The sequence below is a fragment of the Sesamum indicum genome, linkage group LG7 (genome assembly GCF_026168435.1).
Source record: "Sesamum indicum cultivar Baizhima isolate 11 linkage group LG7, ASM2616843v1, whole genome shotgun sequence".
In the NCBI taxonomy this organism is placed as follows: Eukaryota; Viridiplantae; Streptophyta; class Magnoliopsida; order Lamiales; family Pedaliaceae; genus Sesamum; species Sesamum indicum.
This window is the reverse complement of record NC_142663.1, coordinates 7,600,329-7,662,118: the sequence shown is the minus strand read 5'-3', so window position 1 is coordinate 7,662,118 and position 61,790 is coordinate 7,600,329. Positions and strand designations below refer to the sequence as shown.

Here is a 61,790-nt window from a genome sequence, read left to right as displayed (position 1 = left end):
AATTTTAAAAAAAGAGAATGTAATTATCCCTAAAATAAATTTAACTAGTAAAATAGGCATGTTATTAATTGTACAAGGTAGTATATAAATAGCTTTTCTTTTTTCCTTTATGAAAAAAATAATCTACAATCTATTAACAGATTAGGAATCAGAAAGGTTGAACCATGAAAGATATATAGCATGACTGAGAATTTTAAAACAAAAGGAATTAACAGAATTATTTAGTCCAAAGACTTATGAGTTTACAAATGATGAAATAAACACTTATCAATTTATTATTAAAAACAGTATTTTTGTTTTACAATTCATATTTTTGAAGTGTTTAAATTAAATTAATTAAGGCAAAAGCAATAAACAATTTTCCATCAACTTTTACAACTTATTGACAAAATTATTAATATTTAAATTATTTTTCTAAACACTCAAGCTTTAATTATTTTTTTCACATTTAACTTTTATTCCCCCACACTTTTAATTTTTATTATTGCTTAATTTACCAACTCTATTTACAATTTATTACCACCACTAAGTAGAAGCTATTACGAACGTGGCACAAATGGTTTGAGATTCCGACTCAACATTTAAATATAGATGATGCTAACAGAAAAAAAAAAAAAACAATTAAATGTAGAGGACATTTAAAAAAAATGACTGACCAAGACATAAGGAGGGTAAAATTCATTTAATCCCTAACTTTTGATTTTAATTTTAAAATAGTTTTTATATTTTCAATTTATTAAAAATTAGTCCCTCTGATGGGATTACCTTTATTATTTGCTAAACAAACAAAAAAGCCCTTTTATTATAGACTTAATACAGGAAGATCCGCATGCCAACTCGTGGGTCACCGACACGGAATGACAGGATAAATTGTTACACCATTCGATTAGAACTGGGCAATATCCAGATTGTGATACGTGGCCCTGTCAACAATGTATATTTGTATCGTTAAATACTCAGATACAAATCATTTGAAGAAACATGCATTTATTGCTTTCGACTGTGTATCTTTTAATCGTATATTTCTATCTCGACCTGAACTAATTTGAGCGTCGGAGAGTTTTAGTCGGGGACGACCCTGACGAGCCTAACGTACATGTTTTAATCCTCAGGGTCCATTATCGATTTGGAGAGATTACGTGGCTGATTTTGGGGTTGCCTTAGGAGGTCGCATATTTCGAGCCGGCCACCTTCTAATGAGTGATTTTCTCATATTATATTTATGAAACTCTTTTTTTCCCCCCATAAAATCATGCATTAACTTTTTAATTTTTTATTTACAATTTGATCCTTCTACTTTTAAAACTTAGAAAAATATAACCATTTTAATTGAAATAAATTATTGTTGGCCCTCAAATAATAACCAGTTTAATGATATATATTAGTATAATTATTGTGTATCTAATGAATTTATTGATTTTTTCAAATAAAAAATTTAAATAAATAAGTTGGAGAAATTAGTTTAAATAAAAAACTTCTAAAATTAGGGCATAAAATTAAGAAAATAAATATGTCAGCTAATGAAAAATGAGGTATATAAAACTCCTTAATTCATTGAGACATTCTTTTATTTGAAAATTTTTAGAAATTCAATAAATTCATAATAATTGTATTGATGTATCATTAATCAAATTATTATCTTAACTTTATATAATTGAATATGTGTCTTCGATTTTTTTGTTTGTCATTTTTTATTTTTTAAATTATTTTATTAATTTGTGTTCTTCTTTCTTCTCAATTTCTATTTCAATTTTTCTTCTCTCTCTCTCTCTTTTTCAATAATTTCTCATAACTTTATTCTAATTTTTAATATTTTTTATTTATACAATTAATATATATATATATTTCTAAACTAATAATTAATTTCTAAACAAATTTAAAATTAAATATACACAAACATATGATTAATCGTTTAATGATAAATTTTCTAATAAAATAATTATTATTTTCTAAGCTAATGTATGAGAGATCAAATTGTAATAAAAAATGAAAAGTGAAACACTAAAATATTTTTTTTCTTAATAGGGATAATATGAAAAAATTTAACTACAGAAGAAACTAATTTAAAATTAATTAAAAAGACAGGAATTATTTTAAAATTGAAATCAAATGTGGGAAACAAAATAAATTTTACCCGACATAAGGATGGTGCTGATCAATAATTATATAATATAGATACTGTACATATTTCACATTCTACGGGTGTGCATACGCTTTAAGTATACAGAGTAGTAAATAAATATAAAAAGATATTATTATGTTAAAGCCTATTCTATTTACGATAATTTTGTGAATAAATATAAAGTTAAATACATTTTACATTCCTAAAATATATCATCCTCATCAATTATCGATCCTTTTAACTAAAGAAACCTTCGGTTACCCACATCTTTGTGATAATCTTTAAATTAAATAAAAATGGAACTATTAATAATATGATATATGCCTTCTATAGTTACATATATCAATCAATTTGATTTTAATTTTATTCATTTATGATGCTAATAAATTAATATTGGATTAATCACACACACTGATAAGATCAATATTAGTACTTTTAAATTAAAATAAATTTATAGAGTTGTATTTGTGCATTATACTAGATATAATTTTAACGACAAAAATATTGCAAGTGTCGTCAAACATATTGTTTTGGCAACAAAATGTCAAGTGAGGTAATCTGTGATTTAATGAGGTAATGCTTTTCTTTTTAATATATATATATATATATATATATATATATATATTCTATGCAATAACTCTATTTCAGCCCTTATCCTAACCTTAGATCCAACATGTTAGACACTTCAATTGGTATGCAAAACCTAAACCCAGACCCAAACCCATCATATACGAATATAATATTTTTTTATTAAATTTAGATTTGGATACATATCTATGGTAATAATTTTATTGGGTGGGTAATAACTTTTAAAATCGATTGATATATTTAACAATAGACGGCATTAATGTAAATATATTATATTATTAATAGTTAAGAATATTTGGTCTGTTATTATTTAATTTAAAAGATTATTAAAAAATAAGGGGTTAAATGAAAGTTTATTTTGTTTAAGATAGTAATTGACGAGGGTAACATATTTCGGGGTGCACAATATATTTAATCCTAAATATAATTTGAATAGCAAAAAAACAATTAATTTAACCAAATTAGAAAAGAAAGTAAGAAAAAAAAGGAAAAGAAAACAATTGAGAGAGGAAAAAAACATAATAGTAGAAATTGCAAAATAATTTTAAAACAATTGAGAGAAGAAACAATTCAAGGACACGTGTCAACTTTTAGGAGAATCTTGGCGCACCAAAGATAGAAGAATTCACGGAAAAATTGCAAAACTAAACCACAGTTTAGGGTCATGTCAAATTTGCCCCTTACTTTAAGGAGATTTTAAATTGAATCCCATATTCTGTAAAAAAAAAAAATACATAAAGAAGCCAAAATGTTGGAAAAAAACCTCAAAAATTAATAGCCGTTAAAAATTAACTGGGGAGAACCCACATAAAAATCACGTGCACATAGACCAAAAAATGATCAGTTGTTAATTTTAATGTCTTTTAGGGGAGAGGTATGATGCTTTTTCCTGCAATGTTTGACCTCGCTTTTGCAATTTTTAACGAAATATGGGGTTAAATTTAAAATTTTGTATAGAGTAGGTCAAGTTTGAATGACCCTAAACTGTGGGATTAATTTTGCAAAGAATACACCAATAAAGGCAATTTCAATTCCATAAGAGATAGATATAAAGCAATTACAATAATTTCTGACAAAAAACTTACCAGACATAAAAACATACCATACAATTTACATTCCCTGATAATTGATGAAAAGATTAATTCCTACACATCATATGTAACTCACCTTCGGACCAAAGTGAAGAACAACCTTAATATTTGACAACTCCAACATTCTGAGGCTTACCCAGAATTGAATCAATGCTGCCGTCGTAGAGACCAAGATTCCGAGCAATGGCAAAGCCGGCATGCATTCCATCCACGGCAGCACTCACTATTCCACCGGCATAGCCCGCTCCTTCCCCGATGGGATAGAGCCCTTTCAAGTTGGTGCTCTCCCATGTATCGCTTCTCCGGGTGATGTGGACGGGAGAACTAGTCCTCGTCTACAACAAGACAAATGATCGATGTAAAAAAATTAATTGTACAATGTGAATGAATAGAAATCAGTAACATGATATTCGATCAACATGGTAAATTCTTTACAAAAATAGGCTATTCAGGTTAAATTATAACAACTTTCTTTTCATAATTTACAACGTTTATATACTACCCCATTTTGTTTGAATAGATGGAAACACCAGGGTTGTCATTGCCTCTCTAGGCATCTGTCAAAAAATTTGTGCGGTGCACAAAGTGGGAAGGTATAGTACCTCGACTCCGTGAAGAAGGGCATTGTTGGAGACAAATCCCGGCAACTGTAAGCACCGTGATAGTAATAAACTTTAATTTCACCTCTTGAAGTTTACACAAAATGGCATATAGCTTAAGACAGATGAAATGAAAATGTAAAAGGAAGGAGATTGAACCTCCTTGTCGAACATTGAAACTGCGTGCTGCAAAGCTTCAGTAACACGAACAGGAAATAGTTTGTGAAGATTTGCGGCCTTTACACCTAAGCGGTAGCTGGAGGGCGGTACAGATGTTACTACAAACAAAGCCAATGAAGTCTTCAGGGAATTAGCTACTAGCCTACCGCAGCCGGAAACGGAGAAAACGAACAAAATAAACCACACACACACACACATATATATATATAGAGAGAGAGAGAGAGGTGGTTCCACCAGACAATCTGTTCTCAAGAAAATCAGTAGCTGTTTGTACAGGAACGACAAAGTTTCCACCACCCATGAGAGCTGCTTTTCGTTCAAATGTTCTCTGAAAAGTAAACAGATAATGCTAAAACAAAGAAAATAACAAATATAAACATGCAAAACAGGATAAAAGAAAAAAAGAGGAAACTGAAACATCACCGATTTAGAATAGTTTCATTGGACACTATTACCGTCCTACTTTAAGTTTAGAAAAGGGAGTGGAAAATAACTCTAAGTTCAAGAAACTAATAAAACAAGTGAATATAACATATTCAGATTTCAGACTGAAAGGTACCTGAAATTCAACCCCGGCTAGAGGCCCACTGAGATTTAGAGCATCAAAATCCTTTGAAGACACAGTCACTACAAGTGCTGCATTAGCCCACCTGGATGAACGCCGAGAAAAAGACATGCCATTAATACAAAGTTCTGATGGATCTGTGCTGGTGAGAACCACCTGCACAAAATGCAAACTGAAATATCATGTGACGTGTCTATCAATTCAAATGTGTTTTAGATGTCAAATGAGGAAATGCAAATACACATAGCAAATTGCTTGGGATTGTAGAGGCTGAATTTGGGTTATGGGAATTAAACGAGTCAAGTTTGTAGCATTGTGCATGTGCCCTGATTGACAAGGTGGCACCTCATGGTAACTTGATCTCAACTCGGAGACAATTTGCTGACACATAGAGGTGGTGTTTGACTAAACTTATAATATGACCAAAATATGAGTTTGTTGAAGTTTCAAAAATAAGTTGGAAACTCTTTACTTTTTTCGGAGAAGTTCATAAGCTCCCATCATCTTACTTTTGGATGTAATAAGCTCCTTCTTTAAAGATTTTAACAAACACTTTTCATGAAAAGTGTATAAGTTGATCCAAACACCATCTTTATATAGATTCAGGTTTCATGAAGACATCTCATCCTTGATATCAGATGATAAGATCCAAGGATGATGCCTTCATGAAACCTGAGTAAGACAGGTCATATACATCCACTGACAGAATAGGCAGAGTCCACCAAGATAGAAAAACTGAAACCAGACCGTGAGCACAAGGAAGACATACACTTGCAAGGAAGAGTAAATACCTGGCCTCCCGGACACATGCAAAAGGAGTAACAACTACGACTTGTCAAATCTGAATTTGACAGTGTATCCGCATCTCTTAGATTGACGTACTCAGCGACCTGGTAATCAGCTACTGGTACTTTCCCACGCCCACTCTGAACCTCGCTGGCTAACCCAGAATACTGCATCATTATGTTTAGGTCCACCCGTCATGTCAAAAGACCAATTCGTCGTGAAACATAACCAAATTAAGATCATAACTAAATCTACTTATACATCTGTAGGTAATCCTATAAGAAAAACATCAACTAATAGCTGGTATGATCCAAGAAATTGTAGCTTCATTTCCAAAGTTTCAGCAGTAAATTCAGTATTATAGCTTTCCATGGCTCTAAAATGAACAGAGTTTATCTGCATGTGACTATGATTGTTCCTTCTTGCTTTTAGGCCTGAGATCATAGTCAAAGTGCAGATTGTTTAACCTCTTTCTCCCATTCATGTCGAGTGAAACAATTAAAACAACAACTATGCATAATATCCCAAATTTTAAGAAAAAACAAGCAGCTGAAGATGTCCTGTCAAGGCTTAGAATTGGGAAGCAGTAGTTAATGGACACAAAGGTCTTCATTCAAGACTCATTTACTTAATTGAAGAGCCCCACATTTTACTGAACAAGTCACAAACCTGTATATTGTTTATCAATTCTTGGGGATGTTCTATTCGCAGGCCAACCTGTAAAATGAAAACAAAAAATGTTTGACATATCTATTGCAGTCATTCAACAAAATTAACACAGAAATTTAACTAAATAATCAAATACCAGGTATAGTTTAAGGAAGGACGATGATCTTAAGATAATGTTGGGGCCAGCCAATGCAAAATGCAAAGCAGGAGTCAATACCACAGACATGCCATTCAGTCTCCAAAATTTCATTTTGCTCTTCGAGTTGATTGTAAACAGTCTTCTTTTTGTAATAACATACTGAAGTCATCTTATAGCAGCAAAAGGAGTAACAACAGAAGACCAATGGAAGTCTTTTCTTTACTTTCTCTTTGTCTGTGTTTATCACATTACTTCACAAACTAAAACAATTTGAATCATGCCCTCTTACAGCAAATATATTTTATCCAAGTGGTTAATTGGTTGCATATCCTCTAAGTATAACCATTATGAGTACCCACTACCCAAAGTTTGTTGATCAAGGTCTCTGATAGAAAACATTTCTAGAACTTAACTTGAAAATAAAATAGAAAAAATCCACTGGATTATATTCTGCAGATTCTAATATGCAAGCCCAGCAGATAGTACTCTTTTTGTTCCAAAAATTTATCTCTCATCTTTTGGCATCTTTCAGATCGTCCCAACTAATGATCCTGGGATTAGCAAGGGCACATTGACAATCTTATGTGAAAAATATCATCACTCTTAAAATAATGAGATGACAAAACCACTAGCTTTGCATCACTGGAGGATAATTTATCTCTCATCTTTCGGCATCTTTTAATTAGATCGTCCCGAGTTCCCAACTAATGATCCGTGGGTTAGCAAGGGCATATAGACAATCTTATGTAAAAAATATCATCACTCTTAAAATAGGGTAAATTACAATGACCTCTCCTAAGGTTTGACATAATTACGTTTACTCCCTTTTGTTTGAAAAATTATAAATACCCCCCTTCCCCGATGTTTGGTGAAATTATGTAATCCTTGGTATGAATTGTCAACTTTACTCTTATTGTATTTTTTTTTCTTTCTTTTTTTAAAAAAGAAACTAAAAAATTGTAAAAAGATCGGATGGGGAGGATGGAATTTTTTTTAAAATAATAAGTATCCACTAAAAATTTTTAAAAATAAATAAAATCATAGTTCTTAGTCCATAAGAGCATTTTGGTCAATTCACGAAAAATGGATGGAAACCTAATGGAGACTAACGGATGGGGCTTATTGTTAGACGGCCATTAAAATCAGGGAGCTATTGGTAAATTTCCAAATAATAAGGGGGTATTCGTAATTATACCAAATCTCAACAGAGATCGTTGTAATTTATCCTTTTATGTAATGATATGACAACTCGGCATCAGTTGACGGTAATTATGCAAAGATACATAAACCTTTTAGTTGAACTCTCATCTAATACTTCATGTCAAGGGTACATAAAAATCGGAGGAGGTTGTAATTAGTTTGCTTCATGTATTCCAGAACAACTACTTTGGAAAACATGCATCACTTCATGTAGATGGCCATATAATTGCACAAGCACCAAAAGACAAAACTAGTTCATGGAAAGTAACTCACAGCAAAATCTTTTCGAACCACGTCCACATTATGAGAAAGAAGCATGTGATAAGTGTCCCGTGCAGAGTGCCCCACTGCAAGAACCACAGCATCACATCCCAACTTCTGGCAACAAGCATCTGACAAGTCTCTTGAATCAGAAATTTTAACACCTACAATATGCTCACCCTTCACCAACAGATCATCTACCCTTGTCCCAAATCTGATAGTCACCTATTCATATTGATAAAGGAAAGACAAATGAGAAAGCAAGCAAGATAGACAGCTAGAATAAACACAAGTAAAAGGATCTACTTATAAATTGCACGACCCCTAATGGGACTCACACCCAATTCTTGCAAGTATCCACGAAAGTTCCGGAGTAGTGGAACCAATCTGTCAGTTCCCAGATGAGGTTTTCCATCAACCAATATACTACATGGAGCTCCAAAATGAACTAATGTCTTCATAACCTAAAGATGCAGAATGTAAATTCAAAACCAATGTCTTCAGATCACAATATGAAGAAAGACCAACATCTTAAGAACATTATATGTAAGCCATTAATGTAAGTAGAAAGTATCAGGGAAATGAATCTGCAGGAAGGGGCATCAGATGCTACAATGAGAGAGCAATACTTACTGTTAAAACACTACTGTTATTTCTTCCAATTCTTGTTACCAGCTTCCCATCACTCCAAGTACCTGCACCACCCTGTCATACATAAGTCTTTAATGGATGAATAATGGACAGTAACAAGAGTAAAATTTACTACCTGTATATTCCTAATTTGCCAGATGCAGAATGGCAAAATGCATATGATAACTTTAAATATCTAAGTCAAGCTATTTCACATTTTACATAAAGAGAAAGAAGTCAACTGAAAATGCATTCAGTTGTTCTGCATTAAATATTCAAAGCACCCTTGGAGCAATATCTAATTTAAAAGCTTGAGTCATGATGAAACTATTGTTGTTGTTATTCTTTTTATATAGAGATCACATATTTGACTCAACTGCTGGTGCCTTTCAATTTTCCCATTTCGAGACATATTGCATAGTAAAAACAAGGAGTAGTCAGAGATACTGAAGAAATGTAACAAAATACACTGAAAAAACATTGCATTACTAATTGGATAAGGATATGACCTCCCCAAAGCAAAAATTGCTTTCCAATTGTAATATCCGACGGACTACCAAAGCACCAATATCACGTCCTCTTTGTTCAACTGCTTGCCCTCTTTCTATTAGTGTAACTTCAGCACCAACTTCAGCAAGCACAAGAGAAGCAAACAATCCTGAGGGGCCACTACCAACAACTACTACTTTGGGTCTTCTGGTTGCAGGGAACTTGTAACCTCTGATGACATGATTGCTGTGAACTTCTTCTCTAACAGATGCAGTATCATCTATCTTCCGGTGATTACGGATTGTACTCATCAGATCACCAGAAATGCTGTCGTGATGCAGAAACTCTATAAACCCAGCTTTTTGATCCAACTCAGAAATGAACTCCCAGGTACGAGGCTCAAGGCTTAGGAGTTTGCGAACATCCATATCCACAGTATATACAAACTTTGGCTCCTTCTGCAACTGAGATTATGCAGAACAATTAGCTGGTCTGCAAATGATTAAGTTAACAGAAAGAAACTAAATAAAAGAAATGAGCGAAGAGAGACAGGATGTGGTGTTTGTTTGGTGAATCTCAAATTTTTTATTGCTTATACTAGGGATCTTGGACAAAATCAGAATACTTTACGAATCAGTCTATATAGCAATGATCAGCACTTTAATTCATGCTATGCCCAGCAAATCTTTTCCTGCATGCTTCTTAAGCAACTGCAGTCAATGAAGACAACAACTATCTCAACATATCAGTGTTTTTTGAACAACCAATACAAGTTCTGAAGTGCAAAGCTTGCAGGCTTCCAAAGTGCACAAGAAATTAGATAGCATCAGTAAACTATAGACATCTTTGCTGTGCATACACAGGCATGTTAGCTCATTAAACGAGTTCCTTTATCTTTCATCATTTAATCTTTTGGCAGTATGTTATGCTTTAGTTTTGCAGTACTATTTGGTTGGCATTGAAAGAAATTTTAGAACAATGCAGTATATGTTGGATGCAAGACCTAAATTGCATCTTTGTTAAGACAACTTGAAGCTAGGTTAGTCTAGGTTGAAAATGGAATTGATGTGTTTTCTGTTCTAAGACAAGTTTACCAGGGCAAAAGGATCTTAAAAACTATTAGAGAGCTCTCTGGAGTTAACCACAGTGCTCTAGGTTTGGTCCGAAACTTTCTTTGCAGATCTTTACAGATGCTCAATCTCAAAGGACTTCCCATGTCAAATTTCAAGAAAAGAATGAAGTGACAAAGATCTAATCGATAATATGCAATACGCTATTCCTTTCACTGCAATTTGTTGTGGTGGGTTCCAGGTTGTCAAAAGATGATGTTCTGAACTTTGAGAGTTGTTGAGAAATTCAGGACCGATAGGCCAACAACAGCTACATTATTACAACCATATACAGTTGTCACTGTCTTTGGTGGCTGAGACTTAGAACTCTCTGTACAGATACTTACCAAATTAAGATTTCATAAATTCCAGAAGTAAACATCTAAGCTCTTTAGATATACAAAATTTTGCCTTTTCTGTTAGGGTTATGACCTGATCTGCAATTTCCAAAGCGTATATCCACCCTAAGTCTGCAAACCCAAAACAGTTACACCTTATTCCAGTCCTATGTGACACCATGAGACTCGGTGAAAATGGTTATAATGAACTGGTGCTCATGGATCCTTAAACCACTTCTAAGCCCATGAGACTTTTCTTCTGTCAACTGATGTGGAACCAGTTAAGGTTTCATAATCCCACTCTCGAACATCTTAGTCAAGATTAGACACGTGCAAAGCAGGAATCCTGTTTGGCTTGCAACAATCTTGATGATGTTCCATGGGTTCAGAAGGCAGCAACACCTTGTTCAACACAGCAGTTAGTTGCATGTTTGAGGGTCACCTGTAATGACACCATATCTCACATCTCTAAGACATAACATATCGTTTAATATGCGCCTCAAGATCACACAAGCACCATGATATTGGGTTAAAGTAACTCTCTGAAACCAAAAACCTTAAGCAACTGATACTCCAAGGTTGTAAAGCAACTATTTGCAGATGAGCCTATGCCAAGAACAATTCTCTCTGAGAACACGGCAAGTATGGCAGACTTCCTAATTTTATGCTGATTTCCAAAGTAGTAATTCCTATGCCAGGCAGGAAAAAGTCTTAGAATTGTAAGACCAACACTTTTCCACATAACAATTTAAAGCATTACTTGATCAGTTATGACTTCAGGTTTTGATTTCATAAGATGGATAAAATGAGATAAACAAAAGGTGTTTAATAAATCTTTGTTTAAAGTTTGAATCCACCTAATGTTATGGGTGTTAAAAAGCACAGCTGTTTTTCCAGCATCTTAAAGTGTCTAGCCAATAGGAAGTAGAGAATTGTACATTGATGCTGAAATAAACAATTCAGTTTTCTTCTAATGCAGTTATATTATCCGGAAAGAAAGACCATATGCTTCTCCTTTTCTTCATTGTGCTTCCTTTCCCATCAATTGCAGTAGAAATCTCAGATGTGAAAACCATAGTTCCAAGAGGTTTTTTTTCCCATGAGTAACTTTACCCTATTTTTTTTGGATGAATAACTTTTTGCTCATGTATTTACATGCCTGTTGATTGTCAATTCAGTATCAATCTAACTTTAAGGTGGACAAAATATGAACTAAGCTGCTTTCAGTAGACGGGAGAGATTTTTGCATGCCCGCATGCATTTCTTCATTAATATGTGAAAGGTCAAATCTAACTTATGTCTTCAAAGGCTTCATGTTTACAGTTAAGTCTACCAAGATGTGTGTTCTGACGGACATTATCGACCACTACTCGGTGGAGGACTTTTAGAAGTAATTGATGTAAGCTGTATTTAGTACCTGACCATTAGGACCTAATTCATGCACCTGTGTCATTAATGATGGTTTCCTGTTTTAGGGTTAACATTTACAGAAATGAACGAAAGAGAACAAAAATATCTCTTGGTTATTTGCAACAGGCACCAGAGATGCTGCAGATCAAAGGAGCTACTTTTCTTATTGTTTGGCAGTAGGATTATCTTGTTTGCTGCCCTTTCATAGGCACTAGGTAATTAGCGTGGACTTCCTTTGTTTTCTTTAACTGCGATTCTCCAAAGCATGGCTCATAGAGGAAAAGGATGCTTAAAACGAGAGTAGTTTGAGCAATGAGAACCCTTCTTTGCAAATCAGTCCTAAGAGTTGACAAAAGAAGTCTATTGTTATCCAAACCAGAATTCTGCAAAGATATGTCACTGGGGATAAATTGAAACAAGTCACAACCCCACCTACAACCAGTGGAAACTGAAAAGTCTCTTGCCATGTAATGGCACATTAACTCTGTGCAGCCTAACTGGCCTGGACTTTACCTATTACTAAATACTGTTTCCAAGAACTGAAATGCAGCATCTCAAACCTAGTCTTACGTGAGGAAGCACATACGTAGAAATAAGTTCATCAGACAAAAAAGGTGAGATAAATATAGCTTGCTATTTTGCTGAACTCAGCGGCTCTCAGCAGGAACTTGATTATTGTGAAGATTTCCAGGTTATATGCTCTGAAGATGTAGCAAAGCTCCACAGATTGGCAGAAGAAGAATGCATATATAATTTACCTTGATGGTTTAAACATGGATATGATGGATTAAGGGTTTAGATGCTTGGTAAGGAACCTTTACCTTATCTAAGACAAACTTATTCATATTGGCATCAATAGAGAAGTAGACGAAGTGCCTTTACATTATATATGCAGTTTCAGCGGACAAGGCAGGAATAGATGCCAATTCCATTCACGAGCAGCTAAAAGTCAGCAACCATAGTCCATCAAACAATGATCATTTGAACTGTGATTACTGTGGGAAGCAAAGGCATACCAACAAGAATTTAAGGAAGCTGCATGGTCGACGAACTAGGGGCATGCAACAAGACCACAAACAAAACAATCTCAAACAGTGGAAATACCTGTCTACAAAAACAACAACTACTAGGAGTTTTCTAGTAAGGAGATAAAACCATACGGATTCTTTCATCTCAGCCTAATTCACAATCAACCACAATGCCTCCTCCAATTTAACCGAAAGAATAATTGCTTTTATTGCCCATCTTGATGCTAATAATGTTCCAAAACTAATGGATTCTTGAGCTAATAAACAAATGTCAGGCTCTTCTAACGAAATCTAAACTTATTCTCCAAGTTTAAAATGATAAGCTTGTGTATCAGACGGGCTTTAGCCTCCATATATGGAGTAGGTTCTAAAAATTATTCCCACGGTTGATCCATTTTAAGTCCTTTGAAGTTTTAACTTTTCAATCTGAAAACACAAGTAAAACAATGGGCAACAGCAGACTACAAGATTATTTATATCCACTTGAGGATGGTTCATATGCCTGCTGTAGCCCAACCCTCTTAGGAGAATCCATGTTTGTTAACCAAGAAATAATCCATTGGCATAGACGATCAGACCACCCATCCTTTTTGGTTTCGAGATTATATTCCAGTATATACGAAAAATTGTAACTTAGATTCTACTATTTTGTGGTGCTTGAGAAGTTGCTATATACACCAGATATTCTTATCCTGTAATTAATAATAACAATCCAGTTCTTTCTATAACTATTCATTCTGACATATGGAGTCCTGCTCAACCTATTTATTGTCTGGTAATGTTCTAGATTATTTGCACCTTCATCATTTGTTGTACTAAGTATTGGACCAAATAATGAAAACAGAAACTGAGGTTTATCGTGCTTTTAATTATTTCACCAAATGATTTGTATACAATTTGATGAGAACCAAAAAGGTACAACCTGTATGGATGAGCATTTCCAACATATTTAAGACGGCCAGTATATTTGAACTAATAGGTTGCCATGGTTACCACACAAGGAAAATTAGGAATTTTATGAGATTGTGCCAATTCCAACTCAGTACAGGCAGGTTCAGCATATTACTAATTGCCTATTCATCGCCACAACAAGATAGACAGAACAGTATGCCTAAATTATGCGTGTCAAAGGATTATGAATGACTTTACAGAAGAATCTCTTATATATAGGACATTACGTCTTACCAAAAAAGTCTCAATAATAATTCTTTTCCCTCTTCTTCCAATCAGCAAACCACTCCAAGAATCAACACTAAAAGCTAACAGACAGGTATAAACTGGAAACTGATATATCAGGAATAATTTTAATGGCGTCCCAATCATTTCCAAAATCTAAATATAATTTGGATTGACTCGACTTTACGCCCTTACCATCTTTAGACAATTGAATTGGATCCGGTATGCATGATTATTATTACTGATATTAATGTCGACACTCTATAAATTCAGAACTGCATCCGTAGGAAAGTCAAATTAACCTGGTTGGAATTTTCGCCTCTGTTGAATCCCCAGTCCTAGAATTAGCAGTGGAAACCATGCTATATGTTACCAAGATGTTGAAAAATCCAAGTGAAGATGTAGAAGGAAAGAACGAAAACACCAATGCAGTGATGAAAGCTGATTCATCCCTAGATTTGAACCAATCTTTAGAAGAAATGGAACCAGAGTTAAATCTTGCACTTAACTCAAACTATGCCACCAAACTGAATTCTTCAGGGGCATCAGAGCCTCTACATGGTACGCATGTAATACATCTTGAGGAACAAGAATATAGCTGCAACTACTGCCCAAAGAAGTTCACTAGCAAGCAAGCCTTAGGCGGACATCAGAATGCCCACAAAATTGAGAGGGTCATAGAAAGACATGAATGGCAAGGGCATGAAACAAATTTTGGATACACAGGTAACCACTCTGTTACTGGCATGACTTCCTTCCATTTTCCAGGTTCTTTCAACCAAGCCCCTGGAGAACCTATCAGCCAATCCGTGATGCATAGCCCACATTACCATCAAAACATGCAGTATAAAATGCATACAAATGATTACACAGGTTTCATGTTCCCGATGTCTCAAGAATCTCATGCAGTGCAACCATTTCCACAACCAAGCAGCTTTTGCACAAGCCCTGCAAGGCCCCCGTTTATGCCATTCCATTCAAGCATGGGACAGAGCTCAAATACTTGGAAGGGAAAATCCATTGCCGGTGCAAACAATGACCAAGCTGAGCATTACAGCCAAAGCAATAATTCCGAGAGCCAGCACCTCGAAGATGTAGCCCTTGACTTATCACTGAAGCTTTGACAAGACTGGCTTCTATTGTTTTATTGTTCTATTCACAGTAAAGACTGGCTTCTATTGTTTTGTGTTGTATTTCAGTTAAGACTGGCTTTTATTGTTTTCTTGTTCTATTCTGTTAAGACTGGCTTCTGTTGTTTCATTGTTCTATTTCAATTAAGACTGGCTTCTATTGTTTATTGTTCTATTTCAATTAATTTTAGCTTCTATTGATTTATTGTTCTATTCAGTGTTTAGATTTAAAATTCATCTTATACTTCGAGCTTGTTTGGTTGTATTTTCAATGAGATTTTTTTCACTTTTCACTATTTTGGTAGGTGGGAATTTGTTTGGTCAAGCCATTTTTAGTGAGAATGCATTCCCATTTTAATTCTAAATTTCAAATTTATATAGGTCACATGGGCTTGTCATAGTTGTCTTTCTGTCACATCAAAAATACATATACCTATATTCAACATTCTCACACCTATATATACCTATATTTGGAAACAACAAATCCAAACATATTCTCATTTTTCGCACAAAAACCCATAAACCATTTCTACACATTTTCAATTGTTGGAAACTGAAAATAGAAATGAAAACACAACCAAACGGGCTCTTCAATGGCCATCAATAGCTGTCTTCAAGTTTTCCATTGTTGTAATCAATCAGTAGTCTGAAATACTCCAATGGGCATCAATTAATATTTGTTCGTGCTTGAACTTTAAAGTAAGGTCAGAGAAGTTACAAAACAATTTCTTCAAAAAATAATCATAAACTTAAAGAAAAAATCAAACACGTAGATTTCCCAAAAAGTGAATGAAATTCCTTCAAAGTGAGTCAAATTCCTTCACACGGCCCAATAAATTTGAACTTTAAAATTAAAAATAGATTCCTAACAAGCACTTTTAAATCGTCACTTTGTCTTCTTGTTGATAATTTTTCACAAAATAATCTGAACTGTAATGATTACAATAAGTTAGTAAAATGGGTTTAGGAATGATGATGAATTGAAAATGATTTCCATGTCAAAGAAAAGTTGGGGAATCCAATTAGCCATTTTCCTTGTTAAGCACTCATATTATATTTGATGTTATCTGAACAAAAGTAGAATAAACTATTTTATACAAAAATTATGACTATGTATGCATCCAAATTTTGTTTCATTTACTTTATTTTCAGTAAGTAGAGAGACAAAATGGAGATATGTCTTGTACATTTGGTTTTGTTTCCCATGGGACAAAAAACACTATTACCTGTCTGATCATGTGTTTTCTTTGATATGTATCTATTAGTCCCCTGTGGCAAGGCACGGTGAATGATATATTTAATAAAAATATGTTATTAGTTCGAAATTACTCAAGTTTATATGACCAATCTGCACCATCTGCTGCAGTCTTGATCACGCAAATGCAATCACCCTCACTCGTGTTATATTCTTCATTACCTAACTTATCCTTAAAATGTCTAATGGAATTGGTTCAAGATTCAACACCACCAATGCCTATCCCACCTCTAGTCTCCATCGAGGGGCAAATACCACGTGTCCCCCCATCACATGAGTCGCCTGTCTGCCGTGCCACTCAGAGTTGTGCAACCCCCCTTCCCCCCCCACCCCCATCCAACTTCTGGTGCACTCAACAGTAGGACCAAAATTGTATCTGCAGTTCTCTCATATAACCTATGGCTGTAGCTGATATCCCAATATCTCATACATGTTGCAATAACGCGACTCAAGATACAAAAAGTATATCTATGTCGACAAAGTTATGACAATATTAAACTAAGTACACAAATTAAATAAATCATGGCTTGGTGGTTTAGGACTCTTAAAGTTAGAACTAATTAACACTTATATATGGACTGTTACGAATTACATACCCCTGTTATAATATCACACAAATTTAAGAAGAAACTCCAACAAACATCTTTGTCATAATGTGTCCCTAAAGTATTCGTGATGGCATGGAAGGTACGGTAGTCCTCCTTGAACTTATAAATTTTTCCTCGAACCTCCTCCCTAGAAAGTCATTGCCAAAACGGCTTACATAACCCAAGCCCAATCCCAACAACACCTCTTCCACATTATCATTAAGATGAATACATGTGTATTGTCGTCTAGAATCATCCACATGAGCCACTTCTCAACATCCAACATCTAATATTCATCTTATGGAAACCCAACATTCTTTAGATATCTGTTATACACCAAGAGCAACCAAAAATTATTATATTTTTTTGTCATGATTTTAAAATATAATGACCTCATTATTTTGTATTGTGATACAATGGCATTAAAATAACTACATCAAAGGCTTATGGTACAAGATAGGCTGTCGCAACGGTGAACCTCAGGTCGCTATACTTTAAAGTCATGAAAAGATAACACAATGATTGATGTTTTCATGTAACCGCGGTGTATAGGAGACACCAAAGAATGCTGAATTTCCACGAGACAGACATCAAACACTCGATGTGCAACTCGTAGACTATTCTAGACAGCAATACACGTGCACCCATTTGGCCATCTCTGATTACAATGCAACATAGCCATTGTTGGGCCATAGGCCTCGGGCATCCAGTTGGCACTTTGGGTATAATTTTCCAAAACGGGGGGTTCAAGCAAAATTTTATGAGTTCAAGAATATTATTATAGCTTTGTGCCATCACAAATACTCATGGGATATGCAAGGACTCACAAACATTTCAGATTGAGTTTCATGTACATTTTATGACTGTATAACATGCGTGCATTATTTGTAGCAGCCACATATATAAATGTTATTAGTCCAAATTTAAAAGTCATAATTAGCATTATCCATTGATGCCAAAATATTTTCTCTATCATGAACCGTGATACACCATGTTACAACAATATGTGTGAGATATGGGGGCATTGCCAAAGGTTACTAGTCCGTTGTCCAGAGCAAATTGATTCCTATATTTTCACATTTGAATACATATATACAGAATATACATGTCAGCATGTGAAATCTAATATTTGGGAGGGCTCTATCATCCCATTTCAAATGAATGTTAGTACGCATGCCACTAAGTGCAATAGATTACATATATTTTTAGGTGAAAGTGGAAAACTATTTTTTCGATCTTGTATCTAGTTCAATTCTTGAATGTTCAGCTCTCACTTTTTACTGATAAATAGTCCCATTCCACTTGTCGTCTCATGAAGTTAAATGATGGCTTGTTGTTCAGAATGTTGTTTATGCACATGATAAAAAGTAGACTGATAAAAAGATCCCCCACCTGTCATGCCAAAGTACGTTTCCTAGTTTAGGCACTATTCTCGGGATGCAGCCTAACACATCTCGCAACAACGATACACTCACCAAAAATAACAGTCTAACGGCTTGACCAATCACATGTCCTAAAAATTCGACCTCTTTCCCCACCACCTTGATCTCTTTCCTAGATCAATTAAAGTTTGACTTATTCACGTTATCACTTGTATCTGGAGAAGGAAATTTGAGAAACTTAAGCAAAAGCTTACTGAGGCCTTGAGTCGGTGCACGTGAACGAAAATTTCTAAATAGAAAAATCGATCAAAATAGTTAAACGCCAATGAAGACAATAGAAAAATTGATCAAAATTAAGTTGAAAGTTCATGTGTAATACCATCCTATTATTCCATTATATTTAAAGCTATGAGTGTGATAGCCATGCATATCTAAATGTAACTACATAACAGTTATATCTATATTCATGTACTAAATAGAATTGGTGTATTTTAATACTTCCATGTCTGTTATATTTCTTTTATATTTTGGTTAGTTAAATATAATTAGTAAAGCTAGTTGGAAAATGAGGTGGCCAACCTATAAGTAAATTTAGTATTATTCACTCCATTCATAATTTATATATGCTATTAATCCAATTGAAATTAGTTAAACTTAATTCATTGATTATTAGTAGGTATATAATTTACACCTTCAACGAGTAGAGAATAGTATCAAATTTCTTATCTTAAATAATATCAATAATAATTATTCTTATATTTATCTAATAAATACTTGTTAATTCGATTCAATGAGCAATTGACAAATACTATATACTAATGAAAAAGCACAATTTTAAAAGGCAATTAAAATGATATTAAAACGATTAATTAATTTCTAATCGAATATTCAGTTTCAAGAAAAAAGAACACTAAGTATATTTAATTCATTATAGTTGGTTAATATAACTATACCTAACAATCAAATAATCACTGACTTAATATCAAATTAATCAATTAACTAAAGTGAGTTATTAGGAATGAATGAATCAACTAAAATTGACTAATTAATAATATCAGTAGAAACTAATAACGAAGCAATGGAAAGAAAATGGAGGTTAAGAAAAGGAAAGGAAGGAAAGAACCTGATGATGTTCAGGTAGGCTAACTCTTTCAAAACAATGTTTCATGTGTTATTACATATATATATATATATATATATATACATAATTATATTATAGTAAGTGGTGGCATGTTTGCAAGCAAGATGGCGTGGCTAAAGGATACCTTCTCCACAAATCTCATTACTCATTTGTTAGTATTTATTTTATTTTCTTTTATTTCAAATAAAAAAAAGAACTCTGGTGGAAATCATAATTTAGTCCTCTAATTTCTAAAGTTATTCAGTTTGACCCCAAAAGCTTTGTACAAATCCAATTCAATCACTTCGAATTTTAATATATGCAAGTTATAATTATATTTTATCAACCATTCAACTTCAGGTCTTTTATACTTACAAGTTGACCCCTCAAGTTTTATACAATTACTTCTATCTCCAAAATAATCTAGATAAACTTTTTATAAATAGTAATAATTCCAAAACAAGAAACATATAAGGAATAAATTTTTATATTATACCATGCGTCTAATAATAAAATAATTTTGATGAAGACAGTACGTAATTTTAGTATTACATGTATGGGGCGTCACACTCACCCCTTGTTAAAAGAATTCGGTCCCCAAATTCAAACACAAGTTTATTTGTTTTTTGAAGATCTATCATATTAAGCAGAATAGTTATGCAAATATAGGTAATTGATACTTACAAGGTTCCTTAGAGTCTAGATATTTAATACCTTAGACATGATCTTACTACATGACATATCACAATATACTCGAACCTAGTGTGTATATTAACATACATATATATTGTACTTCTCGTGCCAACAGGGTCTTACTATGTCAAGTAGCAAGATGATCAATTAAAATCTTCTCTCAAAGACATTAAACTACTTGTATTTATAGCTTAAAATAAATAAATCTTCAAAAAACAAGTCAATGTGTGTTAGAATTGGGGGATCGAATTATTTTAACGGGGAGAGAGTGTGACGCCCCTTATCTATTATATGATGCCCCTTATCTATTATTAAATAATACTATCATCTTTGATAAGTTAATTTATCATCACATATACGATCTATTCTTTTTCATATAATTCTTGTTTTTGAGAATTATTTGCAAAAGATTTATTTGATTTAATTTGGATATAGAAGAAATTATATGAAACTTAATGAATTATTTTGTAAGAATTACAAAGTTTGACTAGAAAATAAATTATAGAGTTTAATTCAATTATATTAAAATTTTAAGGGACTAAGTTTGGAACTTTACAAAGTTTTTCGGGTTATACATGTTTGGAAATTAAGGATTAAATTTTAAATTTTATGAAATTATTAAAAATAATAACAATACTAATAATGACATACATGCCACCTTACTTACAAGATGCCACTACTCGTATAATATACACACACATATATATGTATTATATGTATATCTCTATTATGACATTCTACCTTCATAACCTTGATTGGCATCTGCCTATCTTAGAATTGAATATGGATGATAATAGTCCAGCTCTTCAATAACAAGTAGATCATCTGCTTAAGCTTATGGCTACGTCTTCAACCAGCTTATATTAAAAAATAAAAGTTGCACAATTACCACCATTTTTAAAATGACAACTTGCAATTTTTCTTCTTTTTATTGCCATCATTTAAAATGACAACTCCAAGTAGTTACTTAAGTTACGATTCCAAGGATTTGTATAACAACTCAAAAATAAATCTTTTTATTACTTTGCAATTATTTTTACTTCGTAATTCTGTCTAATACCATGTCATTTAGTTCAATTTAACCATCATTTACTTTGTAATTTTGTTAATTCGCAATTTTTTTAATTATTTTATAATAATATATTAAAATAATTTTTTAAAAGATTCTTAAATGGGAGTGTCAAATTTGTTATTTACAATATACTCTTTGTCACAATTGGGGTACTGTTGTATCAGTTTATTTACATCATGAGTTAGACAATGCTAGTTGGAAAAAGAAAAGGAAATATTGGTTCTGCATTGGAGTTGCAAAAAGATTAACTATTAATGCACATGCGCTTGCATATTCTCTTGCGGTGTAAATTGGTATTTTATTAGTGAGTTCAACCCCAAATATATGACTTGCTATTGCATTTGTTGTAAATGTGAACCCTTGAACCATTTCTATCAAATCGGAGACCTAAATATAACAACCAGTAGTCCTTCCAGTCCAAATCGAATCTATCGGTATATGTAGTAGCCACTATATTACCATCAATTAGAAGTGCCCAAATTACTGCGACATCTTGCAAAGTAATAGTTGTTTCTCATATATGAAAACTGCAGCAATTAAAACTTTACCAAAATAATTCTTTTGAAAAACTTTATAATTTTTCTGATTTGTTGTGTTTTACATATTCATTACTCGCATTTCATAATTAGTATTTTCTAGTCCTTTACTAGTAAACTTTTGTTGGAAAAATGAGAATAAAAGTTTTTAAAATTAAATTATAAAGTCTACAAAATAATTTTTTGAAAAATTCCTAAAACAAAAATATATAGTTATTAGAGTGCATTGTAAATAATAAACTTGATCTCCTATTTAAGATTCTTTTAGAAAAATTATTTTAATAAGTTTTGAGAACTAAAAAAATAAAAAATAAAAAAAGATTATGATTAAATTGAGCTAAATGAGGCATTATTAGAAAAAATTACAAAATAAAAACAATTGCAAAGTGAATATCATTACCTCAAGTAATGACTTGGATTCATTTTGTACGTAATGACTCCAACAATAAAAAAGAAAAGGCAGTAATTATTTAAAATGATGACTTGCCTTAGTTTTGAAACATTTTCAAAACCACCTTAATCGTGCAATTTTTAATATTAAAATAGATATCCCTGCCCTTCAACCATATAGTCTTGAAAACAATCAAGTAATTCAGCACAAGTACTTGGTCTTCTATTTTTCATCAATAAGACTTTCTCTAAGTGGATTTAATCATTTGCCAGCACGAAGACTAAAAAATGCCGGGGAATGTTACAATTTACAAACTTTTCATCCACTTAAGAGGATGGAAAAGAAAAGGAACATCAAGATGCCAACAGTAATCAGTCAGTAGCTCGTATTGTATGCAAATCCTAAATATCTTTCAATAGTTATACCTAATATAAAAGTATGAATATCTTTGAAGGCTTCTTGTGATTTTTGACCTAACTAAAATGCCCCTTTAATTTGTTAATTTAATGGTAATTATGGAATTCAATATATTATTATATCCTAAAAGTAGTCGATAACTTCATATGACATTATCTTCTACAGAATAGGATATAAAGCCGAGTTGAACAAATAATTAATTGGAAAAACGTATAAAACTTCCGCAATAGATCTGTCCATTAAGGAAAGGAAAATTTATAATGTATCTCTTAAATCTCTATCTATCAGTATATTACTCAATTTCGTAAAGAATTACAGAGAACATACAATTAAAATGTTAACTACTGAGAAAACTTGAAAGAATTATTCTAGAACATCTATGATTGCATCAAGCAACTATACATGTGCATATGCAATATCTTTATAACATATCTATGTAATTAGCATATAATATATGCCCAATAAACGCAATATTTTATGTTACAAAATTAAAATCTATATAAATATTGTTGCTTACATAACCTTTTAACTAATATTATATTATTTACAAAGTTATCTAACTTATTCAATTTCATGCATCAAAAGATGAAACTATTTCTAAACATTACGATATAAAATATACTAATCTTAATAAACTAAAAGTATACGAATATAATTCTACGAACTTTACATATCCTTTTCCTTGTTATTTATTCATAGTCTTCTATCACAAGAATTCAAAACTTTATACTCATTAGATTTTATACTTAATGGCACTAATCTTAATACTTAATTAAAATACTCAATGAGACGCGCAGGGTGCTTAAATCTTGCTAGTGAAAATAAACAACTGAACTATTATCAAGATTTACATACCTTTCTTGCATCAAATGATTTCCTGACCACAGTGAACGCCTCCGGTGGCAACATTGATGCGACCTGCAAAACAAGGTTGGGAACGAGTATGCATTCAGAAAGGGAAAGCAAAAGAGCAAGCCACTACATTGAAAAGAGGAAAAAAGTGTTTAAAATTTTTAAAGCAGACAACAAAATGTGCAGTAAATGTAAGTCGAATTCCTTTAAACTTACAAAATTAGAAAGCCGTAAAATAACTAAATTCATGATTGGACAAGATAATCAGGGATAAACAATTTTAACCAAATTATGCAACAAATGGGAGAAAACGAGAAAGAAACATTAATCATCAAAACCCATTTCTTGTTTACTGAAATCACAAGAAAAAGATTTTCAAAGTTCACGGCTTCTCACCGGGAATTCAAGAACTCTGGCAATCTCTTTAAGCAGAGCCTCAGAAACACCCCAGAAGTCTTTTCCAGGGTCTTCGTGTACGCACACTCCCAGCCTTGAAAGCCTCCAAACACCTTCTAATTTTCTTGTCGCATCAATTTGGGTGTGTTGTTGAAGTCTCAACTTCTTTCTCTCGGATGGGTACCTCAGTTTTCCGGTCCGTTTGGCTTTCTTCGCACATCTTACATGAAGAGATGGTGGAAAATGGAGGGATTGTTTAAAAAACATAAACTGGAAGTTGCAGTTAGAACTTGAAAAGGGAAACTTGTTGGATGAAAAAGTGAGGTCGTGGGAGATAATAACAGGCATTGTTAGGATTGCAAGATGAGTTCTTTGCTTGGGGGGGAATTCTGATAAGGTGCAAGAAGAATGAGGGTTTTAAGATGGGGTTTTTTGATTTTGTTGAATTTCCTTTCTTTTATTTTTGTTTTCCTTCTTTTATTACAACAAAATATTTTTGATATGTTTCCGACAAATCAAAATATTCATTGCAACTACATTAAAACCAGTATTTTCAAATATAGAACGTTGATGGAATTAAAAAAGTGATTGGGTCGAGGTCATGGATCCCGTCATCGAGTGAACTGTGGTCGATATATCATAATCATGTTATAATAAAAATAAATATATAAATACAAAATTTTTAAAATATTATAGGAATAAAAAGTATACCAAGAATTGATAATAAATTCGTATATTAAAATTTTTAAGTCAAAAATAAAAATAAAAGAGTTGCATAGATTAAAAAATAATAATAATAACAAACTATTTAACATTAAAGTTAAGTTATAACTAAATTTTATTGTCAATAAATAGTTAGCATCTATCATTCTTAAAATAATATTGGCAAAATCTTACTTTTGGTTCTACTAGATACGGTCATTATCACTTTCGGTCCCGAACTTTACGAGCTAAGTACTTTTAATCCCAAAATCCTGAATTTTCAACACTGTTGGTCTTGTTTCGTTAAGTTTTGATGGAAACGACACGTGATTTGATACGTACCATTAATCAGCGATCAGGGTTCCAAAAAAATGCCCTATAGACATTTATGTAGCTTATTGAAGAGAAAAAATGACGCCAACAAGCAATTCTAGCCTATTTACACAATATTTTTATCTTTTTTTCGTCACTTTAATTTGAGAGCAATAGGTCAAAAGATGTCACTAATATTTTAAAATCTGATTAGTGCCTCGGATTGAAGTTTGTAAGTTGAGAGGGGCCGCCGAGAGTCCAATTTCATGTCCATGCACAAAAGAAGCAGATCATTAAATGGTATCCCAAAAATCGATTCAAGAAGCACGAACTCAACAAGAGTACATTCAGCACATTCAAGCTCATATAAATGCCCATTCTCAGAAATATGAACCCCAAGTTTTCCAATTGAATTATAGCTACTGAAGCATTAGAACTCATTTTCTTGAACCCCCAAGAATCAATAGCGCTCCACCACGCTAACCTAAAAATCAAACTTTTTTGCAGGTACCAGGAGAAGCAAAACTCAATCACTCCACTCCAGAAAATGGTTGACCAAAGATTAACCAATATGATGCTCAAGACCACCACAGTGCATAGCACAAACCGCAGAACCCACCAAGATTCTATCCAAAAAGTCCTAGAACCACGAACAATACTTGCAAACTTTCATCTCAGCGGCCTCTCTCAACTTATCAAACTTTCATCTTTTTTTCCATCACTTTAGCTTGGTGCCTTCTTCCTTAAATTGCTCTTTGCTCCAAAATATGTTGCTCTTCAAAATCTCTCCAAAAAGATCTTTGATTTTGTTGCAAATGCATCTTGGATTTTGGGATTTCATTTGTGGATTTAGGATTTATGGTTTTGATTTGGCCAAAAAAGAAGTCAAGTTTTTTTTTTTTTTTCCTTGTTCCGCAATGAATTGAAATGGCTAGCATACGACTCTACCTATTTACTTAGTCATTGACTAATGTGATTTGACACATGCCGTTTCCATCAGAACTTGACGGAATAGAACCAATTGTATTAAAAATTTAAGATTTTGGCACCAAAAGTGTTGAGCCCATAAAGCTCGAGACCAAAAGTGATAATGGCTCTATCTAGTGGGACCAAAAATGAGATTTTGCCAATAATATTGATGTGCATAAAAATAAGTTAGTCCAAAGAGGCACAAGCGATCCAAAAAGAAAAAGGAAACGAGAGGCCCGTAACATCATAGGAGGCCCAAAACGATCTGGCAGGTGGCTCTGGCGAGTGTTCCTCAAAAAATAGATTGGCAAAAGGAGGAGGCCCAAGACATCCCCCAACTCGGATTATGATCAAAGCCCAACAAAACATTCGGCATAAAAAGTCCACGTGGCATGCCACACTCCACTGTGACATCCAGTTGGCCTAGGTGTCAACAGCCACCTTAGAACCACATCAACCCCAGTAAGAAAAGATTTCCTAAAGGCTGGAACTCCTTGCAGACGAGGGATGTCCCCCCCAACACCCTAGATTCCTTGGTAGCTTGAACTCCCTAGCGGTTAGAAGTCCTTGCTGATGAAGGGTCCCCCAACTCGGAAATAAGCATTCAATAGGAAGATTAACAGAAGATAAGAGCAAATTATGGCTTATCTAAATGGCATTTATCCACTCTTCCCAAAAATAGAGGAAACGTGCAGAGCCCCATGCGTTCTTTGAACGTATCAAATATATAAATCTTATAATGTTAATTCTCTTTTTATGTAGCATCTTAGGTGATCACAAGAGATAAAAATAAATTAAATTACGGGCTTAATGAGTTTGTTCTTTTATTAATATATAGTTCAATAATTATCATAATGTGGCTGTCGGTTTGTTAATATTTCTCTCGTTTTTTATATAAAATTCTATGGTTGATTTAAAATGCATCAATTGTTGAAAAGTTTACAAAACCTAATGAACTGACCAGTTCACTTGATTTAGGACCGATTTACCGATTCAACTTGTGATTAGAGCGATTTTGAAGCTAGTTCAATTTTATGGGTTGAATCAAACTGTTTTACAGATCGAGTAACTGTTCAACCCATCAAATTGGTTGTTTTGGGTTGAATTTTAAAAATTGATTAAGAAAACTATTTTTTGTTTTAATGAATGACAAAAAAAGAATGTGTCTGTCTCACTAGTTAAGTTTGGCATATTAGACCCCAAAGTTTCAGAGCTTCGTGAGGTGTTTGTAGAATTAGTTAACTTAGGCTCTCAAGTTCATACGGGTACGATCCTTCCGTCTACCCTCTATCGGCTTAGTTTAGGGCATGGAATTGGGTGTCGGTTTCCATCCTGAACTAGGCGTCTATGCTTAATATTTGAGGTTGCGTTACACCAAATTGCTCGATATATAGGAACCTCTTTTTTCCTATCCGACTAATGATTGTGGCCATAGATTTGCAGAGGCGTAAACACATCTCCAAGTGTATAGGAGATACCTCTGTCACATTTTTTACAGGGACGGATCCTCTTCTTGGAACTCACCATCCTCACTACATGTTTTGACTGCACTGGACAAGGCTTATGATGACCATGTTTGGGACACGATCACCTCTCGCACGAATCCAAAATACAGTCATCGCATGCACGTAACTGCCATTATTCCTCAAGTTTGATGACTACTCCCATACTATCGGAGTCGGAGATTTGAGTCATACCGACCAAGCCTCTAAGGCTTCCATATGACGATCCCCGTGAGTCAGTTCAGGCAATTTGACACCTAGGAAATCGACCTATTAAGATCGGATAGACGTCCCACGTCTGTTATTGATGAAACATGGCACTCATCAAATGAATACGACTCTCAATGCCAAGTCTCCATAGGACATTCGATGCTCATTCTCGATGTCCTCGACTTAGAACATTTCAGACCCAACCCTAGACAGTTGGTTTCATGACCGTCATCCAATGCGCAGTCCAACTGTTGCACGGTTGTTAAATTGGTCTCTGGGCCTTATTGTGATATTTGAAAGAAATGCAAACATAAATGTAATGAGCGATGAGCACAACAAATGAAATGCCAATGGCGAATACTCATTTTATTTACTAAATAATATTATATAAAATCGAGTTTTGTCAGAATGAATTACATGTATACTAATCCAATTGGCTTTCAGGTTACCTATTCTAACAATTTGTCTACACCCCATCGTTGCCAGCCCCTCCCCTTTTGCCCCTTCTACCAGCCATCATGCTCGTTCTCGACCCGTCTTCCGCCCTTCCCCCTGTCTATGTATATATAATTGCAATTAATATATATATATATATTACTTATCACATTTTTTTTATTAAAATGAATTAGAAAATATATTACATAAATGTACAATTTAAATCTATACGGTTGATTTGAATTAAGTAAAATGTAGACTATTAATCTACTTAGATAAATTTGGATCTTTAATTCAAATTAGATCCAACGTTTCTTAAATGAGATTTATAAATATAATTTTAAATTAAACATTATAAAAATAAAAGTAATAGAAAAGCGCGTAAATTACATGAAATCGCGTCAAGGGTAAATTGCTTTATTTTAAAAACATAAAGAGATAATTTACTATTTTTTTTATAAAATAATAATTTATTCATTTATAATATTATAAGAACATAAATTACATTAAATTCTTTTTTTTCTAACTGGCAGAAAGTATCAGTGTAATCATAAAACATGAAAGGTGGTTTGTGTATTTTCACTGTATTGTAAAAGATGACAATGCAAATTATCCCCAACTTTAAATTGCTATATCAAAAGCACGATAATATGGGCCCTGTTGCAAAATAAGCTACGCATGCTTAATTATCTCTAACATGGGCCATTGATCATTAATCTTACTTAGCTATAATGGGGGATGTTTAATCATTCTCAAGATTGATCAACTTGGATGCACCCACCTCAACATCTGCCACTCATCATGGCTTGTTACCACCTTTTTCTTTGGGATTTGGGCTATTAGCCTGTGCTTATTTGACAAATAATTCTCATCTCATCCCATTCCACCAACTCAAAATCTAGCAAAAAAATTACATCCAACATCTTTGAAATTATAACTATAGTTACAAATACGTTTTTTATCTTCTAACAAAAATTTTTATAAGTACTCTATAAGGTACTATACTAACACCTACTGAGAGATGTACCCTTACTTAGCAATTACATAGAATGTTTATGTATTTAAATACTAGCGGTATGCTGCACACTCGATATGTATGCGAAAATATTTAAAAATCATAAATAATTAATATTTTTATTGATAAGTTGGTTATCAATCATGGATTAATGGCTTCAAAAATATAACAATGTCGAAAGTTGAGGAAGTTTGAGTATTTTAATAAATTTATTAAAAAATATTAAATTACTATTACGACCAAATTTTATTGAATAAAATGATTGGATTAAAGGGTAAATATGGATATTTAAAAATTAGTACGATGACAGAATTTTTTATTTATTTTTATAATAGTATAGATAACTTCATGGACTGTCACTATAATTTATCCTAAAATTCCTAAATATAAAGTAATGCTAATTTACATTTTCTAGGGGAAAATGTAAATTAGCAAAATCAGGTATGACGGAAATGATGACAATTGGACTTCTATAGTCCAATCGAAAAGGAGAGCCAAATAAACAAATTAAAACTATTAGTTTTGTAATTTGTAGTTGGGGAAGTAGCTCAAATGGTAGAGCACTCAGCGTTGTAATTATTTTGTACATTTTAAGATAGAAGGATTGAGAACTTCAAAAAACTCTCCTCACCTCTAAGTGATTTTTGTAAAAAAAAAATAAAAATTAATAGAGCACTCGTTTTGCATGCGAGAGACACGTGATTCGAACCCCCGCATCTCGAGGTTATCCTAACCCCCCAACCCCGCATCAAAATTGAGAAGCATCAGATGTTAATAACCCTAATTATAATTTTTTCTTGTCCTTTTTTTTTTGTTTTTTTTTTAACAGAAAATAATATCCGAGCTCTCAGCTTATATAAAACAGTGAATAATTTATCTCTGTAGTGTCAATCTTATTAATTCAATTTTTTTTCTTAGAATACCTAAAATAAGATATCATTTTCTGGTTTTTTTTAAGTTATAATTACATAATTATATTAATTTTTCAATAAATCAGCAATACATTAATTTAAACAAAACATTGATATAACTAAAAATAATAAATAAATTATAATAAACTCACATAAAGTGAGATAAATGCCCACACGTTCGATGGGAGTTGAACCCATGACTCCACATTATTGAAGTTATCTATATATATTTCATTCCTTTGTTATACATAGCACACCAAATATTTTTCAAGAATTTTGATTTGTTCTTCTATTAAATACCTTGTTTTATCCAAATATCTGCAATGAAATCTTATTTCATCTTCATCAATCCAAGCCCAATAACAGTGATTTTTTCATCTACGGCCTTCACCTTAGTAGAACTAATCGTCGTGAATCACAATCTTTGCCGTGATATGATAATAATTTTTAATATTTTAAAATATATTATAAATAAGAGTAAACTACACAAGCAAACACATCATATTTTAAAAGAAAGAAAAAAAAATTAACTTAAGAATATTATCGAAATAACAACAAAATTGGTACAACGTTGTTGCAAACTGATGTTTGTAAGTGACAAGCGTCTTTCCTGTTTAGATTAGTATAGATACCAAATTGATTTTACCCAAATTATACCAAAGAAAAAGAGTGGGTAAATTACAATCGCCTCCACCTCTCATGAAATTTGGCATAATTACAAACGTCTTATTGTTGTTTGAAAAAAATACTAATACCCCCCCTCCCCGAATTTTAACTTCCGTCTAATAGGGAACCCACTCCATTGGCCTCCATAAATTTCCTAACAATTTTTTTGTTAAATTAACCAAAATACCCTTTTGGATTATAAATTATAATTTTATATATTTTTTAAAAATTTATAAAATATTGGGTTGAATAATCTTGTACCCCTAAAATATGCCACCCTCATGAGTTACCCCCCAAATTAAATAAACCTTCACTTACCCCCCTCTCTTAGTTATAAACCTTTAAATTATATAAAAATTGACAAAAATACCCTTGACTATTAATAATATTATATATTCATTTTTATACCCTCTACAGTAAAATATATCAATCAATTGAATTTCAAATTTTATTCATTTACGATGTTAATAAATTACTGTTGGACTAGTAAATAAATTTATAAATTTGTGATTTTGCATTATACGTATTAGACATAATTTTAATAACAAAAGTATTGTAAGTGATCGAGCCTATGTTTTGGTGCCGAAATGTCAAATGACGTAGGTTGAGGGTCGATAAAATGATTGTTTTTCCTAGTAACTCTATTTAATGCGTTAACCTAACTTTAGATCAATATGTTAGGTATGTCAATTAATGGGCAATACTTAAATTCAGACAATTGTAATAGTTAGTAACCAGGCTCGTACCTAATATTTTTATCAGACTCCGAGACTCACCTATTCAAACAATTTTTCGAGGGAGATGGATAGAATCCATACACTAAAATATCCGTGAGTATGAATGATGGTATGCGAAAATTTTAATATTAAAAATGCATTTTTATTCATTAATGTGAAACTATTGAATATATAAACTTGTGCTAAATCAATATGACTATTTTCCACTCAAATTTGAAATAATTATTTTGTATTTAATTAATTTATACTAATTTAGTATTAATTTATAAACATCATAATTTCATAAAAATTGATATACTTTATTATAGAGGGCATTAAAATGAATATATTATATTACTACTAGTCAAGGATAATTTTATCTATTTTTATTTTATTTAAAGGCCAACAAAGAGAGGGGTAAGTGAAAGTTTATTTAGTACAGGGGTAATTGATAAGGGTAGTATACTTTACGGGTGTAAAGTGTATTTAACCCTAAAATCTTTTGATGGTCTAATACATTCCACGGATTGTTTATTTTATCCACACTCAATTTTTTTTTATATTTTTTTAAAATATTAAAAAAACTAGTAAGAGTAAAGTAGTAATGTCCGCTTCACTATTTAAAAGCTATATAATTATTTTTGTTTTGAGGGAATAGGAGTATTTATAATTTTACAACAAAAAATATTTATTTTTTTTTTAAAAAAAAAAAACAGAATTGAGTAGAGTCTTACCCTCACCCATAATTTTTTAAATTTGTTTGGTTGTTTATTTATTTTGTAGTAGGTTTGAATCATTCAATGTCAGGGGTTGATATTCCTAGGAGCAGACATCCTTGTCATGACAATTAATTGTTCACACTGCACATAGCCCTCAGGAATTGATCTCATTTTTGGAAATCTCTAGTTTATGTGTGGATGCAAAATTTTTGAGAAATTTAGTTATAGACAGACAAAAATCATTGATTTTGATCCAACATATGTGCTCCATGCCACATCTCATAATTATTCTGGTATTCCATGATTTCAAGAATGTATAGAAAAGAATATATACGTTTTATTAAAATTATTTATTTAAATTAATTGTTATGATTCTTTTTTTTCGGTAAAGATAATTTTCATTAAATAAAAAAAAGTACAATAGTATAATACAACTTGCTTAATCTAAGCGGTTTTCTCGACATGCCAAGGAATCCGCCATAAGCGGTAAAGCGCACAAGTGCTAATAGCAGTACGTAATTCTACACTAAAAATTCTCTGCTGCACATCTCGAACCATCAGCGCACTCACAGTGCGTGTATCTTTATGTACTCCATCAAACCACCTAATGTTGCGCTCACGCCAAATATGTTAGGATTCTTTACTAGATCTGAAATTGATAAAGTTATAATCCATTTTCTTCTATGTTTTTCTCTTGAATTTAAGTTTTTTTTTTTTTTATTTCATCTTATGGTTTACATCATAAATTTAAATCAAGTGTATTATGTCTTTCGATATTCTTTTAAATATGGACAACATAATTACAAATGGGGATTGGAAATATTACTTTAATTTCAGTCAACGTATTTTGGGTGGAGTGAAGTTGACAGCATGCAGGTAGATGCATGAATAACGAAATTATTTTACTTTTCTAAATTGTATTTTGTATATTTTCCTGATAGAAGAAATATTAATAAATTTGATATTATTTCAAAATACTCGAATTCCGAGTTTCCAACTTTAATGGTACTACTTTTTATATTTAATTTTTACTTGCTATTTGATTTTAAATAACTTCCATTATCTGCAAATATTATTTATTTTATGTGCATAAATATAGTAAGACAATAATAAAATTTTTGTATAAAAATTAATTATATACTTTAATATATTATAATTGATAAGTACGATTTTGGCACGGGTTCAAAGTTTTTGGGCTTTAATATTGGATTTGGGCTAATTGGGTGAAAGTTTTTGGAAAGATGACTTGCAAAATAAAAAGTTAGCACTCTGATACTTAAGTTAGTCATTAATTTAAAAATAGATAAATACAAAAATAAATTATGTGAGAGATTATGATAAAAGTGAGAATTCTGTATGTAAGAACACGAAAAGTAGCAGAGTAATGGCAAGAGAGATTCTCAAGTGTGGAAGAAAAGGGGCCTCCCCTGTTGAGGGGTACCTCCCCTATTTATAGAGGAGGAGTTCCTTTGTTTTAGGAGTCTTGTTGAGGGGGATCCGCATAGCCAACGAGAACAGCGAGATTCATGCTAAGGTTCCTCCTTATTCGTTTCTTAAGCAGTAAGTTTTCGGATGAAGGGGGACTCCTTTTTCGTGCAGACTCCTAATTGGTGATGAGTCCTTTCAAGATGAAGAGTCCAACTTTTTGAGGGCACCAACTTTTTTTCGAGCTATTTGAGGGCTTTAGTACTAGGCTGATTTCTTGGGCCAAACTTTGGTGTGCCCCCCCTCCCCCTAGCAGGTCTCTTCCTTGGGCCGGATCAGATCGTAGGGTGCGCCCTCCTTGGGTCAAACATGTTGAAGAACTCATAATAAAAAAAGGTTGACTCTGACTAGCTAGTTTCCTAGAGCACGAGTCTTTCACATAACTCATCTACATAAATATTATTTAAATTATAATAAATAGTTCATAATAACGTAATAAAATAAAATATTTAATTTACCATAAATAAGTTAATATAGCAATTAATTTAACCTAATTTAAAGTAAAATAAAGTGTACACCCTCAATTACATTATTTTCAGTCAGCAATATAATTAGTGTTTTGTTGTACGATATATTGTCTGATTTAACCTCATACGTTCCTCATAATTTTAGTATAAAAATATACATCACGAGGGATATGTGGCACGAAACTCTTCCGCAATCAATATAAAATGAGTACTTACATTATTAACCTCTAGACTTAGATTTTAGATAGCTACGTTGCCTCATTCCAACCAAATAAGGTTAAAATATTGTATTGGACTCCATCAATTTTTGTTGTCCTATCTATTGTGCGTTCTAATTTCATATAGGTCTTACAACACCTCGGGAGTTATAAACTAATCAAACTCATTGTTTGCAATCATTATATCATGCATGCCAACATCAATTTTTAACTATTAACAATAACCACATAAAAAAAAAAACTATTAACAATAGAATATAATTTATGGAACTCATAACGAGCTTTACTGAAATTTAACATAATTACGAATACTTATTTAAAAAATTACTAATTTAGAAAAATCATAAAAGCCTGAAATTTTCAATTTTTCCCTGGTCGTATTTTTTTTTAAAGAAGAAACACTAATGAGGTGGATGATTTTTTTTAAGGTTTTTAGATGTCAATCTAGTAGAAAATAAGGAATCAGACTTGTTGTTAGGTGATCGTTATAATAAGGGGATATTAATAATTTTTGAAAAACGATAAAAGTTATATATAATGATCTCAAACATCAGACGAGCTCGTTATGATTTACCTAGCAATTTACTTTAACTTCTCAATAAATAAATAAATATATAAATCCATCTGGATTCAAATTTAATCCAATAATTTTATGAAATAATACATCAATATCAATTATTAAAATTAATAGAGATTAAAGAAGGTTGATGGGAAAAAGACAAGACGTGGGAAGAAGCAAGAGAGAAAGAGAAACCTACTCCACCTCCAAGTGATTGAACAAAAAGATGCGCACGTGAGTCGTGGAAACAGAGTTAGTTGCACCTACCTACCTATCTTATTTGTCCTAGATCTGTGTGCTGTGCACTGCAGTGCACCGGTCTTGCCTTTGTCCACACATTGATTTTGCATGTTTTTTCATATTCCCTGGTAATAAAGCAACCCACGTGGTCGACGCCGTTATCCGCTCTACACGGAAGGCTGCCGCCTCTTTTTTTTTTTTTTTTTCATTCTTATGTTGAATAAGCTATAATTACATTATAAATTTTTAATTATTATTAGTAATATACATTAATCATTAATATTAAATAAAAAATTTACGTTGATAAAAATATCTTTGTAAGGATGACAATAGAATGACAATACATTTCACCACAAACATTAACATGTGAAAATATTTACAATTCATTTGACCTGTAATGAGTCGGTATAAATCTATTAAGGATAAATATATATTTTCATTCAATTTTTTTTTGCTAAGATCGATAAATTTGATAAATTTTGACTAATAAAATGATCTATTTGTTAGACAAAAACAAATATCATGAGTACTAAATATAATTTCTCAAGCCATAAGGAGTCTACATATAATTACACAAAATTTCAAGAGATGGCCGTGTAATTATCCCTATTAAATATGGATAACTAAGCAACAATTATTAGTACAATAAATCAATAGCTACTAATTAAATAGATCAATCCTTTTATATTGGTAAGATCCGAAACCCATAATTTCTTGATATAAAATTTTAATTTTATCAATTAAACTACATTTTATTGGGGGGGGAGGAGGCGGCTTCTTTGCTCCTAATTTATCTTTTTCTTTTTTTTAAAAATAAAATTAAAGGTGACATAAATTTCATTGTCGTGAAAAGATTGTAGTGTTATAGTTGGATGCTAATTGCTGGCCATTTTATGACAATTAAATATTAATTTTTATGTCAATGAGGTCATAAATTCAATCACTACGTGGATATTTATTTAGTAATTGTAATTAATTATTAATATTTGATATTAATAATTAATATATTTAATTTTTATACCTGTTAGTGTGAAATATTGATACAATTATAATTGATTTATTTAAAAAAGTATTTTTTTTGCTATTTGAATAAATTTATATTAAATGCTATTTTTTCTTTTTCCTATTTGAAATACAACTTTACTTAAGAATTGAAACATTAATTGTAATAATATATTTTTATTTCTCATATCGAATCAGTTATAATAACTAACAATTATTTTTGAATTTTTGTTAGTGCATTTTGTGGGACTAAATATATGTTCTGACCATTGTATTTATTTTTATGTGGTCAGACACTGATTCTCTTTCTTTCTTTATTAATAATGGTAAATAAATTATAAAAATCCATCTTGATACATTTAGAAATATCTCATTGTGACTAACAATAATTAATAAATTACAATAAGTCAAATATTCACACATCTGGTGGGATTTGAACCCATGACCTCAAATTTGTTTATAAAATTTAAATTTTAACCTTAATCTTTAAGTTAAAACATTATTAATAGACATTAATTTTTAACAACCGTATAAGAATCGCGATTGGCAGTTGACAAACATGTCGTAACACAATCTGCCCTAACTAGTAATTGTGATTAATTATCGATATTGGATATTAATAATCATTATACGTGATTTTTATATTTACTAGTGACTGTAACTTGGTTACAATTATAATTGATTTATTAAAAAAAATAATTTTTTACCAAATTCTGTCTTTTTTCCTATTTGAAATACAACTTTACTCAAGAAATAAAACAATATACTTTTATTTCTCATACCAAATAAGTTGTAATGGTTAAGATCAAACGTATTTTCACCCACAGATTGACTTTTAAACTTTGTATTTTGTGGGACTAAACATACGTCCTGATCAGTGCTTTGATTTTCATGTGGTCAGGTAGTGATTCTCTCTTCTTCTTTTCTCTTACTAATAATAATAAATAAATTAGAATAATTTATGTTGATACACTGAGAAATATCTCAACGTGACTAATAATCATAAATAAATTATAATAACTCATATAAAATAAGATAAATACACAAACATCCGATGAAACTGTAAGTAGTTATAAAAATGATGATTGGCACACATGTCCTCACCACAACCTGCACTAACTGGTCTATGGGACAAAACGGCAGGATCTTTATTTCCAATATAAAGGGGGAAAGGTGAACCGCATTTCTCTACTTTTCAGTGATTGTCACATCAATCTTTACTTTAGTGGGCATTAGGCCATGTTTGGTTCCTATTTATTTTTCATTAAATCAAAAGTTTCCCACTTCATTTTATGATAATTTTGTGATTTTTGGTCTAGTTCTATTAAAAGAAAAAGACCAAATCAATATTGTCTCACAAATTAAAATAATACAGAATTGAAAATGAAACCAAACAAGGCCTAAATGCCTGTTTGGTATTCAATTTTCCCAACTTCTTCTCAATCTCAAGGTGTGTATAACTAATTAATTGTTAAGTGGGAGAATATTTTAATGGCAATGCGTTTTTATTAATTGATTGCTTACATATATATATTGGTTGTGGATATTATCAAATAATAATTGTGATAAAACTTATAAAGAAAATATATAAGTGTTTTCATTATTTCTATTTTTTGTTATCCTAATAAGTGTGAAAATAATATTTCATGTTCCGTATAATATATTAGCGTCCGATTTCCATTTCAAGATGTTATAGGAATTTTAAAAAAAAAATCGATACAATTAATTAAGTCACAATCAATATATATTTATATTAAATATAATTTGTATTATTAGAAAATTCAAAAAGCATAAGTTGTATGTCTATTTATATTTATATTATATATTAAGGGAGAACAACCTCTTAGTATCTTTTTTTTTATATCAATCATTGCCGCACATGATTCCTACAAACATAAAAAAAAAATTATAAATTAAATATTAACTTATTATTTGAATATACTTTATTAAATAATAAATATTTTAAAAATATTTTATCTTAAAATAGTACGATGAAGAATGTTGACACTAAAAAAATTGATTATTTACTACAGTATATAAATGGTTCTGACTTAAAATCCATAGTAAATATATACTATTAATAAATGGTAAAATGAAACCAATACGAAAATTTGTCATGAGTTTTAGGTATGCCAAAACATTTGTAATGATTTCAGTTATGATTAATATTTTCGGCTCATTTGCAGAAACAACGACTAATAACTGTTGTGGCGTCATGATTAATTATATTGGCTACGATTTTTTCTTTGGGCATAAAATTTTAAGTGTAACAAAAAAATCATATTTATTTTAATGTGGTATATATACTTAAATAGTGTTAACATTTCATTATACTTGGGTTCAAATTTCTCATCTATCATGAGCCGATAACAAAAATAGAGTTTAAGCATGAGAAAATAGCATGTGCAAATACAATTTATTATTAAAAAACATACGTTATTTGAAAACTTTTACAACGTATATTGAAAACTTTTATTTGATGTTAATAAAACTAAAGAAGCGTCTTTTTATTTAAAAAAGAAAGAAAGAATGTTATAAAAGACAAGTGAAAAATCTTTTCGCATCCTAGGCAATAAAATTGAGACGATGTCACAATAAAAAAATTGTACGCTTAAATTTTATAATATAAGAGTTTAGGCTATTCTATTTTTATTTTTTTTCTCGCCTATATTTTAACGATATTTTTTATGCGTATCATAAATTAGGCCATACTATAAGGGTCGAAGGGTTTTCAAGTGATGTGCATTAATAAAAAATATTAAATTGTGAGGGTAAAAGAGTAATTTGATATGTATGAGGCACACCTTAAACATATATAACTCACCACATCATATAATTTCCAACAGCCCTATAAATACCAAAATATTAATTTTTTATAGAGGGGACTATTCATTGATTCTCTTGAAAACAGCACCCACTTTTCGGAAATTGCATTTGACCTGGTGTGCAATTGCGTCGTGGTAAAAATTTTAATTTTATGCTTTAGCAAAAAACCTCAACTACATCATCAAGAAAATCCTAAAATTATCAAAGAACTAGCATTCCAAAATAGAGGTTAGCACTCTAATACTTAAGTTAGTAATGATTTATGAATAAATAAAAGAAAAAACTTGAAATAAAGTGAGAATAATGGTGAGATATGATCAAAGATGATGAATGTTTGGGTGCTGTGCAAAATATAGACTTACAATAGCTTAAAAATTGATAGAACATAACGAGAGAAAGTGAGTTTGATTGTGAAGAACGATGTTACCAAGTGACTGCATAAATGCAATGTCTTTATTTATAGCGTGTACAGAATTGGATAAGGGGTTAATTGTTGAGTTTCTTATGACGTTGGAAAGCTCTTTGAGTGGCTGTTATCCGTGACAAACCGTTCGTCATTTGGATAAATATTAATTGAGATACGTGAGTTAGATTGAATCCTGCCAAGTTTGCTAAAAATCCTGGAGTTGGTTATTTGTAAATTTTTCAGCTCATTTGCCACCGATTTACTTGGAACCACTTGGAGATATTTTAAGGTAACGTGTAAAAATATCTTGGTAAGCTATATGACGCATCCTCCCAACTGTATGATGAGGTGTTTGGTTGAAATTGACCTATTTCTCAAGTCTGTCAGTTCAGTAAAACACCAGGTAAGCCTGTGGGTCTTCCTTCCCTGTTGATGTGATTTATCCATCTTGCTGGTGGGCTTTATCCGTCTTGCTAATGTGCTTTATCCATCCTGCTGGTGGGCTTCATCCATCTTGCTAATGAGCTTATTCGTCCTGCTAATAAGCCAGCTGGACTCTTAGCAGGTCGGGCTAATATGCTTAACTTGTGGATTTGGCCCAATAATTTTAGGGGACATCAATTTTAATTTTATACTAATATAGAAAAAAAAAAAGACCCTCTAAATTCACAAACAATAGTTAATGACATCGTTACATCAATTTTTAAATACGACCATTATACTGTTAGTTAAATAGTTTTAAAAATTAATTGTAATAATTATTTTTTTATAAAAGTAACTCCACGTTATTTTAATATCACTACACAAATTCTTTTATTGCGTTGATAGTCGATAATACTTTAAATTCACTTTTTTTTTATAAAATATAATTTTATTGGTTTATATATTTTATCTTTATCTATCACATATTTTAAAATATAATATATTATTTATTATATGTATGCATGAATGAAGATTTAGAGTGACGATTACTTTGAAAAGAAAAAAAAAAATTGGCTGTCGGCAATAGGAGGGATTTATGGGGTTTGGGGGTTAATAGTTTCCTTAAATCAAGGGTTTCCTCGCTGTCAATAATTATTAAAATATTTAAATATGACTATAATCAAAACAAAGCTTAAATTAAAAATTGTTGTTGTCACCTAATTCGGGCTTCAATCTGACACGTTGTTTGGCACGCCTTAATAACAGTGACTTGCATGCAAACAAGACTGCGTTGATATTTTATGGTACTTTTGTCAACTATATATTGATGTCACGATAATGAATGATTGACATGTATTTTTTTTAATATATAAAAAAATATATAATTAAATTAAATTATAATTTCAAATTTGAGTTGCATATAAATTATGTATAAGTATAATACCAATATATAATATAGAAATGTGATAAAAGATTCTTGATGTTATTTATTACAACATCAAAATAATAATTTGGGATAAATTACAGTTATAATTACGAATACCTCATCGTTGTTTGAGAAATTACAAATATCCCTTCAAAAAAAAATAAAAATAAATAACTATGTAGCCCTAGATGGTGATGTTGACACTACTACTTTATCCTCGCTTAAACTTTTTAAAAAAAATAAAAAAATATATATTTAAAAAACTATAAGAAAAATTTTAGGGTGGGTAAAATTTTTTTTATCAATACACTATAAAAATTGAATTGGGACCTAATGAAAACTAATAAAATGGCCTTGTTATTAAACGAATATTAAAATTAAAGGGATAATTGTAAGATATCAAATAATTAAAATGTATTTATAATTATATCAAATTTAAAAATAAAATAACTATAATTTATTACGATAATTTGACTTAGGAACCATCATAGTTCCAAGGAAGAAGTTGCGGACTCGAGTTGGACTAATCACTTTTGTCCAGCGAGGACATATCTGTCTCATGTCCCACCTATCTATTATAGGAAATTATTCTTATCATCAATGTTAATATATATTTATATTAATATTCGATCGATAGTGGACTTATGGATTGGTAATGGGGCTACGTTCTATCTTTGATAGGATCCTTGGCACCATCTTGGGCCCCTCACTGCTAGATTTTCTCATGGAGACTCCCTGAGCTTGGAATTTCTACCAAGTTCAGCAGCGTTATGATGGAGGGGCACTGGCAATGACCCCTCATTATAGACATAGAGTGGTTGGAGATTCTACAGTCATTGGCTCGAATTCATGGCGGTGTTAATCGCATCATTTGGCGGAATGAAAATGGTAGTCCTACATCTACATCTCTATACCAGTCACTGGTCCCTTTAGGACCCAAGGTAGGTTAGTCTTCACTACTCAAGATCCCCAAGCATAATTTTATTTTATGGCATGCTATATTGGAGAAGCTTTCGACAGCTGATAAACCATGATTCTCTTACTTAAGCGCTTGTGCTCTATGTGATGAAGGCGCGAATGAGACGCATAGACACTTATTGTTCCCATGCCGCTACGCCCGACGGTGCTGTATAGCTATTCGACGATTTGTTCGCTTCAATTGGCCGAACCAAGACTGGCCAATGGACATAAATTGGGCTACAAGAAAATATAGAGGATAACACATTACTATCTGGCTTATCGTGCGCTACTGACTTCATGTGTGTATCATATTTGGAAGGATTGGAACTTTAGACGTTTTGAGCAGTTTGAACGAGAATCGACCGCACATGCTGGACTCATTGTGGAAGAGGTTAGACAGAGGATAGTGTTTCTTTAGCTCGATCTGTTAGTTCTTGTGCATTATATAAATTTTGGCGTATCTCGTGGCCTGTCGAGGGAGACACCACTCATTGAGTGCTATTTTACTGTACGATTTTACTATTTATTTAATTAATCTCGATAGTTTTTTATTGCGTAAAAAATAGTTTCTTTTTTTTGAGGTAGTGTTGGCAATTTGACATACTGACATACGTGTATAAAATATAAAAGAGAAGGCTGGTGCATTGCTAATTTGAAGTCGATTAAGTTTTGTAGGGTTAAAAATAAGTACTTATTAATTTATTAATGGTTGAAAATAACATTTTTTATGTAACTTTTTTTTCTTTTGAATCTTTAAATTAAGTTAATTAAAACTAAAAACTCTAATTTCTGCCCATTAATAAAATAATAAATATTTAATTATTTTACTAAATACTCCAAGTTCACCTTTTTTTCTTTTACTTTTAAATTTTATTTTGAAACAATGATTTTCCTACTACTTAATCTATAATCTTTTTATAATTTATTTCTACTGCAAAAATAAAAATTATTGCAGATATTCCTTAATCTTATTTAGTTTTTGGGTAGTACACCCAACACGATAAACATATGGGCCATGTTGATATCATTAAATTAGTTATTGTGGCACATCATTTTTTGTGTACATATGATACATAATTTTTCATATTTTAAAATATATTAAAAAAGATTAAAAATATAACCAATATATTACATTAAAAAAAGAAAGAGAGAAAGAAAGAAATAAAGAAAATTAATCTATCAGTTAATATATATATATATATATATAATTTGAAAAGTTGAATAAATTAGTTATATTATTAGTTGAAGAACATTTTTGACTTCACAAAAATTTATGCGACGATGTCATTAACCTTTGTTTGTGAGTAAGAATGGCCTTTTTTTTTATATATAGTATACACATATAGATAACCTATTTCTCTTAATAATATTTAGGGGGAAAAATACACTTTTTCCGCTGAATTATTCTTGATATAATATTTACCCCCTAAAGTAACAAATGTAACACTTACCCTTATAATTAAATTTTTAGACAATATTACCCTTATATTATATATATAATTCAAAATTTTAATTTTCTAATAGTTTTGCATTTTAAGTTTAATTAAAATTTTCTTAATTAAAAGATACTTTTGTTTATTTAATTAACTACATCGAACGCTAGAGAACTCTAAGGCTACACCCTTTGGAACCATGGTCTTATTGTATTCAATCTTTAATTTATGTATTTTAATCACCGCTTCCACTTGCGCGTTTTCGGGCCGATCCACTCGTCCCTTTCATTAAGAACCGTAATTATAAAGATACGAGGAGTTTGATTTAAGCAATTTTTATGAATTGGTTGATAAATTAAATATATACCTGAAAAGTTTAAAAATTTTAGTTATTTAGAAGAAAATGGATGGAGATTGAATTTCGATATAAATAAAATATTAATATATTGGCAAAATTGTACGAATATTATTTAATATCTTATCTAGTATTTATGATATTCTCAATATATCGATTATGCGTATAATACTTTATTATAGAACGTGAGGATAAAGTAGAGATTTAGAAGTTTTTTGTCGTTTTAAATTTGAGGTTAGTAAAACTAATTGAATTTATCTATATATGGATATTATATATTTGATCGTGGATGTTGACTATTTATTTGGATTATCTTGATATCTATGAAATAATTATTATGTGCTTATTTATGGTTGTGTTATAAGAAAGTTAGATAAAGGATTATATGATTGTATAATTTATTATTGAATAAAATCGAATGAGAAAGTTCTTGACTAGGAAACAATTATTAAATGAAATTGAATGATGAAGTTAATGATGTTGATGTTATGAATTGAAATAATAAGATGATTTACCTAATGGGGAGCATACTGTGATGACTTATGATGATATGAATAATAACGAGCTGTGTGTTGCCATTGATCAGTGGAGATGATGTAGCACATCATACGAGTTGTGTACTGTGTGGCATCATTTATGATAGGGTATTATCCAAATTGTGTGTTATGTGATATCGAAAAAAAAAAATGAGATGAGATATTGCGAATGAGATGATGATGAATACCGGCGGAGATCATTGAGTGATTCACTCCAACTTGGTGAAGTAAGGCCCTAAGAAAATAACTATAACGTTAGATATTATGTCGTGGGCTGATATATGATTGTAGAGATATGTTATCTCTTACATCTATCGTTATTATATGACGAATATTTGTTGGTTGGTATTATTGTACTATATTTGAATTGCTGCATATGTATATATATAGATTGATAGCTATACTTATTGAGTAGGCAACTCATTCCTTATCACACATGTTTCAGGAGATAGGTAACATTGACTAGCCATATTGGATTTTGAGCCTGCCGTCACTTTATTAGTAGGGTCAATTGTGACATCAGAAATCGAGAGTTTGGGCTATGTGGTTATTAAACTTTTATCGCATTTGTGTTTAGAATTTTGTAGAGCTAGATATTTTGTTATTTTAGATTGTGTACTTGAGTACATCCATGGAAAGCTTATCATCTCTTATGATATTTATATGTTATAAAGATAAAAATAAAATTATTTTACTGGTTAAATGAAAATTTCTTAGAAAATTAGTTCTAATAAGGAAAGAGTGTAATAATAAGTAGTAGGTAAGTGTAATGATGTTGTAGGTGTTACATTTTGCCTCTCATTTAATATTTTCATATATATTTTTGTACTTATAAAGGAATAAATGTAATATATGTACACATTTAGAGTGAGGTTAACGTTATTATAGTTTTTCTTTCATAAGTACAAAATTATTATGGAAAAACATTAAATGAGTGATACAATTGAAAAAAGTTATATAATTTTTTTTGTTAACATCAGCATTTTTTCTCGAGTCCTAGCAAAGTGGGTCAAATGTAAACAATGGAAGTGCACTTTGGAGGTAGTGTAAGTATAATTTCTAATTTATTTGGGGGAAGGTGAAATCTTGCATTTTCAGAGGGGTCTAAGTGTAACTAACCCTTTTAATTATGCATCTATGCCGTTGAATAAAAATTTATAAGTTACATAACATACTTTTTTTTTGTAAAGTTATATATATAATTACATGTATTCTTTAACATAAATAATTTACTTTGTAAAACATATTTGCATATATTGGGCATGTAAATAATGTTTTTATTACATAATTCATAAAAATCTATAAACTTTAAATATTATTTTTAAAAAAATTGAAGTAAAATTTTAAACCACTATAATTTGTTATGGGACAGATATTTTTTAATAAAATATACTTTAGGGAGTAAAATAAAAAGTATAAGAGGTAAGTGAGAAGGGCATTTTTCTCATATTAATATCAAATTATATACTTTATCAGGGGAATATTTATTATCTTTCATATTTTAAAAGGATAAATGAAATTGTATAGTTCAAGAGTGAAAATTGTATTTTAACCCTAAAATGCATACAATGATTGACTATTTCTTTTGTAGCACCCCCTTTGCTACAAGGGCTATACCTACCCTAAACGTCATACTTAGTGTAATCCCTGTGTTTATATATATAAATGTACATAATAATTTAATCCATGTGTATACGTAACCCCAACATCATAATAGGTATTATCAACCCACAACATTATATATATATACATATCACACACCACAAGGTGATTCGTCACAAGTAATCCGTACGCTTATATTCTCTCTGTACAAACAAAATGTGGTTTGTACTCTAACTGACAAAGAGGAGAAAACTGCATACTGGCCCGACCTGCCTGGGTATAGCGCGTGGACCTATTCTTCAACAGTCAAACACCTCAAAGTCTATTCCTGAAAGAAAATGTCAGCAGGGGAATGAGCCTGCCACTCAGTAAGCAAATAACCAGTCCTATCTATATATGCATGTCAACCATAGCCCAAACAAGATAAACAAGCAACACGAATGGAATACAATCAATTTAATTCCAACATAATCAACTTTATTACACCACATGACTATCTCATAATAAGACAACTAACCAAACTCTACTTTTCCTAGTTTGCTTACCAGAAGGTGATTTGTGTTTTTCCCACCAACTCAGTCTCACCGTTATATAAATTTAAGTGAACCCCCTTGACAGCCGGCTCATCAATCTCGCACATAGCTGTTTCATTTCGCACATAGCATTTTCTTTTCGCACATAGCATCGCATCAAAGCTCTTTTCATTGCGCACATAGCATTTTCTTTTCGCACATAGCATTTTCAACACGTCAAGGGGTATTCACGCCACAATTATATTCAATTTCCACCACTCCCTCATTTCCACATATCACCATTCTTGTAAGCAACTAGTAACGTAAAACAATATATCATCATACTCTCATTCCAGACACCCACAACACAACATACAGCAAACATGATATTTCAACGTGTCTTCGCATTCCACATACACAATATCGTCAATCAAATTAAATCATTCACCACTCATATACTTTCAGACAAATCAATGTCAGCATGAACCACAAATTCAGATAACAGTAAAACCATAAATAAAGATACATATATAGATAATACTAATTATTTACTTACCTCGACCTTACAACGTTTCTTTCTACTCTGTCACTAATTGTCAGTCATTTTACTTCACCCCCGTATCCTATAATAAGTTATATCATACACAATTAATATATCGAGAATATCGTAATTTCTTTAAAATATAATATTGAATATCATTTGTACAATTTCTAATAATTCTTTAATATTCCACTTCTATCGAAGTACAAATCTTCGTTTTTCCTCTTTATTAGCATACCATTTATTAAATATAATACTCGGAATATTTCTATGAATTTTCTATCAATTTCTCACTATTATACTCTTTAATTAAACAATAATTCATATAATTACGTATTTGGTTAACAATTCCGATGGAATTATATAAATTGGCTATAGCAACATTCAAATCTAATAAATTTAACAATCTAATTGACCAATGATATCATTTTTATATCCAATTTGATATTTAATTCGACACTATTTTAAATAGCCAAACTCGTAAAATACTCCGATTAAATAATACATCGCTTAATATAAACTATATTTAATAAAAGAACTAATTAAATTATATTAATAACTTAATTAATCAATAATTTTACATTAATGAACTCATACCTGTTTCGAAACCCGCAGCTGAAATATGCGTATATCCTCTGAAATAAAGTGGCTGTGTGTGCGTTTTCCATATTTGAATATATATATATAATATACATATATGTGTTGTATTATTTAAAATGGTGGCTTACCTTCCACAAGATTAGTGGCAGCCCACGTGCTGCCATTTTATTTATATTTTTCTTTTGATTTTAATAATTTTATTTATTTATAAGTTGACCACAAACTTTTCAAATTATGCAATTCAATCCCAATTAGCTTATTTTATAAAGTTTCAATTTAGTCCCTAGGACTTTAATATATTCATTTTCAACTCATAATTTAATTCTCAACTAAATTTCTTTAATGATAGGCGATTAGTCCTACAATTATGTATTATAATTTTTGGGGCGTCACATCTTTTGCTTCAAATATTGTCTCACTTATGTTAGTTGATAAGTATTTCACTTTATGTGATTTTATTTAATTTATTATATGATGACATATTGCTCAATTAATTAATTTATTAAGATATTAACATAATTACGTAGTTATTGCTCTTTTTTGTCATATTTAGGTTAGAATTCTTCAGGGAGTAGTGTTTCTAACTATTAAATTAGCATCATTTAATTGCAAGATGAGATCTAAGTTATATTTCTGTAGAGGGCATTGGAAGCGTGTTTAATGAATGAGTTATATTTTCCTTTTAGGGTAAATTACGTTGACACCCTTTAAGTTAGGTTAAATTATACTAATACTCTTTATGTTTTATACTGCTATACTTCCTGAAAAGTGTTGGTGTAATGATTTTCAGGGGGTGTTTGTGTGTTTTGCATTTGAATAGGAGATAAAGTTATAATTTTGTAAAAAGTAGGGGGCTTTTTGTGTACCTTAACCAAACCTTGGGGAGTGCCCATGTAATTGACTCTATATATTAAGCAAGTATAATACATTTCTTGCAGAAAAAAATGACCAGACGAAAATACATATTTTACCTTCTGACAGCGCAAAAGGGGACAAAAACTGCGGGCATGAATCAAAATTGCTATTAATTTCGTTATTCACCAGAACCTGCACTAGGAAGTCCGTCGATCTGTTAAAATATTCTCTGTAATTGATTTGATAAGCATCTACCTGAAGTTAGTCAATATCGTTTGGATTTTCAAACTCATGTGAACTCGAGGATGAGGAGTGTTGAAGCAATGTATTAAAGGTATGGAGTCGGTATCAATCTCTGATGTGTTGATACTTGCTATCAAGTATAACTATATTTGAAGTCCAACCCTAAGTGTCCACATCGAAGACTTTTTTTTCGATAAATGTAAATTTTCGTATAGTGCAACAATATTCAAAGTGCGGGTTCTCCTTCGGAAGGCCAAGGGATACGCCACATTTATGATGTGTTCCCGCCAAATCGAAGACTTGTTGTTTATATACCTTTGAGGCTAAGCACAAACTGGATATACAAACAGCTGATTTATTTTGGAAGATTGAGTAAAAGAGGTCATTTTTTTCAGAAATAATTATACTCTCTTTTTATAAAATTTTTGGTGTAATTACACAGTCATAATTGCGATTTGAAAAATTACATCCAGTACCCCTAAGGTTTGCTTCCGTCTAACAAATAAATTAATTCACTGAATTTACTGATATTAAAAAAAAATTAATATTTATCATCGATTGACTTATTAATTAATTGCAGGTCAAACAATTTTTTTGGACTAAACTATCCTTATATCGATGAAGATATACCTTCTCATATGCATTAATGCGTAAAAACATATGAGGATAATTTGCTCATAAAAAGATTTATTTGACTTGAAATAAATTAGTATTAAGTCAATCGTGGGGTAAATGTATATCAATTGTGATTATCCCTTTTTTGTATCAGACCTTACCTAAATCAATTGAATAAAAAATTTGATTGCCACCTCGGGGATTCCCGCCGTCGGCTATTAATTACTTAATCTGTTTTTTTTTACTAATAATGACAAATAACTTACAATAATTTATCTTTATATATTGATCAATATCTCAATTCAATAAATACATCAATATAACTGGCAACGAAAATAAATTACAATCATATAGAGTGAGACAAATATCCACAAATCCAGTTTGACGGCTCAAGCCATGATCTCAAATTCATTCATATAACTTCAATTTTAATTTTAACCACTAAATTAATACATCATTGATTATTTTATCTATTCTTTTATCACTTGGATTGAAATTCAGGAACTCCCCTTGGGAAAAAAAATTTAGAGCTAATTAATTATTGACAGGAGTCAGAAAGACCTTATTTGATTGGTAACTCGTTAGAAGTATTTAATATTAGATTAACGTATATTAGTTATTAATAATTACGATTAATGAATAGTTGACTAAAATAAGTGTTAGGGAGGGAGAAAATAAAATAGATTATGTGCAGTGCATACCTTCAAAACGTAGGTATATAAAAATTTTTGGAGACGGAGGTAATTGGGATTAGTCCTATACTGACAACAACAATAAACTAATTTGCTGTCAATATTATTTTAGAATGATGTGATTTATTATATTATTTAATATATTAAAATTTAATAAATAAGTTAATAAATAATTTAAATTATTATATCAATTTATCATCTTAATTTTGCAAAATTTGTATTTTGTCATAAATAACTTTATTTTTGTTGATTCTTTTACTGAAAAAACATCACATGTTGTACATATATAAAAAATATCACATGACATAATAAATCTTTAAATATCACATGTGCACTACATGCGATATTTTTTCTACAAAAAAATTGGTTAGAAAACAGTTATAAATGACAAAATGCAAAAATAACCTCTTTTTCGTGAATTTAAGTTCTACTTTTATAATAATAGATTTTTTTTTTATTTCATTTCAATAGCAAAATATAAAAAAGTATAGTTCAAATGAAAAATATAATTTAGAAAATAAGTGTTTTTTCGCCCTTCTTTTAGGAGAAAAGAAATGCGTACTCGTGGTTACTATCATTTAGGGGTGTAAACGAGTCGAGCTCGATTTTTTTGACGATCTCAAGCTCGATTTTGAGTTTTCTGGCTCGAGCTCGACTCCTATATGATGAGCTCGAGCTCAAGCTGATTTTATTATTATTCTTATTCTTCTTCTTCTTATTATTATTATTATTGGATTAAATCCTGAAATCATCAAATTTTTACATAAATTTATAAGTAATAAAATAGATTGCATAATATGTATTATATTATAAAATATACCAAAATATAGTATGAAATTTTAATGTATTGTTATAATATAAACTACTGATTAGTTTAGTAACAATATAATTAGTAAAATATACCAAAAAAAAAATCATATTGAATAATTTAAAAATTGTAGAAAAGTATCCATTATTTGGAATAATGCAATTAAAATACATAAAAATATTTTATAGTTGAGATCAATATATGTTCACAATCTGCGACAAATTTATATATTTATAAATGTTAGTATTACATTGATATAACTATCATTTTACATTGTTGAATCACATGGTTGATCATACCATCAAAATTCAGATCAAATCGTTAGATATGATCAAACTTATAGAAAAATACATTTGGTAAAATTTTAGACTTATTGAATATACGGATGTTGAGATATCGTACTCGAAATATAAGAATAATCATTCAAGTAAATGTATCGTTGAATCAGGTCATGTGATTTTAAATCATACCGTCTCATATGATCTAATGGACATAGTCTTATATAAATATATATATAAATTTGGTATGAATCAGGGCCCGAATTTTAAGATATCTTAATTATTGATTAAACTTTTTGATTTCAGTATATATATAATAAAATAATTAAAATTGTTCAACCATCACTATTATTATTGTTATCATTATTTTTAGATTAATTCATATGAATCACTAAATTTCAACATAAATTTATAAGTAATAAAATAAATTGCATAATGCATAGTATGTATTTTGATATAAATATAAAATTCAAAAAAAGATAAAAAAATCATAAGTGAATTACTTGTCAATTTTAAAAAGTATAACACAATACAAATATATATTAAAATATAACATAAAGTTTATATGTGTCGTATTAAATAATAATTTTAATTATAAAAAATATTATAATTTACTAAGTTGTTAATTAAATTTATTGTATAAGATTAAATGTATAAATAAAAGTACCGCAATTTATTATTATCCAAAATAAAATATATGATATTGATTAATAATCATAATATATGACCAATTTTGAGTATAAAATTAATAAAGTATTGAATATGAAATTAAATATATAAAAATTTTATAAAAAAATATATATATAAAAAATAAAAAAATAGAAAAAACTCACAAGTCGACTCGCGCACTGATGAATAGAGAAAATTGAGCTTGTGCTCAAAATCGTACCAGCTCGCGAACCGGCTCAACTCGTCTACCAACACTACTAGTATCACTAAGTCTTTATAAATTATTAGGATCAAAGTGTAGATAAAAATGTTAGATAAAAATAAAATGCAATTATCGTAGTTAATTTGATATTTATATATAGAATTTAGTATAATTTATATTTTTGTGATATAGCAAATGAGTAAATTATTTTTATATAAAAAAGAAATAGCAATTTATCTTCCTGTATTATTTAAAATAAAGCAATTTACCTCTCTGTCCAAGGCGATAAATTGTTTCATTTTGAAATATATATGCATTTTTAAAACCTATTTTTTATAGATAAATAATTTACTCATTTACAATATCACAAAGAATTATTTGTAATTTTTTCCTTCATATATATATTTATATATATTTGAGTAATAAAATGTTTTAGAGTAAAATGAGATGAATTATCAGGTAAGCTCACCTACTCCCCATCAAAATTAATATAAGAAAAAGAGTCATAAATTAAAAGGCAAGTTGAGTTTAGGAGTGTAAGCAATGGGGAGTGGGTCAATTTAAATAATTATTTTGTTCAATTCAATGTTTGTGGTTTTCAAAAAACTCTGTCCAAATTCAACTTCACAATCATCAACATCCATCTAATTGGGTTGGGCTGAATTAGGAAATTTTAGTACAGAGTTAATAATTGTATTAACATTTTGTAACTACTTATACTTTGTTACAATTATTTTGTCATAATAAATGCATTTTCATGTATAAAAAAAATGATATATCAATTACAATGTGTAAAAATAAACAGTTATGTATTTATTTTAAAAGAATCCAAATAAATAGAAAAAAAGTTTACCAATTTTTTGATGAAAAAAATTCTTATTTCAAATTAACTATATAAGAAATTGATCATAATAATATATAAATATTAAATAAAAATTATTTAAAATAAGTTAAGATGATTATGAAATAGATTGTAATAAAATTATGATATCATTTATTTCAAGATTTTGCATTTATTCACGTCATAAAAAAATATAGAAGACTACCAATAACCAAGAATTAATGAACTAATCGATCTAAGTTATATACATATATATATATATATATGTATATATTATACAGTACCAAAAGAAAAATTTATAATTATTATTATTGTCTTGAATATTAGTTTGTATAATCAAAACTTATGTATAAATATATGAAGAATTTCAATATATTATTATTGTTCTCTTATTATTATTATTATTATTATTATAGAGGTCTAACACGACTTATACGGTCTACGTAAATATAAAATCAAATTCGATGCTAAAATACAGTCTTGTTTTAACTAATTCAAAACCAATTCAATTCACACTTAGCTCGATAATGACAATATAATTTGGATTGGATGGATTAGTTGGGAGGGTCTAACAATTTTCTTGAACACTCCTAGTTGAGTTAAATTCATTTCCACTATATTGTGTATAATAAAAAAATAATTAACTCAATGGATTTTGGCAAATCCAAGAGCTACCCTACTTAATTTTGGCAAAGACCGTTTGGTCTTGTCTTGGCTCCTGTCCGCCCCTGCCCTGACTCCGCTCCGTACCTGTCGGATCCGACCTACATGTGTGATTAAAATTTCTTTTTATTTCATTAATTGATCAATATAAATTTTGAAATAATTAATTTTTTTTTGTTAATAATTACTTAGGTGTTAATAATTAATAATTATTTTATCTTCAAAAAAAAAAAAAAATTTGCCCAATGATTTTCAAATATTTTATAAGATGTTTGAATAGTAGAGTAATATTGAAGTGGAGAATTAATTGTATTGAATGGTCAAAGTCTGAAATTTGGTAAATCACATAAAAAAACATGCAAAATGGGAAACCAAAATAGAAATTCAAATTGAATTTCACAGGTTTCCAAACATCTGAGTAGTTGTAAACCTACCACTCCCAACATTTCCATCCATCGCTTTTCTTTCTCTCTGTATTTGTATATATAGTGGCCTGCTTTCTTAGCTATTCCTCATTATTCCACTCACGCCTTCTTTCCTCCATTTCTACCTCTACTCTTCCACAATAATGGTGACTTTCAAGGCTACGCACATCGTCCGCCCGGCGGAGCCGACCCCGGATGAGATTTTGTTCTTGAACGCCTGTGATCAAATCAAAGACATTTCCCACACGCCAACTATCTATTTCTACAAGCACTCTGAAGCTTTGGACGCCGGAGATGCTATTCTCAGGCTGAAGGACTCGCTCAGCAAGGCCCTCGTCTTGTTTTACCCGCTGGCGGGGAGGTTGAACTGGGCGGCGGAAGGGGGCAGCAGGGTCGAGCTCCACTGTAATGGAAAAGGGGTCCCGATTTTCGAAGCTGAGTCGGAGTCGAAGGTGGAGGATTTCGGCGATTTCACCCCGACTCCGGCTATCCAGGCCTTGATTCCATCGGTGGATTACACCACTCCTATTGATGAGATCCCTTTGGTTATAGTTCAGCTGACGAGATTCAGTTGCGGCGGAGTTAGCATTGGTCTCGGGGTTTCCCATGTCATGGCTGACGGGCCAAGTGCTCTTCATTTTGTGGACGAGTGGGCGAAAATCTCGCGAGGTGCGGAGCCCATTGTTCCGCCGTTTCTTGACCGAAAGGTGTTGGAAACAGATAAGCCTTTGAGCTCGACTTTCGACCCGTCAGTTCTCCGCCCGCCGCCCACTCTGATAGGCCAGGAAGACAACCTGGAGCAGAGGAAGAAGCCAATCACCGTCGCGTTTCTCAATCTCACCAAGCTGCAAATCGAGAAGCTCCGAAACAAGGCCAACCTGGATGTCGACAAAGAGACCAACAGCCGTGGGTATAGCAGATTCGAGGCGGTTGCAGCCCACATCTGGCGGTGCACCAGCAAAGCACGTGGCCACATCGCCGAGCAGCAAACCAGCCTCCACTTCGTCGCCGATTTCCGGAACAAACTGAAGCCACCCCTGCCCAAAACCTTCTTCGGGAACGCCCTGATTCGAGTGGAAGCCACGGATAAATCCGGGAGCCTCCTCTCAAACTCCATCGGCACCGCTTCCAAGAAAATCCGTGAAGCCGTGGAGAAAGTTACCGACGATACCGTGAGAGCTTACCTAGACTTCCTCAAGGGCTTGCCGGATGTGGGCCGATTCAGGTCACTGGACAACAATGGCCGGCCGAAGGGCGATTTCTACGGGAACCCTAACTTGGCAATCATAAGCTGGACGGCGCTGCCGCTCTATGGCGCAGATTTCGGGTGGGGAAAAGAGATCCATATGGGGCCAGGATCCATGGGTTTCGACGGGAAAACTTTCATCATTCCGAGCCACGACGGCGATGGTTCCTTCAACATTGCAATATGGCTGCAAGAAGAGCATATGGGCGCCTTCAAGAAATGTTTCTACGATGATATCTGAGCAACAAATCAACTGTAATTTCTAGGTACACGAGGAGGATGACTGATTCTGCTTCTGTTTTCTATTTTTTTGTTTTCTTTAAATTTCTTTCTTTTCAATCCTCCCTTTTTGTGTAGATCTGCTTAAGCTAATTACTATAATGAATCATCTTTATGAGAAAAACTTGTATTTATTGGTTGTTTGGTATTTTGGTTTCATCGTCCTTCAGCTTCCTTTTTCTCTGCTTTCTCCGTGTTTTTGCTTTTTCCAGGTTAGATCATGAAAATCTTTAGCAGAATCAAATCAATATGTTACATTTTGTCATGTAAATTTTCTTAAATTGTACAGGGGCAAGTGTAAACTTGCTGAGTAATTAATTCAATTTCAACAAAATTCGATCTAAATTAGAATTTGTCAAATTTGGCTATACGATTTTGCTTCTTTAAGTTAGAATTTTGCTTCTGTCTACATCAATCTTGGCTGCTAAACATTGTTAACAATTTTGGCTTTGTTAGTCATACTTGACCGAAAATTCCACCCAAAACAAAATTTGGTCGAATCCAACCAGTAACACGATGTAAGTGTATTAAATTTGATCATACTTTTAAACATGTAAATTGTGCATCAGTCATATTATAAATATAATTTATATAACAAATAAAATACATTTATAGTGATTGGTGTAAATTTTACAAAAAGTATCAATCACATAGCAAGTGTATCACTTGATTTAATTTGATCAAACTTGATGAGTTATTTATTTTTTTATTATAAAAAAATGATTATATTAATATAAGTATTTTTAATACATTAATAATAATATGTCATGACCCGACAAAAAAAATAATTTTTTTTGCCCGGAAATGGCCAAGTCGTGATTTACATTCGCGACTTGGCCTATTTTTTTTAATTCATTTAATTAAATTTTATATAATTTAATTATATATAATTAATTTTTAACAATATATTAAAGTCCAAAAAATCATAATATTAAAATTGTATTAATTTAAAAAATTACAATTGAGTGTACAAATATAATAGCGTATATTTTTTTGTACAATTATAAAAAATACAATAAAGTATACAATTACAAATATAAAAAATGTACACCCGTTCCACAATTGCATCTGTGGCGTTGACGCCGAGGTTTTCTTATTTTCTCGCCCACATTTTGCACTAGCTCATTTTGTGCCTCATTTACATCACCACCGAACCGACTTGATGTTGTTGCGGAACTAGACTCCACATTGTCACGATATGCACTAAACGATGAAAATGGAACTGGTGAATACCAAGACCAAGGTCAAGATGTACTTGTGAAAAATAATCTTGTGTTTGGTTTGGCATATATGGAGTTGATTGAAACCAATCATCTTGAGGCGGTTGAGGCATGTAATAATCTTGAGACGGTTGAAGCACGTAATAATCTTGAGGTGTATATACTATATAAGGACCAGTTATATCTACTCCAATATTATGACGTTCAACTGAACAAGTAGATTTGGCTAAAACTTCTTCTTGCCTGTGGGATGTTGTGAAAGTATCATCGGATGGAGAAACAATTTGTTGTGGCTGTTGGGTTATGGCTTCCTTGATAATATGTAACCCGTATTCAAATCTATCCACCAATTGACTGTATCCATCAATATTTAGTGGTCTACATCGACATAAAGTTTCAAGGGCATTCACCTCATTTGCCTGAAAATTGTAGAAAAATAATGAGTCTTCTGTTGTAAAAAAAAATCTAAAACAATATATGTGATATTATATATCAACGTCCCACAACTTGCAATATAGGTGTTTCTCCAGGTTAGTACCCGCTTTCTACACGTCTATCAGTAGATGACGATGCGAAATTTCTTATTATGTTGTAGTACAATTCCCAATAACCTCGATCTGTTTCTCTTCTATTGGAAATGGGTGGTCTCTGTACAATCGTGTCATATCATCTTTGTCATCTAGTGATGTTATTATATGTGTTACAGGTACCAATCTGTGCTCGTGTGATTTTTATGGAAAATCTGATGGAGGCTTATATCTCGGGTATCTGTTGCTTCTGAAATATTTTGCCTCATCCCGAATTGGCGAAGAACCCGTTTGGGACGATGCATTTCAACTATTGCATAGAATATCAATGGACATGATGACTTCCACAACTGGGGGATCAAATAAGCGGCGTAAGCTATAATGACATCCGAGTCCACATCATACGGTTGCCAGATGAACTCTAATAAATAAAAACATGTAAATTGATACGTATTTAATTCACGGTATAAATATAATATTAAAAATAAGTTACCTGATCCGCCTGCATCTCATCCAGTATTTCTCTTATCACCTGGACATTCTCCGTACTGTTCGGCTGAACATGTGCTGACAATTCTAAATAGCACCATATGGTGCTGCTGGGAGTCAGCGATTGTAGTCCATTTGGACTTGGCCCATAAATAGTCGCTCTGCACCAAGTCCAGGACAAAGTGGAGTAATCCGTGACCATGCCCAAATCTGTACGAATAATACAAATATGTGTTATTAATTAATATTAATAGCAAAAAAATTGTGTAATAGTTATTAAATAAATTTTACCTACAACAATTGCAGCGCGCCACCAATTGCCGCTTTGCCTTTTGTGCTGGCATTGCATAATTCACGATATAAAAATGCCAGCACAGCACTCCCCAAACTATAGTTCCTAGTTGTTTCTATATCTTCTAATTTTGAAAGATATAGTAATGATACCAGGTTACCTGAGGAATCTGAGCACATCATTCCCCCCTAATAGAAGCAACGCAATAGCACGGGCATACTGGACGACGACGTCGTGGGGAGTGTTATGAGTGATATCGATAATTGCCAAAGAGATATAATTGCGGATATTTGCAGTCTTGAGCCCTTGAACGCATTTGTGTCCGGGCTAAAGCCTAAATAAGTAAAGCAATATTCTTGCAATTATTATGTTGTGCGCTTGATATCAACTCCAGTCACCGACTCGCCATCTATTGGGAGTGCCTATATTATTTGAATATCTTGTAGGGTAATTGTGGCTTCCCTACACAAAAATGAAAAGTGTGCGTCTCCGATCGCTACCTCTCCACTAATGCAGTGATTAGATGCTGATTTAACTGAAGGCGCCCGCACCTGTAAACTCCAAAAAATCTTATTTGATGTAGGATTTGTTGTACAAGTACGGAAAGATTATTTTATTGAAAATGAGTCCAAAAGGTACCATCCGCACGCCGTGCCTGTAGTACGACATTTAGGTCACCTTCGGGAATATCATCGGATCTATATTGGGCTTGTTGAGATAATACAGTCCCATCACGAGGTCCGTAACAGAGCGTCTATCCATTTATGTGAAAATTTGAGGCTAATATTACTAAATTTATTTTTGAAAATTCGAAGAAACGAAGCCAATATGTTGTAGTATATTTTTTAAAGTGATTGCTTGAAAGAAGAAATCGAATGCGTTTACATGGACGAGGATAAAAAAGATTACCTTCGTTTAAATAAATTGACGTGGCCCATCACTGCACGCCTGTAAATGCAAGGCTGTAAATACAAGGCTAACCACAACTTTGTGTTAAAATTTAAACACAAGGATGACACACGGTGTCAACCTTGTGTATACTCAGCGAAAATTTCGCTGTAGATTCAGCGAAATTTTTGGATGAATAGGTTTGATTTTAAATGATGATATCGTAGTCGTGTATAAATATGTCAATGTATGTGCTTCAAACAACACAAGAAGTAGCTACCCATTTCACTCGTTGCCATCCATTGTACAGTCTTGAAAAATATTATCGTTTTTTGCTAATCATGTCTACTTCATCTTCGCATATTGAAATTTTTGTTTATTTTGATGGTGAATTATCGACTGATGGATGGTTTGTATGATCAGACACCCATTGCGGTGATGAGGATCCCTCGTTCATACACCTACGATTAATTTCATTTAAAGATCTGTTAAAAAATTGGTGTTGATAGCTCCCAATATTCGTTGAAAGTGTCTGCAAAACATTCGTGCCAATACCTCAATTGAATAAAGGAAACACTCATACAAATTAAAGATGACGATACGTTGTCATTTTTCACCGATCCTGTAGGTGGATTCGCACTCATGGAAGCTTACGTTGAAACTGTACAAATCCACCACGATGATACTCCACAATTTGGCCGAGATTGGGGAGCTTTAAACCAAAATATGACTCAACATTGGGGAGATGATAACTCACAGATGAGTCAACAGTGGGGGGAATACATGGCGTTGTTATCAAGCCAAGGATTCCCTTCATCTTCCAATTTCAAAAATTTCACAGTACGTATAAGTTTATAACACCGATTTTGGTGTAGGTACTTCTAACATCGATTTTGGTGCAGGCACATCAAATTATGATACAGAGTGTTATACTCCCAATGTGGTGTTTGTTACGCAAGGGCTCGAAAATATTATATTCAATTACACAGAGCCCACCCACTCACATACTCACTCCACCTCCAATTTTATACCAAATGATGTTGAGGCAGAAAACCCTTCTGAAAATTTTGCACAAGATGATGCCGAGCCAGAAGACCCTTTTTCGGACACTTTGGCTTATGATTCAGAGGCTACTTCTGAACCGGATGATGTCGATTATCCAATTCCATCAGAGGATGGACCACAAGATGTTGACATAAATGTTGTGGTTGAAAATTTTGCACAAGGTACGTCAACATCCTCTAAATTACCTATGCTAGATTTAATTAATAATAGTGTTTGAGACTAGCCCAAGTCCAGCTGAAAGGTGAACATAAAGAGTCACACACAAATCACCGATAAGGGACGAGGAATTAATTGAGAATTAATTCCATAAGTAGTTGGATTACTTATAAATGATAGGGATCCATTGGATGGAGGAGCCCAAGACTAAATTAATATGATTAATTTATATTGGGCTTGTCCTTATTATTTAATAAGTTGGACTTATTAATTAATAAAGGTTTATTGAGCTCATATATTTCATTCAATTAAATATATGATGGACTTAATTAGGTGGATTTTAATTAAATTAGATTTAATTAAAATTAATTGGACCTTGTATTTTATTTTAATAAAATCGGCCATTCCACACCTAATTAAAATTTTTTGAAAAATTCTAGGAAAGGAAATTATTGACTAAAAATTATCACTTTTGCAAAGTGCCATGTTAGTCATCCTTTATTTGGAATAAAATATTTATTACCTTATGGATTGTAGAATGAACCTAAATACGTTCTAATACATCCATACAAGGTATATATGTGTATTAGTTATTTGGAATAACTAATGAATACAAAACACAAAAAACACAAAAATTTCCTACCCTAGCACCCCATTCGGCCGTCCCCTCTCCTCTCAATATTTGGTGTGTTTTTCTCCCGAATTTTTTTCTAGCAAATTGAATTGAGGGATTCCAAATTTTAGTGTGGTGTGGACGCGACTTTAGAGGGCTTCTACATTGAAGTCTCGCGTGAATGGATCAAACGAAGGAGGTTCGAAGTAAATCAATCAAAGAGATAGAACTTGATTTACGATTTTCTGGCACCTATTTTTTTCCTTTTACCATTAGCCCCATTTAATTTTATTGTTGTTATGATTAACTACATCGAACGTCCAAGAACTCCAAGGGTACACCCCGGAATCACGGTTTTATTACGTTTTGATTTTAATTTGCGTATTTTTATATTACCGCTTCCGCTTGCGCGTTCTTGGACCGATCCACTCGTTTTCATTGCTTTCAAGTTTTTCATTTAATTGAATTTGTAAGCATCCATTAAGTAAATGTAAGAATAATTACTATTCATGTTATATTAATCTAAGAAGTTTAATAATATTCCTAATTTGTTGACGTTATATTGTACATACATACTAATTATCAATGAATTAAGTTTGACTAATTTCTCAATTGGATTAATACTATAACTTACAAAGGACTAGACAATACTGAAGTTAATTAGGCTGGCTCATTGGCTAAATTTCTCATTTTTCAACTAGCTTTGCAAATTACATTTAGTTAACTAATAAAAATATAAAAGAAATATGATAGATTTGGATGTATTAAAATACCCCTATTTCATTTAGTACATAAATATAGAGGAAACTAGTATGTAGCTACATTCAGGCATACGTGGCTATCATACTCAGTTTTAAATATATTGGTAGAATAGGATGGGATTTGTAGACCACACTAATCACGTGGATTTTAAGGTGAGTGCCTTTTAAAATTATATCAGTATTTAAAAAATTGGAGGAATATATGTATATGGTGCATGAGTATACGTAAGTATCATAAGTGGTCTTGCTCACGACAAATTTGAGTAAAATGTTTCTTGAAATTCTCCATTGTTAAATGAAAATGAATATGATATTTGATATCTATTTGGATTTGAATGGGCCTTCGGAACTCTATGGACCAAAGTGTTATAATGTGATTATTATTCTCGTCATGTTGTATTCTGGTATTCATTATGAACTTTTATTGGGTGACACTTCTAGAGTCCATATGAATATCCATGAAGTCCCATTGATCTTGATATTATTCAATTCATTATAATATTGA

General features: G+C 31.6%; 2 protein-coding genes and 1 long non-coding RNA gene across 4 annotated transcripts; 1 reads left to right on the top strand and 2 right to left on the bottom strand.

Annotated features, from left to right (window-relative positions):
* Positions 1-3,726: 3,726 nt before the first annotated feature.
* On the bottom strand, positions 3,727-24,631 carry PDE327 (FAD/NAD(P)-binding oxidoreductase family protein). Of its 2 annotated transcripts, XM_011085633.3 has the most exons (14): positions 24,212-24,631; positions 23,819-23,881; positions 9,340-9,783; positions 8,834-8,905; positions 8,539-8,664; positions 8,380-8,425; positions 8,213-8,286; positions 6,601-6,648; positions 5,937-6,098; positions 5,140-5,301; positions 4,815-4,908; positions 4,560-4,678; positions 4,404-4,448; positions 3,727-4,136 (listed from the first exon to the last, which is right to left on the bottom strand). In XM_011085633.3, exons 1-14 carry the CDS (start codon positions 24,557-24,559, stop codon positions 3,903-3,905), a joined length of 2,037 nt encoding a protein of 678 aa, XP_011083935.1. In that variant the 5' UTR covers positions 24,560-24,631; the 3' UTR covers positions 3,727-3,902. The 2 variants fall into 2 exon arrangements, with proteins under 2 accessions (XP_011083935.1, XP_011083934.1); XM_011085632.3 differs by having other exon boundaries at positions 8,213-8,425; positions 24,212-24,630.
* Positions 24,632-45,896: 21,265 nt separating this feature from the next.
* On the bottom strand, positions 45,897-47,737 carry LOC148787516 (uncharacterized). Its single transcript, XR_016066488.1, has 3 exons — positions 47,456-47,737; positions 46,874-46,940; positions 45,897-46,133 (listed from the first exon to the last, which is right to left on the bottom strand). It is a non-coding gene; the product is annotated as an uncharacterized LOC148787516 (long non-coding RNA).
* Positions 47,738-53,772: 6,035 nt separating this feature from the next.
* On the top strand, positions 53,773-55,422 carry LOC105166275 (spermidine hydroxycinnamoyl transferase). The gene has a single exon (XM_011085581.3). It carries the CDS (start codon positions 53,893-53,895, stop codon positions 55,234-55,236), a length of 1,344 nt encoding a protein of 447 aa, XP_011083883.1. The 5' UTR covers positions 53,773-53,892; the 3' UTR covers positions 55,237-55,422.
* Positions 55,423-61,790: the final 6,368 nt, after the last annotated feature.

Bases quoted from the DNA above. Each gene is read 5' to 3' on its own strand.
- LOC105166275 (XM_011085581.3), top strand. From the start codon at position 53,893: ATGGTGACTTTCAAGGCTACGCACATCGTCCGCCCGGCGGAGCCGACC.
- PDE327 (XM_011085632.3), bottom strand. From the start codon at position 24,559: ATGCCTGTTATTATCTCCCACGACCTCACTTTTTCATCCAACAAGTTT. The intron at 8,665-8,833 runs GTAAGTATTGCT...CTGCATCTTTAG, and splicing joins ATAACAGTAGTGTTTTAACA to GTTATGAAGACATTAGTTCA. The intron at 8,426-8,538 runs GTGAGTCCCATT...CAATATGAATAG, and splicing joins GATACTTGCAAGAATTGGGT to GTGACTATCAGATTTGGGAC.